This window comes from Lycium barbarum, chromosome 6 (genome assembly GCF_019175385.1).
Source record: "Lycium barbarum isolate Lr01 chromosome 6, ASM1917538v2, whole genome shotgun sequence".
NCBI classification, from domain to species: Eukaryota; Viridiplantae; Streptophyta; class Magnoliopsida; order Solanales; family Solanaceae; genus Lycium; species Lycium barbarum.
In genome coordinates, this window is record NC_083342.1 from 88,798,937 (window position 1) to 88,859,884 (window position 60,948).

Below are 60,948 nucleotides of genomic sequence, written 5' to 3' on the forward strand. Positions count from 1 at the left end.
CATATTTCAGACGCTTGATCACAAAAATGAAGAAGTAGACAAAAAACCCATTAAAACTTTGTACCCGAAAAATGAAAAGGCCTGATAAAAGAAAAGATTTACCTTCACAAAGGGACGAAACCCATTAAAACGGTTTCAGATCGATGCAGAGGGAAAGGAAGCAAACAAAAATATAAACTCGTCAACGGTTGAAACATTGACGGGGGAGGGACGAGGGCATTAATATCTTCCCTCAAATAGCCATGCATGGCCTGTTATCACGAAAGGGCTCTGTGAATTTGCTAAAATTTTCGAAGAAGAGAGAGAAAGGAGAAAAGGGGTGCGTCTGTTAGGGTTCGAAACAAACAAGTTTTGCGTGGAAAAGGGAGGGGACAACTCTGTCCACGGCTAAAGGGTGTTAGGGTTTTGCCGTGAATGGAAAGAGGAGAGGAAGAGAGAGGGGCAGGGGGGGGGGGGGGGGCGTTGTGCGGCGGATCTGAAGAACGTATAACCCTAAAGATTCATTTTGTGTTGAATAAGTCGGGTCGAGTCACCGGGTTAAATGATTAATGGACTGGGTCGGCTGAAGGGTGGTGGGCTGGGTAGGTTTTAAACAAATGGTGGGTCGGTCCGGTTTTTGAATACTTTGGGATAATTAAATGGGCTGACTGGTAATGGGCTGGTCCGAAAGTGTTTATAAATTGATTGGGGCGGATGGGCTAAAAATATAATTTCTTCTTGTGCTATTTTAGGCTTCTAAATTGCATAAAAACCTCCTTCAATTAATTATATATTAACGTGTGCCAAAATATTATTTAATATAAAAGTATGTATTTATTAGTGCTCAGATAAAAAAAAATTATATGACGCTGTAATAGCCGTGCGATAATATTTTAAAAGTTCAACAGTAAATAAACACGATTTTTTAATTGCGCAACAATAAGTGCGATGCGTGTGCATAAGACGGTAAACAAAAATGTTAGAAATGATTATAATGCAGATTATAATAATACTGGTAATAATAATAATAATAATAATAATAATAATAATAATAATAATAATAATAATAATAATAATAATAATAATAATAATAATAATAAAGTGGTAGTAGTAACGGTAATAAAATAAAAATAATAATAGCTAATGACTACAATAGGATAATGAAACGCTGATATTAATAAAAAGCTAATAATCGTAGTATAAATATTTATTTCTTAAGTTGCCAAAAATATTAAAAGCATAAATAGATATTTCGGAGGAAATGTGGACAAAATTGGGTGTCAACAACTTGTCCCTCTTTGACCGGTAATGATGAAAGAATTTTCAGGTAAAGACGTTGACTCAAAAGCCTATTTTGTCCCGACTAAAGGATTTTGGAGTACTAAGGGTAAAGAAAATTTGAGAGGATTATGGCCGAACTCCGGTCTCCGAGTTGCCTACATATCTCGGATTACACGAGAATCAGGCCATGTGTAGTTCTAGGATAACTACGACACCTTATGAATAATGAATCCCGATTGGTGCGAATCTTTGCAAAATATTGTCCCAGTGTCGAATTATTGATGACACTGGTGTTATGATCGAACTCGAGAATTCTGAATTATGAACGTGTTGGTATGCAAGCGGAATATTTTGGGGTTGGAGACGAGTGTTCGAGGTAGATCCTCGACCCTTGTCGGGAAGTCTGATTATCCTTCCCAACAAATTGCCGCAGTTCGCTGCCGAAGAAATAGTTCCATGTTGCGCTAAAACTCCTGCGAAACTTAAACTAGATAAATAGTCAGTAAAAATAAATATCGGAAGTAAAGCGATGTAAAATAAACCCATAAAAGCTGCAATGATTTAAATAAATGATAGCCTTAGCTGAGGCTAATGCAAATGAGGTTCTAGGTCGATGATTCATGAGAATGATGCCTTTTGGCGATGATTAATGAAAATGAGGCCTCAAATCGGATATGAATATGAGCTATTTAAGCCGAATGATTTATGAGAAATGAGACTTTCTAAGCCGGCATAATGAGGTTTTCTTTGAAACCCAATGATTGATGAAAATGAGGTTTTTAAACCAACATGATTCATGGTGCAGAGCATTTGTGGGGTGAATTTAAAGCATTTGTGTGGTGCATGTGCGTTTGCAAGCATTTTTGCGATGCGGATGAAAGCATTTGTGCGATGCGTGTGCGGTGCAATGACTTTTGAAGGCAGCTATGCAATGTACGTGCGGTGCATTTAAGAGCATTGATGCAGTGCGTTTGCAGAGCATTTGAAAGTAATAGTGCAATGCATGTGCGGTACGTTTGAGAGCATTGATGCAGTGCGTTTGCAGGGCATTTGAAAGTAATAATGCAATGTATGTGCGGTGCGTTTGAGAGCAATGATGTAGTGCGTTTGCAGGGTATTTGAAAGTAATAATGCAATACATGTGCGGTGCGTTTGCATGCATTGATGCAGTGCGTTTGCAGGGCATTTGAAAGTAATAATGCAATGCATGTGCGGTGCGTTTGCGAGCATTGATGCAGAGTGTTTGCAGGGCAGTTGAAAGTAATAGTGCAATGCATGTGCGGTGCATTTGCGAGGATTGATGCAGTGCGTGTGCAGGGCATTTGAAAGTAGTAGTACAATGCATATGCGGTGCGTTTGAAAGCATTTATGCAGTGCATTTGAAAGTAATAGTGCGATATATGTGCAGTGCGTTTGAAAGCATTTATGCGAGGCATTAGAAAGCAATAGAAAATATTTGTGCGTCGATACATTTTGGAAAATCGTTTGCAAGACTTAAGCATTAAGTTATCGCAAATCTCGAGAATTATTGACACTTGAGAGGCATAATTGTTATAAGAAAGCTCAAACCGCTCGACGCGCAATCCTTGCAAGGCTGCAAACATTACATATTTCAGCTTCCGCAATTTGGAAATCTGCATTCAAAGAAAATTTCTACGTTTTTATTTTTTTTTGGGGGGGGGGGGGGGGGTTGATTCGCGTTGACTTTGAAGATCTGGCTCTTGACGCTTCATGCTTCCAACTTGTCTGGACTTGTAACCTCCGCCTATTTCTAAGTCTTGGCCAATTAACAAAGCTATTTGAAAAACATAATTATTTGAAAAAGAAATATGCATAAATTATGGCAAATATGTATATAGTGATAAATAATTTCTGCTGAACTCGGAACTGTGACACATTGTGAAACAAAGCGAACGTCCTTTCTCCGAAGTCTTCCTTTTGCCTGATGACTCTGTTGACCATATACTCTTTCATGTCTCTCGATGTCGCTTGCGATGATGCCCTTAAAAATTGTCCCAGTTTCTGGCACAGGAGGATGTTGAACTTTTAACATGATGAGACCGAGCCTTATATAGGCTGCCTACGTATCCCACTAAGGGAATCAGGTCAAGCGTAGTTCAAATTACAAGCAAAAAAAAATCTGAAGTTTTCTAATAATGTGACTGAAGCCTATGTAAGCCGCCAACGTATCCCACCGTGAGAATCAGGTCAGGAGTAGTTCACGTTACAAACAAATGAAGATTTTGGAAATTTCTATCTTAAAAGACCAAACCCGACATAGGTTTCTTACGTATCCCACCGAGGGAACGTAGCTTCATTACATAGAAAGACATTACAAGATGTTACATATGAAATAAAAGAAAAGCTCCTAAATGTAGTATCTCTTGACAGCATCGACATTAATAGCTTTCGGCCACACCTCGCCATCCATTTCTGCCAGAATTAATGTTCCTCCAGTCAGTACTCGATGAACCATGTAAGGCCCTTGCCAGTTAGGTGCAAATTTTCCCTTAGCTTCATTTTGGCATGGGAATATGCGCTTCAATGCCAATTGCCATGGTTTGAAGTGTCTCGGCCTCACCTTTTGTTGAAAGCTTGGGCCATGCGAACACGTCTATATACTGTCTCAAAAGGTTGGTCAATTCTTCCTTTTGTGACGGAGTTAAAGGGACGTTAACTCTTGTTTCCCTTACTGCTTCTGAATCTCCCAAGTTTATGGTTTCTGTTTCATCCCAATTTGGTTTTGGCTTATTCTAAAAATGTTCAAAATCTTTGGTTAACTCTTCAGGTTGCACGTCCTCTTCACACCCTTCAGAATCTTGTTCGGCATTTACTATGGGCTCGCTTGTTTCATTACGTGTCACATTCACAGTATCGGCATATTTATTAATTTGATTGCTAAAAAATTAAAGAAAAATTAATTAAATAAAGACGGAATAATAAATAAAAGCATAGCTTGAATTTGGCATTTGAGCTTTCAAAAGTTTGGAGGCAAAACAACAAAAGTATAAACATGATTCACGCCTCAGTTTTGAATCGTGTTGTTTCATCAAATACTTAATACAAATTTTCTACCAAGACTCCCGGAGAACCGGGGGCGGGGTAAAAGCCCAATTGTTCAAAATATCTCCAGGCTCAGCATCCCAGATAGTCGGGGTTTCAGAGCATTCATCCAAAACCACGTTGAATTCAGCTTCCTCCTCGGCAATGAATAAATTCTTGAGACCTTCCACGAGGTTGTCTTCAGCTGCTTCCTCTAATGTTTGGATGACGGATGCCTTGAAAAATGACTAATGTAGGAGAGGAACAGGCTTTGGTAAGGGAATATCACTTCTCCTTTTGAGACTAGCCAGTGAAATTTCTTCAGGAGTGGGCTCGTATCCAAGACTGAAAGTATCCTTCTGCCCGGGTAACTGAATCGGTTCCACTATTCCATCCAAATTTGCTTCGAGACCTCGAACGGGTTGGAAACCATTCTTCAACATCTCCCAAGCCACCATCATGAGCACACGTGACAATTTTACCCTTTCAGCTTGAGTTGCACACATGGTTTCCTTGACATAGAAGACAGATCCATCCAGCCTTTCTACACTTTCAATAACAGGAACTGAGCTTTCGGGATAGATTGAATTGCTGCCTTCTCCATGGATCACAATTTCTTGGGGACTGCACCAGCCATGTGGATCCATGGCCTTTCTATCAGCAGATTGTAGCTAGCGGATATATCTATTACTTGGAATTCCACCGTAAAATCCACAGGTCCGATTTCCAAGGCTAAGTCAATTTCTCCCACGACACCTCTCTGGGCTCCATCAAAACCTTTGACTTTCACCTGACTGTCGCGAAGTTTCCTGACATCAATTCCTAAGGCTCGGAGAGTAGTGACAGGACATATGTTCACAGCTGAAACCCCATCAATCAACACCTTGGAAATAAACTTGTCCCTGCATTTGACTGTGATGTTCAGTGCTTTGTTGTGCCCCAAACCTTCAGGTGGCAATTCATCATTATGGAAAGAAACTTTGTGGTCCTCAAGGACTTCTCCAACCATGGCTGAAAATTTCTCGCTGGAAGTCTCAGCCGGAACATAAGCTTCACTCAGCACATTTGCTAAAGTGTTCCTATGAGCTTCAGAACTCATCAACAATGCCAATAAAGAAATTTGGGCTGGTGTTTTCTTGAGTTGCTTTACAACAGAATATTCTTTAGTTGGCATTTTTCTCCAAAATTCTTCAACTTCCGCCTCAGTCACAGCCTTCTTTTGGCCATTTTCTTTGCTCGGTGCTCCTCGTGCTACCTCCTCGGGGGCATAACTACGCCCAAATCTAGTCATTCCAGCAGCAACAATTTCTACAACCGATTTTCCTTTTACTTTGCTCCTTTCCTCAGATTGATGCTGCTGCATTGGTGCTGAAAGCAGGTGCTTGAGAAACTAAGGCCGTGATTCTAAGCCTTGGAGTGAGCACTTCCACTTCAAATTAGGCCCTCATTTGGACCGTGATCACTAGAGCAACAAAGGCTGATGATTCAACCTTTTCCTCTTTTTTGACTGGCACAATAGTCCATTCCAAATTGCAATCTTCATCAATGGTAATCATGTTCACATTTGCATCACCATGATTGGGCAGCGGATTGTTTTTTATATTTGGGGGAGCTCCTTTGAGCTGGATGACCCCTTCTTTGATTAATGCTTCGATTTTGTCCTTGAGAGTAAGGCAATTTTCAGTATCATGTCCTGTAACCCCTGAGTGATACGCACAACGTTTAGTCCCGTCATACCATCCAGGAAGGGGATTAGGAACTCTTCCCTGAATTGGTTGGAGTATCCCTGCGGTTCTCAATCTTTCATACAGTTGGGCTAGGGGTTCGGCTAACGGTGTGTAAGTCTTGGTTGGCTTTCTTTCGAAGTTTGGGCGAGGTATAGGTGCATTTTGTGGACAGTTTGGTGATTGGTATTGGCGTTGAGGTGAGTAGGTTGGCTGGTATTGTGATGTGCTTTGATGGGCAGGTGCTCGAGGTGAGTAATATGCTGGTTGGGTATGGTAAACAGGATGGGGAGTGGGTGGAGGTTGGTAATAAGGCTGAGGGGCTTGGGTGTATTGGCTATAATATGAAGGCTGGGATGAAGGGTATTGGTAGGTTAACATTTGGTTGGGTCTTCGATCCTAGATGGTCATGACCGCAGACACTCCGTCCCTCTTCTTCTTAGCTGAATCTGATTGAATTGTCTTACTTGTTGCTTGCAAGGCTGAAAGATTTGTAACTCTTCTTGTTTTAATACCTTCCTCTATGAAATCTCCCGTTCTAATGACTTCAGAAAACTTTTGTCCGAAAAGTTTATAAATTGATTGGGGCGGATGGGCTAAAAATATAATTTCTTCTTGTGCTATTTTGGGCTTCTAAATTGCATAAAAACCTCCTTCAATTAATTATATATTAACGTGTGCCAAAATATTATTTAATGTAAAAGTATGTATTTATTAGTGCTCAGATAAAAAAAAAATTATATGACGCCGTAATAGCCGTGCGATAATATTTTAAAAGTTCAATAGTAAATAAACACGATTGTTTAATTGCGCAACAATAAGTACGATGCGTGTGCATAAGACGGTAAATACAAATGTTAGAAATGATTATAATGCAGATTATAATAATACCGGTAATAATAATAATAATAATAATAATAATAATAATAATAATAATAATAATAATAATAATAGTGGTAGTAGTAATAGTAATAAAATAAAAAATAATAATAGCTAATGACTACAATAGGATAATGAAACGCTGATATTAATAAAAAGCTAATAATCGTAGTATAAATATTTATTTCTTAAGTTGCCAAAAATATTAGAAGCGTAAATAGATATTTCGGAGGAAAGGTGGGACAAAATTGGGTGTCAACATCGACAAGTTGTTTGTTGCGTTGGAAACTAGACTCGATGAACTTCACTTTAGGCTTTTGAAATACCTTAAAACTCCTAATATACTAGGAGATATACCCCTCCAAAGTTGACTAAAAATCTGCCCAAAATTGTGCTAACTTTTTTTCCAAATTTTTTTCGACAAATTTATTTTCTTCTATTTGCTTGGTCCCAAAACCTTTAGGCACTTGCTTGACACTTGTTAAGAGTATTCATTAACCTTATAAAGGTTCCATGACCTCTCCAAGCTTACTTTAATTTACTTACGTTGCAAACGACATGATTTTTTTTTCGAGATGTAACATTCCTCCCCTCTTAGGAACATTCGTCCTCGAATGTTAAGCTCTTAGGGATTTATACGAAGATTTTGCCAGAGTTTCCTCTGTAATTGTACCACTACCATCCCGTCATAACAACATAAAATATGCAATGCCTCACAGGGCTATAACATCAATACCCATATTGGCCACACACGACCAAGAAATCATTCAAAGGAGCATTACATACCTGAGGATAATGGTGTCTCTGGCTGGAGCTCTTTTGGGAGTGGAAACAAATGTGGGTACCTAGACTTCATATCTTCCTTGGCTTCCCAAGTCATCTCTTCCCTATTATTGTTTCTCCACATGACTTTAACTGAGGCTACGGCTTTGGTTCTGAGTCTCCGAACCTACCTATCTAGAATAGCAATGGGTACTTCTTCATAGGACAATTTCTCAGTAACTTGGACATCTTCTACAGGCACAATTCTGGGAGGATCTCCCACGTACTTACGAAGCATTGACACATGAGAAACTGGGTGGACTGACTCCAAATCCAAGGGCAGATCTAACTCATAAGCTACTTGGCCTACCTTGCGCACAATTTTGTAGGGCCCGATTTACTGGGGACTAAGCTTGCCCTTCTTGCCAAATCTCATTAAACCTTTCATCGGCGATACTTTCAGGAATACCCAATCGTTAACTTGGAATTCCAAGCCTCGTTGACGATTGTCTGCATAAGGTTTTTGTCGACTTTGGGCTGTTAATAATCGATCTTGAATAAGCTTGATGTTCTGCTCCGCTTGTTGGATCAAGTCTGGGCCAATTAGCTTTGTTTCCCCTACTTCAAACCATCCAATTGGCGATCTACATTTCCTCTCGTATAGAGCTTCATATGGGGCCATTTGAATACTAGAGTGGTAACTATTGTTGTACGCAAACTCAATAAGCAGCAAATGATCAATCCAATTACCTCCAAAATCTAGCACATATGCCCTTAACATATTTTCAAGGGCCTGAATAGTGCGCTCGTCTTGCCCATCAGTCTGTGGATGAAACGTTGTGCTAAGTCTTATCTGAGTCCCCAGACTTTCTTAAAAAGACTTCCAAAAATTAGCTGTAAATTGTGTTCCTCTATCAATGATAATGGATACTGGAACACCATGATGTCGTACGATCTCCTTAATATAAAACTTTGCATGATTACAAAATAAACTCATGAACATGGAACTAAGATAAAATCTTACTTAATCATAATTTCTTTTCAATATGCGTATGCTTCCCTCCTTAAGTCCTTGGCTCGCTTATATCGGTGACTAATTGAGACTTAAATTAGTGACTAATTAAGACTTAAATTAACCTCCAGTCTCCTTCGGCTTCTTATCGTCGTCCTTCCACCATTCTATTAGCCATTTCACCATGGCGATTGTTTAAATGGTTCTATGTCATACACTCTCACAATTGATATAACTAGCAGCTTGGAATTTCACAACTTACGAGGTACTCCCTAACCTCAGGCAGTACTGTTGTCTTGCTATCCATAGGCACACTATCTTCCTTTCCTTTGGAGATTAATGAACTTCTTATAAATATTCCTCTTTCAAATCTTTCATTTCTTCTAGTGCTTTTTTTGTAATCCCGATTGTCCCTTATACTTATCCCTAGTCACCTGCGGCCTTCCTCACTCCTTCTGTTACCCCCTTGGAATACTTTACTGCATATCTAAATGTTCCTAAATTTCTTCAGCGCGAGTGATTCGAGTCATGGTGCGGAATACAATGTATCGCATTGACAAAACTTATCCTCTGTGGTTCGCTAAACCTTCATCATTTGTCATGCCTCCTTTTTCACATTTGTCTCATAATATACTTGCATTTAGTCCATTCTCATTTTTCCTTAGCGCATTCTTGATATATTGGTTCATCTCGAATTTTTGGCTCCTTTAAGCCAGTACATTTCCCCTTTTTGAACTTGGGAATATTGTAGCTCAACTTAGAACTGAATTTGTTCTTCCCTTCTTTTTAAAGGATATTCTCATATACTAGTAACCTTCGAGTATTAACCGCCTTTAGTAGTCATCCGGCTGACTTTAGTCGCCGTTTAACTCCTCTATTTCATATAATGCCGGAGTTCCTTTCATCGCATAGTTTAACTTATTTTCCCTTCTTTTTGTTTTCTTTTTTTTTCTAGTCGAGTTCTTGTATCACATCAAAATGCTTATACACATCGGATACGATTTGAATGCCTTCCTTATTGTCTTTTCGCTTCTACCTTTTATGACTAGTAATCCTCTAGGCTAATGAATTAATGGGCACATCAAAATTCATTAGGCCCCTTATGGAGTGTCCGACTATACCACGCTCCTTTAGCCCTAGTCTTTCTCCACGACTATCTTCTTAATATCCTTGAAATTCTCTTTGCTCTGGGTCCTAAATTCCGATTTATGTCTATACTTTACCATTAAAAGTTGATATTCCACACCATCCATTTCCACGACTCATCCTTTCATTAGCTTAGCTCATTTTATCCCGTAATTCTTTTTAACTACTTGTTTGCATCACAGTTAGGCATCATAGTCCTTCTAGTGTTCTGTCAGTTTTTATCATGAAATCCTCACAAAGTACACTTTTTTTCTTTCTCCTTGCGTCGAGTCCTCGTCTTCCCTTGACACTTTTCATAAAATCTAATTATTCCCTTTCAGATTATATCTATGTCCATCGTTATTACTTCAAACCTGTTTATCAAGATCTGTTTCGGAATCTTCGCATTCGTCTTTTATTCCATATTTCCATACTTAATTCGTCCTGCTTACTTATTTTCGAGATTCATCCGAATGGTTCCTTGCTACTATCGTCATCCTGAGGTTTTTGCTCGGAAGCTTAACTTAATCCTTTTTAGCAACATACCTCTGCTTACACTTCTCCTTTTCTCAGGGCACCCTAATCTTCTTACTCTTGTATACTCATTCTTTCTTCTTTTCCCTAATGTTATTGCGTCACGATCATCCAACTCTAACTTTTAGAGAAAATAATGTCAACTTGCCCTGCAGCACTTTCCACTTGGACTCCAATACCTTGTTTAATCAGTATCTTTAACACATCACAATCTCAATTAGCAGGGCACGCATATGATTTAACATAACCACCCATAAGGTATCGTGCATATCTTTTACTAACACCTTACTCATAAAGTATCCCCAACACTATTTGAACTCGTCCTAATCCTGTAGCTGTAATACGCCTTCTCTCTCTTTGTCGCGCCAGTTTGCTTTATCTCTTGCAATCATCTAGAATTTCCAACCATTTCACACACTTCTAATTTCCCTCAGGCTATTCTAGTTCCTCATACTTCCCTTATGTCTACGTTTGTAGGACTTTTTACCACACTTCCTAAGCCCTTGATTATGGTTTTCTGGAAATATAGGCGTAATAATTTATCTCCACTCGAACACCTACTCTCCTTCCCTTTTTATTCATAATCCAACCAAGTGACCTTGATCACTTTCATCTGATAGTTCAAGTTACCTTTACTAATAAATATCACATCTATTTTGCTGTGTGGCTCTTTTTATCACATGACTTAGAAAATAACAAGTTAAAGCTCTGATGGATCCCAAGTAAAATTCTGTAATGCATCTCCCTCTAGGTTAGAAAAGATCCCTTACTCTCATAACTGAGCAAATGTTGTCTTAGCCTTTAGAACTCCCAATAATGACCATCAATCAACACACACGACCGCTTTCCTTTACATTCCCAATTTCAAGATCCCTACTGGTGGCGAAAATATGTTAATCGCAGTTACTTATAAATACTTTGGTTATTGGTCCCTTAGAATTCTCGCTCGTCACTATCAAGTAATATCCTGCAAGAATTGCACACACATAAGAGATTTCAATAAAAGACTCATATACCTGTAGTCGACCTGTCCTGAGCTTGATCTGGGGGGCTATAAAGTGAAGTATACTCCTCACCGTCCTTCCGCCATCTACTAGTCTGGCCCTCCTTATCTCCCCCATCCGAGTCTGAAAGGGCCGTACATAATATGGACATACCCCGTTATGTCTATGAGCCTCTAAGAGTGTATATATGAACATATATTACACAAGCAGAAAAGTACCAAAAGTAGCATGTCCGGAGTAGTGTCACTTGCTGACACCGCTGAGCTGGAAAATCCTTTTGCGGTCGCTCCTTAATAACCCTGTTAGAGCCTGCAGCACGAAATACAGCATCCCGTGCAATGGGAAGTAAGTACAGATAAAAGTACTGAGTATGTAAGGCTGGAGACAATAACATAAGTGGGACGGAAATATAAATAGAGTAAAGGTAACCTGTCAGTTGAGAACATACAGTATGCGATGCATGAATCTTAAAAATCATATATAAGTAAGCACATATGTGTATATTTATATCATATAAGTATTAGTGTTGCGGAACATGCAGCCCGATCCATATATGTTAGTGTCGAGGAACGTATGACCTGATCCATATATGTTAGTGCTGAGGAACGTACGCCCCGATCCATAAATATAATATGTTAGTGCCAAGGAACGAACGACCCGATCCATAAATATGATATGTTAGTGCCGAGGAACGTACGGCCCGATCCATAAATATGATATGTTAGTGTCGAGTAACGTACGGCCCGATCCATAAATATAATATGTTAGTGCCGAGGAACGTACGGCCCGATCCATAAATATGATATGTTAGTGCTGAGGAACGTACGACCCGATCCATAAATATGATATGTTAGTGACGAGGAACGTACGGCCCGATCCATAAATATGATATGTTAGTGACGAGGAACGTATGGCCCGATCCATAAATATAATATGTTAGTGCCGAGGAACGTACGGCCCGATCCATAAATATAATATGTTATTGCCGAGGAACGTACGGCCCAATCCATAAATATTATATGTTAGTGTCGAGGAACGTACAACCCGATCCATAAATATGATATGTTAGTGCCGAGGAACGTACGGCCCGATCCATAAATATCATATATTATATGCATATACATAATGTAAGTAGCATGCAAGAGAGCTTAATAAAAGCCACTAATCAGTCAGAGTGACATAAGATCGGTGACCTCCGAATAAATTATGGAAGTTCGTATCGATTCCAAAGAAATAACTTAACGATGATAAACATGATAATATGCCAAGAATCAATCAACTAACTAAGACATTAAGATTTGGAAATACAAATTATAGGAGTGGAGAGAATTTGCTATGGAAAGCTAATGTTCATATTCTAGTTGGATTCGTGCCAAAGAAAGAGGGAAACGAACACCTTACATACCTTATCCGTCAAGCCACCACTTAAAGGATCTGTTACTTCGGTGTTTTCCCTTCACCCGAACCTATATATCGATAAATACATCTTTAATCATTCTTTCATCCAATTTCCATCAACTTATAAGCACTAATTATTGAAGACTAATTTGGGTTACGAAAATTTGGGTAGCATTTCCCGTATATTCTTTACCTCCTCCAAATACCAAAACAACTCCCACACAATACCAATAACATCAACAATAATTTCATTAATATTCTACAAGATCAATATGCACAATTCCATCCAAACTTTCTTCAAACCTCAATCCATAAGCCAACAACATCAACACAACAAACTATAAATTTTATTCTCGTAAATATTCCTAAATCAACGTTAATAAAAAGAGAGATTCAATGATTCATACCTTATCTTTACTAAAGTAGCAAGATCTTCAATATTTAATTTGTACCCAAGCCCTTTCCAACGCAAAACAAAATTATAATCGCAACTACTACTCCGTTACTTGAAATTACTCAAAATCCTCACTTTTATGATGTATATATGATCTCTTATGCTTGCTGAATTTTCTGGAGTATTTGGGAAATTATTATGACAAAAAAGAGGGGTTTTAACCCTTATATGGTGTGCTAAAGTCGGTGGCACTATAGACTGTAGCAGCACTGTAGCACTGTAGCAGCGCGTTTCTGCTCTGCCAACCTAACTTATAACATCCATAATTCTCTACTCCAATGTCCTATCGACAAGCGGTTTGTAGTTGGAAACTAGACTCGACGAACTTCACTTTAGGCTTTTTAAATACCTTAAAACTTCTAATATACTAGGAGATATACCCCTCCAAAATTGACTAAAAATCTGCCCTAAATTCTGCCAACTTTTTTTCCAAATTTTTTTCGACAAATTTTTTTTCTTCGATTTGCTTGGTCCCGGAACCTTTAGGCACTTGCTTGACACTTGTTAAGAGTATTCATTAACCTTATAAGGGTTCCATGACCTCTCTGAGCTTAGTTTAATTTACTTACGACACAAACGACGTCAAAATTTTTCGAGGTGTAACAAAGACTCTCACATTGATTTTTAAAATCTCTCATTTTAGCCTTACTTCAATTACACAAAAGAAAAGCAACTGCATCTCTAATCTTTTGAATAGGATCATCAAATTATGAAAGAACATCTTTAACAATCAAGTTTAAAATACGACAACTACATCTTACATGAAAAATATCCGCTAGTGGAGGTTTTAATTCCCTTTTTATAAGGCCAACCGCTCTTGTATTGTTAGTAGCATTAGCTAAAGCAATGCAAACCGTATTTTTAAAAATTTTAAAAAAAATCATAACAGTTGTCATTCCCGCCGCTAAAAATTTACTGACATGACGACCCTTCCCTTCATCATATAAATAAACTATAATTCTTTTTTGCATGACCCAATTATTATCTATCCAATGACATGTAATAGCAAAAAATTCTAACTTAAGACCAATATCGGTGGTAAGATAAACATTACAATTTAAAGATTTAAGTGCATGGCGCAAATAAAATCTATATTTTTTATATAAATCAATAATATCCGCTCTACAAGTACTTCTAGGAATATCCTGAAACATCGGATTATAACTACGTTGAATATAAGTAACAAAACCCGGCCCCGAAGGAAAGGAAAATGGTAAACAATCATAAGATACCATTTTAGCTATCTCTACACGGTCTTTCTTTTTGTTGTAACTAAAAGTTTTTTCGGTATGTAGGTCTATTGTTCGTTGAGTACTCCTTATGGAACCCGTTCCCTCTACCCAAACATCCTTATGTATAGTCAATAAATGAGTCCATAGTGAACCCATCCCCCATCCTTACTGTTCCTACACTTGAATTGAAATATTCTTTGACATAAAAACATGTGACTATTTCTTTCTCCTTATCTCTAGTCATAAAATTCCAAACTTTAGAGGTTGACGTATGAATTTTTGTTGCTTTTTGTTGTGTTTGTGATTGTTGTGCTTGTTGTGTATCACTATCTCCTATCGAATTTTCCGGTGATTGTGTTTCATCATCAATGTCATCATCATCAACAACATCATTATAGGTTAGGCCAAATCGGTGTTCTAATGCTTCATGATCTAAAATTGAAATATCTTGAGTAATGTCAACTTGACCTATCATATACACTTCTGTTTCCAGCACAAATGTTCCCTCCATATTTCTCCTCCCCCCACTACTACTGCCTCTTCTAACTCTCTTAGACATAATTAAATCGCAACCAAATAAATCGCAACCAAATAAATCGCAAGAAAATAAATTGTGAAAATTTAATTGCGAAAATTAAAAATAGAGTTGGAACGAAGGTACTAAATTGCCGAAATAAATCCCGCCAAAATACATGTTGAATTGAAGGCGGCTACACTTGCAAATCCACTAACTCACCAACACTTTATTTTTGTAAAATTGCAAAATATAAAATAGCTAATAATTGAGAATTTGCGAAAACATATAATTTTAAAGTAGCTAATAATTGAGAGAGTTTTGAGATTCGAGAAGAGAAAATTGGTGTGGATGAAATTAAAATGGAGAGGGATTTATATAGGAGTGGGAAAGGGGTTAAAGTGTAAAAAACAAAAGTTTGGGGGGTTGGGGGTGGAGGGGGTTGAATATGAGATTTTAAAATAAATTTGGACCATTGGGAAACAGCCCAATTAAGCATGTTATCCGGGCCAGTTATAACCGGATAACCGGTAACCGGAACCAGCCCCAGTATACCCGTTTAGCAGTTGAAAACCATAGTATACCAGGCCTGTTACGGTTTATATTTTCTTGAACCGTTAATCGGTTAACCGGAACCGGCCAGTTGGCCGACCGGTTAACGGGTCAAATTTAAAAAAAAAAATAAAAAATCTAGGCGAATGAGACATTATTGGGCCATTGATCTCTCCTCCACCCCTCAACCCCCCAAACTTTTATTTTTAACACTTTAACCCCTTTTCCACTCCTATATAAATCTCTCTCCATTTTATTTTCATCCACACCAATTTTCTCTTCTCAAATCCCAAATTCTATCAATTATTAGCTATTTTATATTTTGCAACTATACAAAAATAAAGTGTTGGTGGAGTTGGTGGATTTGCAAGTCTAGCCGCCTTCAATTCAACTTTTATTTTGGCGGAATTTATTCCGGCAATTTGGTACCTTCGTTCCAACTCTATTTTTAATTTTCGCAATTAAATCTTCGCAATTTATTTTCTTGCGATTTATTTGCTTGCGATTTAATTATGTCTAAGAGAGTTAGAAGAGGCAGTAGTAGTGGGGGGAGGAGAAATATGGAGGAAACATTTGTGCCGGAAACGGAAGCGTATATGATAGGTCAAGTTGACATTACTCAAAATAATCCAATTTTAGATCATGAAGCATTAAAACACTGATTTGGCCCAACCTATAATGAAGTTGTTGATGATGATGACATTGATGACGAAACACAATCACCGGAAAATCACAGCCCATTGTAGTATAGTGGTAAGTATTCCAGCCTGTCATGCGGGCGACCCGAGTTCAATCCCCGGCAACGGCGCCAAAAGTTGATACGCTCAAATTACACCTATTAATGGTATAAAGCGGACGTTGTCAAATATAGTAATCCAACAAGGTTGGGGTCGAATCCCACAGAGAATATGGTGTGAAAAGGTTATTAAAGTCATAGGATGCTTAATTTAGGTCTAATGTCTTAATCCGATGATTTTGATAAAAGTTGGTTGTTTAGGACCAATGGCTAACTAATTGCTTTGAAGTGTAATTTAGGATAAAAGAAACCAAGGTTGTGTCCCCTTTAGATGAGGTGTATGCTCATGGGTATTGATCTCGATATACTTCTCATGGATTGCTATATGAATGCACTTAACCTCTATGTGAATCTCTACTATTTCCCAATAAATAAAGATTATTTCTTTTTATGATTTTCCCAAATATAAGAAAGTGATATGAAGCACGGTTAACTATGCCAAGTAAATTCTTCTTATTCCTAAGTGAATTTATTAAACAAAGTTTAAAGCTTTGAGTTCTTGTTATTTATTCTCATAACCCTAGTAATGAAATTTAGCTACTTATAGAAGAAGAAACTTTGTTTAATGAATTTATTAAATAAATTTTAAAGCTTCGAGTTCTTGTTATTTATTCTCATAACCCTAGTAATGAAATTTAGCTACTTATAGAAGAAGAAACTTTGTTTAATGAATTTATTAAATAAATTTTAAAGCTTTGAGTTCTTGTTATTTATTCTCATAACCCTAGTAATGAAATTTAGCTACTTATAGAAGAAGAAGAAGAAATAATTGAGATCATAATGCTTACGAATTGATTGTTTGGTATTGAGGAGAAATTAATTGCAATTGTTTGTAATCCAAAAGACTTCCAAAACTATGAGTATTTAGTGCTAAGAAGAATAAAAACTGAAATCTGATGTCTATCGTACAAGAAACCTATATCAGGTATTTATAAGACCCTAATTCGTGAGAACTGAAAAGACAAAATTCTCGTCGGGTCCATTCTACAGACCGTAAAACCGTTATGTGGACCGTCAATTTGCTACCCGTCAACCGTCAAAAAGTCTCCTGCGTTTTTCTACGATACATTTTGACAGACCGTTAAATGTTATGCTGTCCGTACAATTGTTCCATAGGATGGACCTTCGGTGAACTGATTACTGTGACCATTATACGGTACATTTGACGCTCTGCAGAAAGTTTTGCGGGCTGTCTAATTGCCCCGTAAAATTGTCTCTTCAGTGATTTGTTATTTTCTCCACTTTTTTCCACATTTTCATCTACTTCTCCAACTTTTTCCATCAAAACACTTAATACCTGAAATCCAATAAAAAAACACGTAAAAACGACACGAACTTGCTTGAAAACAATTAAAACTCTTCGCCAAAAGCGTCATATGTGCCGAAATTTCACGGCACATCAATAGGAGATAGTGATACACAACAATCACAAACACAACGAAAAGCGACAAAAATTCGTACGCCAGCCTCTTAAGTTTGGAATTTTATGACTAGAGATAGGTAGAAAGAAATAGTCACATGTAATTTATGTCAGAGAATATTTCAATTCAAGTATAGGAACAGTAAGGATGGGGGAACGGGTTCACTAAGGACTCATTTATTGACTATACATAAGGACGTTTGGGTAGAGGGAACGGGTTCCATAGGGGGTACTCAACGAACAATAGACCCACATACCCAAAAAACTTTTAGTTACAACAAAAAGAAAGACCGTGTAGAGATAGCTAAAACGGTAGCTTATGATTGTTTACCATTTTCCTTTCCTTCGGCGCCGGGTTTTGTTACTTATATTCAACGTAGTTATAATCTGATGCTTGAGGGTATTCCTAAAAGTACTTGTAGAGTGGATATTATTGATTTATATAAAAAAAATATAGATTTTATTTGCGCCATGCACTTAAATCTTTAAATTGTAATGTTTCCCTTATCGCCGATATTGGTCTTAAGTTAGAATTTTTTGCTATTACATGTCATTGGAGAGATGATAATTCGGTCATGCAAAAAAGAATTATAGCTTACTTATATGATGAAGGGAAGGGTCGTCATGACGGTAATTTTTTAGCGGAGGGAATGGCAACTGTTATGAATTTTTTAAATTTACAAAAAAAACACTTTCTATTGCTTTAGATAATGCTACTAACAACACAAGAGCGGTTGACCTTATAAAAAGGGGATTAAAACCTCCACTAGCGGATATTTTTCATGTGAGGTGTAGTTGTCACATTTTAAACATGATTGTTAAAGATGGCCTTTCCTTATTTGATGATCCTATTCAAAAGATTAGAGATGCGGTTGCTTTTCTTTTTTGTAATTCAAGTAAGGCAAAAATGAAAGATTTTAAAAATCAATGTGAGAGTCTTGGTCTTAGACATAGGAAAATTCAAGTTGAAGTTGATACTAGGTGGAACTACACTTACATTATTGTCACGCCCCGAAGCATGGCCTGGGCGTAACACGGCACTCGGTGCCTGACTGCATGTGACCGAGCGAACCACATGGCTTGCTGAACCATCATGAGGCATACATGAGCGGAAATATGATGTGCAGTGCATGATGAGCTTTTATAAAATATAGTAGTCATAATATTAAATATAAATACTTGATTAAGTCATGACTGCGGATACTATCATAAATGAGCCAAACCGGCTAACCAACTCTGGAAGTCTAACATGACACTTGTCTTGTCTATGAAACCTCTAACATGAGTCTAAAGAAAACACGTAACATCTTTACTGGGACAAGGCCCCCAGAATACCTTTAGATGCAAAACTCGATAAAGAAAGATAATGCCTAAACCCCGAATGAGATGGGGCTTACCAATAAGCTGGTACGTGCAGATCCTAATGAGCAGAAGCGTCGTCCTGTAAATCCGTACCTGCATCGTGAAATGCAGGCCCCCGGGCAATAAAAGGGGACGTCAGCACATTGAATGTACTGGTATGTAAAGCAACTGAAAGAAACAATATGGGACATGGAATAACATGATAAGAACTGAAATTGAAAACCTAACATGAACATGAGCATGAGTACATATATGTATATATATTATAAGTAAAACATGATAAGTAGGGAGAGCATTTCATAAACCGACACATGATATCACCACGTGGATACGTGGAGTCTGGTACCTCGCCGGACCAGCAGAGCCCCCATACCTTGCCAGGATATAAGGTGGTAACGTGCCTGATGGATCCATTCAGTGTAAAATTAAGGTATCGTCCTAACTGGGCGGAGCGATCCTTGTCTTACGGTGGCTACGTAGTTTCAGGCTATCTGAGCCTTCTCGGTAATTCATGCAACTCCCAAAAACATGAACATAATATAATTGGCTAAGAAGCCCATGATTTTCGTGAATTAACTTGTACTTGTCTTGTAATCATGATTTCACGAAATAACTTGTAAACATGGTTTCATGAAATAACTTGTATGTAGTATGTATGTATATTGTATCATAGCATGAAAGTAATTATTTAATACAATTGCATGAAAACTTATAGACATATAGGATATTCATGAAATAATCATTCGTAGTCAAAACATGCATGCAAGAACCCATGGAATACAAAATATGGATTTTCATGGATTACGGACAGATTCTCAATAATCATAATGAGTATTAAGAACACAATGATAGAATAATAACAATTCAAACATAATATAGACATAGACATGGACCTAGGGTTATCATGAGCATAGTATAGAATAGAAACCCTAGTTTTGTAAAGTTTCATACTTTATGGATTAGGAGGCGTGGGGAAGAACAATGATGTTCCCACACGTAGATAGTAACTCTACATACCTGGTAATACTCCAAACTTGAATTAAAGATTTGAACTTGAAGAAGTTTTCCAAAAATCTTGGTTCTTGAACCTTGAGATGGGTTTTCTTGAAAACCCTAGTTTATGAACAATGATTTCTTGCTTAGATTACAAGGATATATTTTAGAATTGACTTGGAATGATTAGAATAGGCTTACCTTAATGTTCTTGATGATGGGAGAGAATAGAAGGTCGTTCTAGGGCTTGGGGGTGTGAAAAATGAAGTGAAAAAGCCTTAGAACGAAGTTTTAAAATTACTTTCGGACCCATTTTACGCTAAATTTTACGTCCCGTATAATTTGTACGGACCGTATATCATACCGTAAAACCATTCCTGTGATTTGGACATTCTGGACCAATTATACGGCTGAAATAGATGGCCCGTATAATTTTTACGGTCCGTATGTTCCACCGTATAATTTTTACGGTTCGTATGTTTCCACCGTAAACTGACAGAACACTGTTTAGTAAAACGGGCATAACCTTTTGTATACAGCTCCGTTTAAGACCCATAATATACCGTTGGAAAGATATTTCAAAGGGCTACAACTTTCATCAAGGAAGTTTTCCCAAATTCCAAATTAATAAAGGGGTTACGGTCGTTTGAAGTAAGACCTTCTACAAACTCACTTGCAAACATGTCCCGTAGAGTGGCTTTCAACTTTGTTTTGCCCAAAGGCTCTTCTCATGTCTTGATTGGGTTTCAAACACCATTTATACACTACTCAAATTGGGTTCATTATACCTCCGTCTTATGAGACAAATCTTAGCCCGAATGTACGAGGTGTTACAATTATGTTGCAACAAGCATATGAATATAGGATTGTCCATACAAAATACTTACAACAATCACAATAAAGAGGATTCGGAGTGGTTATTTGATAGATATTGGGAAGATGTTTTGGAATGTAAAGAACTTTCATAACATTTTTGTAATGCTACTCTTTTTTTTTTCTAGACAGTTTTATCCCACGGTTACCGAAATTTTAGCATATTTGACCGAAATAGCTAGAGTATAAGTCAAAACCGGGTTATCAAGCGGCTATTCATTCTATGAGGGGAAAATTTAAGAAGTATTATTTTACCATACCAACTTTATTCATATTGAGTTCTATTTTAAATCCTTTGTCTTAAAACTTCTTATACCAATCAATTGGTTAGATAAATTTATGAATATTTAGAAATTACCGCCGAGGAACCATCACAATATGAGGCTGAGAGAGCCATAGAAATTGAGCTTAAAAAAGTTTTTGAATATTATTCTAAGTTGGAAGAAAGTGTTACTCCCGTTGCTCCACAACCTAGTACTTCTACTTCTCAAAATAAAGGAAAAGGCATGTCGAGTTTAGGTGTTTTTTGGAGAATGTCTTCTACTACTACTCAAACTACTGTAAACTTTGATGAACTTCACTTTTATTTGTCGCAGCCATTGGTGCAAATGATCTTTCCCGACGTGTACTTCTTAGGATTGTGGAAGAAATACGAGGAAAATTATCCGGTACTTGCAAGAATGGCTCGGGATATACTTAATGTTGAATTATCGAGCGTGGCCTCAGAAAGTGCATTTAGCCAAGGAAGACAACAAATTGGAGACCATAGATACTCCTTAACCGAATTTAGCCTGCAAGTACTAGTTTGCATTCGTGATTGGATTCGATTGGAGCAGCGCAACTAAAGGCTAGAGGCGAGGCAAGGCAAAGAGGAAGAGATTAAACTTTTAATAGCAAGTGAAGCAGACCAATTTAAAGAAATGGAAGATATCCCAATGGATGAATATAATATAGATGAAATTAGCGAAATGGTGCGTACTGTAACGACCCATTTCGTCGTTACTGTAAAAGGTTCTGAAATATCTGTAACCGTGTCATCCTGGACCTTCCTTTCGCTAAAGTATTTCTGACGGACATCTAGCCTAGCGGTACCCATTGTACAGAAGAGAATCAAACATCGAAATCCGAGTCGAGGACCCAGTTGGACCGCCCCAGCAAGGGGCTGAGCGCTACAACGTTAGCGCTCTAGCGTCCACGACCCCGATGAAGTGTTGGTGTTGTTATGGCACCAGGCCACTGCAGTAGTTATGCGAGCACTCCAGCGCTGCCATTGAAGCGGCAGGACAATCGTTAAAGCGGTGACGCGCAGTTAAATTCACTATTTAAGAAATCATTTCGGAAAATGGTCCCATTTTTCTCAACCCTAAATTCCAACCGCCCAGGTCTTTGGGGAAGTCTAAAAATCAGGTTTGTTGGGCATGAAAATCCTTCTAACACCTTCAAATTCTTCTTCCACCTAGTAAATTACTCCTAAAAGTCTTCACCTAGAGAACCATCTAATGGGTATTACAAGTATTTGGAGTTGGAGGAATGTTGGGTTAGCATCATCTTTCACATAATTCCCATGAGGTAATCTTTCATGTTCTTCCCCTAAATGAGTTAATAACCTAGATTTCTACCTTCCTTCTACTTAAAAATGAGTTCTTCCATGGATCTTGGAAATGGGTCTTTCTCAATATAAGCATAAAAATTGATAAATCACCTAGTGTTGCTATAGATGGAATCTAGAAGAGGGTTAAGATCCCAAACCTTCCTTTCAATCTGAAATCTCTTATGAGGGTTCTAATGCTAATTCTATTCTTGGGCCTCATGTTTATCTCCAAGCTCTTTCATGCGGATTCGATGTGGTGATCGATTAGAAGAATAAATGGATGTTCGTGGCACCCGCTCGGCCATGAGTTAGGTTATGGCTTCCCTTTCGGTAGACTCCGGTTAGTTTCTCATATTCATGTATTAGAAGGAACGGAGAATGCATGTGTAGGAATTTGGATATTTGGGATGGAATCCTAGGATGGTATTGTTGTGTGATTTGTATGTTCGGGCTTGTGGCCTGTAGATTCTTTAGGATGTTTGATTTGGTTTTCGTGAGTATCGGTGGATTTTATGTGACTTGGGAGTAGTGGGGGATACCTATTTTCTGTGTCTCACGATGAGAATTTCCGTAATATGTGATTAAGTGTGTTATGCTATTAATAGTGAATCTAGTTGGTAAATGGAAGGACAAAATATACCAACGGATGCGATTGATTTCTAGATTGAGTAGGAATGAATGCCTTGTGAGTAGGAGGTGAATTTACTTGTACTAAGCTAATAGGCTAATAAAGGAAGAGCGGTAATATTGTATTGCGACTAATTTGATCTATTGTGTTGGCTTGATGCCAGGAGTAAGTAATTGGTATTGAGAATTGTTGTTACAACTTGTTTGTGTTATGGTGGTACCTTAATTTGATGTGGATACGTGGATAAAATCTCGTATCGCTTGTGTAGATATTGATGATAGTGTTGGCATACACATAACGGTATTGGGGACTTTGATATTTAGTTGGCATACCCATGTTGGTACTTGTTACTCTGATATATTGTTGGCGCACCCATTGTAGGTGTTTGTGATTCGGATATATTGTTGGCGTACCCATTATTGGTACTTGTAATAATGAGCATGATTATTGATGATGATACATACATTGCACACACTCTCATTCTTCATGATATACTGTTGAGATACTGATGATACTTGATGAAACACTGTGATGAGCTGGGCTCGGTTTTTACTTGAGTGATGTGAGAGTCCGATATCCGATGTTCATTTCGGAATCGTGGATTGAGTGAGTGCATGGACTCCGCAGGTCCCCCAGGGTGGTGCCAGTGAGAACCCCCCGTGAGAAAAGATCCGCGGTCCCGTCTGTCTGTTGGGCAAAGATCCGGGGCGGGTGGCACTTAGACTTCGCGAGTCACCTTGGGTTGTGTTATAGAGATGTCGATATTTTTGTCTGGAGCACATGTGTACACAGCATATGCATGGCATTGCATTGCATTGTATCCGTATCTTATATTGAGATGACTTGGTATTTTACTTGTGATGTTGTTTTCTGATTGGACATATGGAGACTTGGCACAATTGGGTTTAGGTGCTCTCCTTAGGCAATGACGTGTGCCTAGATCCGGATTTGTTGGAGGCCGCGACTTTTGTGGTACAAAAAAAAAATTGAACCAAAATAACACTTTAAAAAAAAAGTAGGTTTCACGCACGAATTTCGTGCGTGAAAGGACCAAACTGTAAAGTTAAAACTTTGGTCCTTTCACGCATAGAATTCATGCGTGAAAAAGGGCAACATAAACTGCCCCCCCCCCCCCCCCTGCCTTTGTTCTTTGGCCAATTTTTTTAAAAATTCAAGTTTTTTCCGTACTTTGACTGACGATTAGTCATGTTTCAAAACGCCGGAATATCAATATTTTATATAGAACTTAATATCTTTTTTTGCATATAATAATGTCGGCTCATTACATCAAGTACACCTAAACGTTTGGATCATCATTTTAGGGGTTCTAAAGTGCCCCGAAGTAAGTTTTGTTTGTTTGGAAACTTGTTATCTTTAGGTTTAAGTGTCATATTTTATAGGGTTTTGATTAATTTAAGACGTCGCACGAGTTATTATTAATCGACAATAAAGACTAAGATAACTAATTATCATTAAGAAAATAATAACCAAAAATATATATAATATTAACATAAAATGTACACATTATTTACAAATACACAATCTCAGGTCCCACATCTGGGAGCCTTTAGAGTACGGATAGGCCTAAGGCCAACACCATCACCCTCACCATCATCTCTATCCCCCTTCTTTCTCTTAATCCGTACATGCTCTATGGCATGATCATCCTTGCTTCCCTTCCTTCCCTTCTTTCGACCCGAACCCTAGTTCACAACATGCTTCCTATGGGAGATGACGGTGGGCGATGGGAGTGGGACAACAACATCAAGATCCTCGTCAATCTCATCAGAAGATCCATCCATAGGCGCAGAAGAATGAACCTGAAATAACATATAAACAATTTAGTTTAGATTTATTCTAAACTAAACATGAAATAAACAATTAATTAATAAATTATTTCATTTTATTGTAAAAATCAAACCTGTGTGTTGACGGCCTCCTGAGATGGCTGGTGAGAGGGCTCCTGAGCTAGCTCCTCAACAGTCTCCTGAATAGGCCCTGGAGCTGGAGATGGGTCCACAGGCACAGAAGAATGAACCTGAAATGACATATAAACAATTTAGTTTAGATTTATTCTAAACTAAACATGAAATAACATATAAAAAAATAATTAATAAATTATTTTATTCTAAAAATCAAACCTGTGTGTCGATGGCCACCTGAGATGCCTGGTGAGAGGGCTCCTAAGAGGCCCCCGGAGCAGGAGGTGCAGATGGTGCCGGATCAAACACGAAGTCCTCGAACATGGCGTTGAAGTCCAGATGTAGGGTGCTGGATCAAACATGAAGTCCTCGAACATAGTGTTGAAGTCTAGATGTAGGCCACCCTGTAGATCACGAACCGGCCGCTCACCCTGTAGATCACGAACCGGCGCTCACCCTGTGGATCACGAACTAGTGGGTGTGGAAATGAAGGCCAGGGCACATAATCTAATCTGACAAAGGGTACGGCGTATACAGAGATGTTTGTGAAGTCGACGGCAGGGAAGAAGAAGTCGATGGGATATCTGTAGTCGACGGCCGGTAAGAACTCGACGGGATCTCTGAAGCCGACGGAGCCTCATCACCTCTGCCAGCCCTACCACCTCTACCAACCCTACCACCTCAACCACCAGCTCCTCTGGCCCTACCCTCTTGACGACCACCACCTCCAACACGACCCCGACCAACCGCTACCTGAGGTGGGGCAGCTGCCTGAGGTGGGGCACCGGGAACACGCTCACCGAGACGCTTAAAGTCATGTGCTTGTAGCATATCAGTCTCGGAAAGCTCAATCATCCGTGTTGCATACTCCGTTGTCTCGGGGGCCTCCGTACAGGCAGTGCTCTCATAGCGCATCGTCTGAACTGTCCGTACCTGCATATGTTTACAAATATTAACAATTGAATAAATTTGTAAAGTAGTACATAAGACGATGGATTAAGTTTAAGACTAATAAAACTTACCAGCGCCTCATACGCTCCTGCGAGAGCTACATATCCTAGGCCATCTGGACGACGCCTAGTGGGGTTGCAAATAATGATGCGAGTGATCCGCATATACCACTCTATGTACACATGGATCGGAGTGTCATGTCCGACCACCGCTAGGCTCGTCATCCTCGCATCCCAACTCTGGACCTGCTGCTACATATGGAGCTGTCATGCATCATTGACGCCCAAACACTCATCCCTCACATAATGGTCGTGCTCCAAATCCGTAGCCGCGGGTATATTCTGTACATACCCAAACTGCAGTAACACGCAGTCGGGCGCGTGATACTCAACGATATCCATATGTATCAATGGACACCGCGACATCCACATGTGCTGACCAGCCCTACAAAACGCTGGAAGCTCATCCAAAATATAATCATACGGCGTCCATAGAAAAGCCTGTAAAAAGAATTGAACTAGTTAATAATAAAAGACTAAAATAGTAGCTATGTGTTCTGGTGTGGATCCAAAATATGAACATACCATCTGCGCCGTCATGCGGTCTAGATGATCCCTAAACGAGGCTGTGGTGCGTCTCCGCACGTCGGCGAACGCATCACGACCATCTCCGTGAGTATGGCATCGGCTCAGCAAGATAGTCAGTGGGAGGGCGAGCAAGTATGGGCTGAAAAGGTCTCGACATAGTCCATACCCATATCTGATATAGTCATTAAAAAAATTATCAGTCGTCATTTTAAAAAAACATGTGTTTAATTACACACGCACTTAAATATATTACTTGAAGGAGCAAGCAAAATTCAGGGACCTCTAACCTCGTGCCCATAGAACAACGGCAGAATCCTTGATACATATAGGCCAGCACAGCAGCGCCTCAACTATAACATCCTAACTGGGCGAGATCGTCTATATACCGAAGATACCTCAAGCTCACATGCGAACTTGAAGTGTTCGGGAACAAGATGCCCCCGAATATGATCAGTAGGTATAGGCGCGCAAGTCGGTCAACATCAGTCTTAGGCTTGTCCTCTCCAATCGGATGCTCCATGTCTATGAGGCGCAAGTGAGCATGAAGGGTCGACATCAAAACCTGACTTTGGCCCGAAAAATCATCACCCGGAGCCTCAAAATTGGTGAGCCTAGTCATCTCATCCCGATAAGGCCGCATCTCCTAAGGCTCCTCAATATACGATGGTCGTCCATCAACTTGTAGCCCATAAATAACCTCCGCATCCTGGAGGGTAATGGTAGCCTCACCGGTGCGGAGATGAAATGTGTGTGTCTCCAGTCACCATCTCCCAATCAAGGCCATCACTAGCTACCTATTGTGCTGTACCCGACCAACATCGACGCAATGGTAGATACCGCCCCGATGTAGTATATCTAGGACGCGAGGATGTGAGGGGCGAATAGCTAAGATCTCCCATGTTGAGTCCCCCAACCGGGTACGGACCTGAGCCTCAGCCTGTAGCTCGGATGTCCATATATGTTGCGACCTATGCTCCCGCTGAAGATATAGTACCTCTCGGTCGAAAGGCCCCGGATCAAGTGGGTGGTGATCCATCTGTTTTGCGCATTTTAAATCAATCATTAAGAAGTAATATTAATTATGTAATCTTTTATCGAAAATTATATTAAGGATTGTGGTGATCCATCTGTTTTACGCACTTTAAATCAATCATTAACAAGTATTATTAGTTATGTAATCTTTTATCGAAAATTATATTAAGGGTTTTCAATCCTAAACTACGGGTTTTCAATCCTAAACTATAGATTATCAATCCTAAACTAAGGGTTTTCAATCCTAAAATAAGGGTTTTCAATCATTAACAAGTAATATTAGTTATGTAATCTTTTATCGAAAATTATATTAAGGATTGTGGTGATCCATCTGTTTTACGCATTTTAAATCAACCATTAACATATAGTATTAGTTATATAATCTTTTATCTAAAATTATATTAAGGGTTTTCAATCCTAAACTAATTAGCAAATAAATAAATTAACAATTAAAATATAAAGATTAATAATTAATAAGTCAAATAATTAACAATTAGCATAAAATATTAATAAATAAACAATTAACTAACTAAATAAACAATTAACTAACTAATCAAACAATTAACAAATTATTAACATATAATTAATAAATAAACAATTAACTAACTAATCAAACAATTAACAAATTATTAACAAATAAACAATTGGCTTAACAAAAACTAAATAAGTAGTTAGCTAGTCTAACAATTGAAATAGCTAATCTAACAATTAACAAATACTAAATAAACAATTAATAAATAATTAACAAATAAAAAATAAAAAAAATGAAAAAACGGGGCAGTCCAAACATCCCCCAATAATGCAAAAAACAAATTGCGTAAAAGTATTTTTTTTTTTTTGACATCCGCAATAATTACACAATAATCATGCTTAGGGTAATAATATACTATTTAACAATGTAATAGAAAATTTGTAGAGAAATACCTAGATTGAAGCTTTTTTTTGAGTTTTCAAAATGAGCTTTATGCCGCTCTATTCCGAAATCAAACCATAGAAACTTATTCCTACACTTCAATATACCAAGAATATTGACTTTCGATAAGAAAAACAACACGAAAAGTGACATTTTCTATGCTTGGGGATCACAGAATAGCCTTTAATGGCATTTTGAATTTTTTTTGTTTTTGAAATGGGGGGACCTGTTTTTCGGAAACAGCCGTCCTGCCTTGGTAGGAGTAAGGTCTGCGTACACTCTACCCTCCCCAGACCCCACGTTGTGGGATTTCACTGGGTTGTTGTTGTTGTTGTTTTGAAATGGGGGGACCGAGGTGGGGAAGGAGAAGGGGCAGCTTATGTTGCTGTCTTTCACGCACGAATTATGTACGTGAAAGGACTAAAGTTTTAACTTTACAGTTTGGTCCTTTCACGCACGACTTTTGTTTTTGTTTTTTTTTCTTTTTTTTTTTTAATTTTGTACCACAAAAGTCGCGGATTCGGATTTGTTGTTGTGTACCTGTTGAATTATCCCGTAGATCGTTTGTAAGACTAGTTATATGTTTGGTCTCTAAGTAATGTAGGATAAAAGATGTTATAATGATATATTACTACTATATAGAAGCATGGGTATAAACCCATGCTTCGTCGTCCGTCTCCCTAAAAAAAAAAAAAAAAAAAAAAAGGAAGCATGGATATAAACCCATGCTCGGTCGTCCATCTCCCAAAAAAACAAAAAACAAAAAGCATGGGTATGCTTCGTCGTCCGTCTCCCTAAAAAAAAATACTACTATATAGAAGCATGGGTTTATACCCATGCTTCGTCGTCCATCTCCCTAAAAAAAAAGGTGGGATCCATACTAAAAACACCAATCAATATTAAAAAAAAAAAAGGGAAAAAAAAAGGGAAAAAAAGTGGATCCCGCCATCTCCAAACTCATGAAAAAAAAATTGGACCCCATATTAAAAAAACAAGCAATGTCAAAACAAAAAAAAATGTGCACCCCATATTAAAAAATCAAACAATATTCATGCAATTCCCAAAGTATCCCCATTAAGTCAATAATGGTGGATTCATTGCCACATGCGTATCAACCCATTAGTAGGAGCAAATGAAATTATTGTACAGCAAAAAACATGGACCCCATATTATTGATTTTCATCAAAAGGTTTAGTAGTCAAACCATACAATTTCCTTTCTTTTCTTATATTAATAGTGTTTTGAACATAGTGTGTGTGTATATATATGCATAAAAATAACGCAAACTTATGTATATTTATTAGCAATATAATATATATATATATATATATATATATATATATATATATATATATATATATATATATATATATATGCGTATCAACCCATTAGTAGGAGCAAATGAAATTATTGTACAGCAAAAAACATGGACCCCATATTATTGCTTTTCTTCAAAAGGTTAAGTAGTCAAACCATACAATTTCCTTTCTTTTCTTATATTAATAGTGTTTTGAACATAGTGTGCGTGTGCGTGTGTGTATATATATGCATAAAAACAGCGCAAACTTATGTATATTTATTAGCAATATAAAATATATACATATATTATCACTACCCAAAGTAATAGTACACAATAATTCAAAGTGTTCGCACGGGCATAAGCATGGGTTTACCCATGCTTTGTCGTCATTCACTCTTTAAAAAGAAAAAAAAGTAAGATGGGCCCCATACTAAAAACACCAAATAATATTTTTTTTAAAAAAAAGTGAACCCCATATTAAAACAAGCAATGTCAAAAAAATAACGTGCACCCCATATAAAAAAATCAAACAATATTCATGTAATTCCCAAAGTGTTCCCATTAAGTCAATAATGGTGGATTCATTACCATGTGCGTATCAACCCATTTAGTGGGAGCAAATAAAATTATTATATAGCAAAAAACATGGACCCCATATTATTGCTTTTCTTCAAAAGGTTAAGTAGTGAAACCATACAATTTTCTTTCTTTTCTTATATTAGCCTGAGATCTAATCTAGTTATTTAACTGTTGTATTTGCTATTCCGTCATGTCATTTATTTGGTATGTTTACTAAAATAAGTATGCTTAAAATATTTATATTTTAAAATAAGATAGAATTTAATTACTTTTTCATTTTTTTCCTTACTCTAATAAATGTGAAAAGATATTAATGTCGTAAAAGAAAAAATAATATTAAATGGAGATCAAATAATTAATAAGGTAAATTAGTCAAATTATAATTCTAATTGACGTTTCCTCAAAAAACTATGCAAAAGACAACATGACAAGTAAAATGAGCTAAACCAAGAATATTTACCAAAAATTAAAAAATAGTAGTTCTTCGTTTAAATAGAAAATCAAATTTCTACTTTGTTTCGTTTTAAACATGTAAAATTAATTTAATAATTTTAATTAGAATTATCCAAATCAAAATTTGATAAAAAATAATAAGTATTGTTTAGGTCCAATCTACATACATTAACAATAGAATATTTTACACCTTTAAATTAATCGAATTAAAATTCAAAGTATCAACTGATGCTTAAATATTGCTATTGTTTATCTCAAAGAAAGGAAAATAGTTTCCTTTTAAACAAGTTTTCTCTTTTAAAAAGTATTAATAAATTTTTGCCAACTTTGTATTCGTAGCAAACACTAATATAATAAAGTTTTGGATATGGAGCACAAACTACAATGTTATATTAATCGTGTTTTGAACATAATATTAATATATATATATATATATATATATATATATATATATATATATATATATATATATATATATATATTATCACTACCCAAACACAACTACATACACATAGATACACTATAATCCAAAGTGTTGGGTCTGTGCACGGCACGGGCATACGCCATCTAGTGAATTGCTAAATAGTTGTGAAATTGACTTGTGGTTGTTAAGGGAAGTTAATGAAGTTAATGATTTAAGGGTTTTGGTGTTGTAATGCGCGATAAATAGACGTATGACTTGATTTAGTTACTATCATGTTTATTTGTGAATTCTTTTACTGATATGTGTTTCTAACCATTGTCGGCCTATGATACTTACTCAGTACGCGTGGATTGTACTGATACTGCACTTGCTACACTCTTTTGGGATGTAGATTGTTTCAGGTGGTTGATTGTGGCATGTGTGGAAATGCGCGGTGTCTATCGGGAAGGCCTCCTCCCACTTCATTCCGGGATGGAGGTTGAGTCTTAGAGTGTAGCGGTAATCCGAAATTATTTAGTCGCTCTTGTACTAGTCTAGATCAGGTCATGAAAAATCGGATCGAGTCTGTAATTATTTAACCATTGTAATAATATTGAATCTTGAGTTTATTAAATATATTATGATGTTCCGCTATTATTTCTAAATATCTATTGGTTTAAATGATTCATCTTTATTTAATTGTTGTGTTATTCGATAGAGGGTTCGCCTACCGGGATGGGAAAGATAGGTGCCCGCGCGACCCTAAATTGGGTCTTGACACTTACAGTGTAATTTTATTCTTGTAATACTTAGTTGCGACTCATGTATTATTTGCAAGTTAAAAAAATTTACAACTTGCAAATAAATGTTATCCATTAATGAATAAAAATTATGGCTCATTGAGCTTTCTTCTATTTACTTGTATTCATATTCTTACTTATATTAAGTTAAGAAAACACCTACAATATACTTAGAATATACTTATAATATACATCTACTTAAATTAAAAAATAGAAATTGATAACTATATATATTTATAAATATACAATCTTGAATTTTATAATACTCATGAGTTATTAGTAAATATAAAATTTAAGTAATACGTATAACTTAAACATATACCTACAATATACTTAGAACATACTTATAATATACATATACTTAAGTTATAAAATAGAAAGTTATATACTTAGAAAAAAAAATCTTGAATTTTATAATACTCATAAGTTGTTACTTGTTAGTAAATACTAAATATATAAACTTAAGTAATATATATATATATATATATATATATATATATAACATAACATATATAAATATGCTTAAGTTAAAAATATACAATCTTGAGTTTCTTAATACTTATAACTTGGATATATATAAAACTTATATATGTATACAAACTAATAAACTAAAGTCTTAATTTATGTGTAAAAATACATAATTAAGCAAAAAACAAAAACACGTTTTTGGGCTAACCGGTTACCGGTTTGGTAAAAGGGTACCAATTTTGGTCCGGTTAGAGCCAAATTGACCGGCTAACCGGTAACCGTTAAGACATACTGATTCAGAAACCAGTCGGTTGGCTAACCAATTCCGGTTCCGGGTCAACCGAATATCAGGCTTATACTCAGTTATAACTAATTCATCCTCTTTATGGACAGCTTAATGTTGCATAACATGTTGAATCCCAAAATGCCCTCAAGATCAGATTATTAACTTAAAACAGTGATGGAACTGAATTTATCTTTTTTCTACACTCAAACATCCAGTATCACATCTTATTATTCCTTTTAAGAATTTCGCGTTAGCAAATCAACTTTAAGTCATTCTAAGGAGAAACTGTCATTTAGGAGATTTATAAAGTTTGAAAAGACAGAAAAGAAGTGCACAAGTTCTTCTAAGAAAATTGACTTCATTTTAAAAATAAAACAGAAGACAAATGTGGCTAAAACAAGATTCTGACCTGTGTAAAGTGATCTTCAAACTGAAAAAAGAAATTACTGTCATCTTTAAAACAAGATACTCAACGCTGAAAGAGAACTCAGAAAAGGAAACTGGAAAGGACAACAAACTACTTTTACCATATAGTAATCTTTGAAGTCTTACGTTGCGACACAAAATTTTGAATGAATAAATAAAATACACTAGAACATTAAGGGCACTATAAGTTACAACATTGCATCCACTGATGGGGCAATATGAAATACGTATACATCAAGCAGAGTTTCTATCTGGGAATAAAACCTAAAACAGAGCAAATTTTGATCTTGGTGTCTCTTGGTTGATCTTTGGATTGATGAGGAACTTTTACATGGCTAAATTCTGCACAAAATAAACTAAACTTCACATGGACGAAAACAAGCACACACCCAAGTTCGGATGAAAAACATGAGATATTACATTGCTAGAAAGCATCTTGAACTCATTTTTGCATGGTTGATTACATCGTACTTCAGTCACCTTCAGGCTAGTTATTTGCTTTGCATGCAAAACTTAGATTATTTTTCTAGCAATTGATACCACACGCTTGAACATCTGGTCCAGTAACTCTTGTAGTGAAGGGATCAATTCGCACCCATAGCAAAGAGAAAATGGAGGCCAGAAGAATAGACCACACGACCACGATGGTGGGTGTCCGGTTCTGACGACCCATGAGACCTTTGAGAAAGGGGTAAAGGTGAACAATCACCCAGAAAGCAAAGAATAATTTACCAAAGAGTGGACCCCATGATTGGTAACCACTGTTGATGGCATATGATATGCCGGCTACAACTCCTACCAGGTTTACAATGAGGAGAGTAGTCGGGGGTATAAGAAGAGTTGTCCATTTGAACAAGTAGAGTTCGGCAAAGTCCCCATCTTCATCCGATGCCTTGGATGTGACAGTAAAGTTGGTATCAATACCGGCAAGCACTTTGAGCAACCCTTGGAAGACAGCAAACAGGTGAGCTGACACACCACCAATGACCCAAAACTGTTCATTTCTCCACCATTCATCAATTCCAACACCACTCCATCTCATCTCCAGAATACCAGTAGCAAAAATGGAAAGAAAGAGGGATATAAACCAGATGCTAGCCAGGTTACTAATCTGCAAAAGAAGAATCAAGATATTATAAACCTTGTGAAACGATATCTTGGCAAATGTAAACTAAATGTTATTTGATGAAATGTTATCCAGTTAGTTATGTTGGTATTCAGATTCTTTTCCAAGATTAGAAACTACGCACAGTTTAAGGCCAACTGACAGGTTACTTGAAGAACTCAAATTAAATAGGGGGATCGTAGGTTTTAGCAAATACAATACTCCCTCTGTTTCATTTTATGTGAAGGTGTGTCTGACTTGGCACAGAGCTTAAGAAAGACAAATTTTAAAACTTATGGTCTTAAACATTTCATAACATTTTTGTGGCTATAGAATCATGTTATTAAGGGTAAAATGTTCAAAGTTTAACTGTTCCCAGATAAAGAAAGGTGTCATTCTTTTCTTAACAGGAAGAAAAAAGGGAAGTGAGTCACATAAACATGACTACTAAATAACCTTGGATATGCAAAAGAAGCCAAGATATAACAAGCATGGTTTTCAAGTTGAGAATCTATAGATCCGAAGCTAACCTGAGGGATAATGAATTTCCCAGTAAGTAGACAGATAGCTGGAAGCATGCAGTATATAAGAAGTGGAATGGCAGTGACTGGATAAATGGTGGTGTTGACATATGCGAATCTCTCCAGCCACTTTAACCGTCCACTGTATCCGTACCATATAGGACAATGCCTACTGAAAAGAATTTCCACTGACCCTAAAGCCCATCGAAGCACTTGATTCAGACGATCTGAAAGATTAATAGGAGCTGACCCTTTGAAGGCGGGTCTCTTGGGCATACAGTAGATAGATCGCCAACCACGGGCATGCATCTTAAATCCAGTAAGAATATCCTCTGTGACAGAACCATAGATCCATCCAATCTGCACATATACGACGAAATTTAAGTATTCAAACACACTTATCCCATAGCAGTAACAACAATCATGGTCCAGTTAAGAGTCTACAATAGGTAGTACCACAAATAAATTCTCGTGTTCACAACGTACCAAAACTGATGCATCTGGGAATTTAATGATCTAGAAGTAGCTACTTTCTTTAAGGGTCTATGCTGCAACTGATGGCTATAGATATGCAGCATGTCTCAGTTCCAGTAATCCATTTACAATATTATACAAGCAGTTACTATTCATTCTAGGAATGGACAAGCATTTTCTTTCTTTCATTTTTTGATAAAGGGGAAAGCCAAGCTTTTCTCGGTCCTCTTATGTTTTTCTTTCTTTTTTTTTTTTTTTTTTTTGACAATGGTAAAAAAAAGCCAAGCTTTTCTCATTTTCCTTTCACCAGATTGAAAGAAATGGAATATGATGTTCAGTAAAAACACTAGACACTGGTCTCTCTCTCTCTCTCTCTCTCTCTCTCTCTCTCTCTCTCTCTCTCTCTCTCTCTTTTTTCCCTTTTTTTGGCAGAAGGTCAAACACCAAATAATAAGTCACCTCAAATTCAGTTAATACAGTTCCCCTGGGAATGATTGTCCATCTACAATTCCCCGCCCATCCTGTAACCTTTTAAATGGTCCGCCTAATCCACATACGGTAAGCTCTTCCCTACCAATCCTAAATTTATCTTCACTTTTTTTTTTTTTTTGGTAGGTGGGTGGGTGGGTGTGGGTGGGTGTTGTTGGGGGGTGAATCTAGAACTCAGCATTACCTCCTGTCCCCATTCTGATTTATCTTCATAACCACAACTGATAACATGAATAGCCTCTTTCAAAAGGGTCTCCGGTGTAGCAGATTGAGGAACACCACCATTCTCCATGAGTGTCGAAGCAACAAAAACAGCCGATTGTCCAAATCTCTTCTCCAGGCTCATTTGTGACATGAGAAGTGACTTCTCATCGTCAAATCCAGCACCTGAGAGAGAGAGTGTGTGTGAGAAGTTAGCAAAAACTTCAAGAATATGTTGAACCACCACATAAACTCGAGGGACTTCAAGCATAAAGAAATAGGATAATCCTGTAAGAACGAGTGCACAAGGAACATAAAGAGTACAAAAGTGTATTTTAATTCTCAAACTTAATAGAACACGAAACTGGTGTCTATACTGCTTAGGATGAGTTGCATTTCTTGCTCACAATTTTAGCATCCTAATCAAGGAGCAATTAAAAGCCCAACTCTTCACAAGCATTTACTTTTCAGAAGATGGGTTACATTTACAAAGATATTGCATGCCAATTTTTTTTCCTGTTTTATTAATTAGTAAGAAAAAAGCAGTGAGGGCAAGCAACAGAAATCACATAAGTGTACGCGTACCTAGAATACTTCTTGGCTTCTTGCAGTATGTGTGTCAATTAGCAGTTACAAATTTTACAAAAACATATTCAACGAGCTAATAAATAAAGCGAAGTAATTGATATGAAGAATATCTATAGCAACACTATGGATTGAAGCACAATTGGTTGATTGACCTTTTTTTAATTATAAAGGTTAAGATTACAATTGGGTTGATTAATCTTCTACAAGTTAGTCAACAGTGTAAAGAATTTCCATGTACACCTCCTCTTTTCAACATGTCTCAACTTAGGTCTATTTTAAAAAGGTTAAGGAGAAATTTCCAAGCTTATCTATATTTCTCTTTGCAAGAACAAGGCCAACACAATAGAAACAACAATTTTGTCTATATGTAAACAGTTCTACGAGTTCAATTTTTGATTTCCTTTATTGGACAACGGCAAACCAGATTCCAGAAGGCAGGAGAAGACACGCTGTTCACTCTTAAAGACAGCAAAAGAATACAGGACAAAGTTCTCAGTGTTGATCAACCATTACCTTGTGTGTTCCGAGTACTCTACAAGTACTACTGACTAAAGATAGGGGTTATCTTCTATTTCCAGTTCAGAAGTAATTTCATGAAGAATATTTGAGGTAATACGAACAAGGTAGATATTTTTTTAAGAAGGAAAAAAAAATTACTGGAATCTAAATCCAAGAGCCATTTAGCAAATTGCAAGTTTCCTTTTTTTTTTCCCCCTGATGCAATATATTTGCCAATTAACTTACTAAAAAAGGAGTTGCTGTGATCAACATTCTGGAATTGGCGAATGATCATTCTGGAATTGGCGAACACTCAGACAAAGATAACATTAATAAGCATGAACTGAAAAGATTAGTAATTTAAACTATACCTTCAACTCCCTCCTCTATATCCTCCAGATTGAATATTGGCACAGTGGGATCAACATTCTTACTAGATTTCTTCTTGTCTGAGCCCTTTTTACTTGATTTAGAACTCTTCTTTCTTGATCCACCGAAGCAGGAAGAGAGGAACCCTGCTTTCTTATGCTTTGGCTTAATAGGAGGTTCATAACCATATAAAGCTGTTCTATTAAACACACATCCAGTACCCACATACACTGGGCCTTGAATTCCATCCAAACCTCTCAAGTTAATCTGGTTCAACAAACAACAGTGATCTCACATCAAGAAATTAATCTGAGCATAGAAGTGCATGAACTGAAATAAGTATAAGTCACTCGCTGTTATTGAAGTTCAAACTTACATCGAAAAAAACTGTATTCCTGTTGGCATATCGATCATTCCTATCAATACCATCGAATCTCTGAGGGAATTGAACATAGCAAACATATTTTCCAAGGTTAGGATCCATTAAAAAGCACATTGCCTCTCTCAACGCCTTGCTGTTGTTTATGTAGTGATCACAATCAAGATTGAGCATAAAAGGTCCATTAGTGAGAACCGCTGACACGCGAACCTGCAGTCATTGTATATGATAAAGATGTCCACATTTAAAGTCAAGATTGTAGGTGGAAAGAGAAAAAGAAAACATACTAATATTTAACAACTTACCAGTGCATTCATGGCACCAGCCTTTTTGTGATGTTGGAAGCCAGGACGCTTTTCACGAGAAACATACACTAGTCGAGGCAACTCATTTCCATCACTGTCAAGCCCTCCACTTTGTCCCAAGAAAACCTGTAAACAACAGAGATAATGCAGTTACTCCCAGAAAAGAAAATGCCCCAACAGAAGTTGGAATTTTCAGAGAAATCCAATCCTCTGCAAGTTAGAGTTATTAATCACATCCAACAAAGAACAAAAAGTTACCTGAATCATCCCAGGATGATCCCTGGTGTTATTCCCAGGCCATGGTGTGCCATCTTGCATTATCCATCCTTCTTCAGGGACCTTTTGAGCTTTTGCAACAAGGGCATTGATGCGAATTTTGAACTCTTCATACTCCCTCTGTATTATGATTCCAAGAAACATTATGAGCACACAACAAACATAAAACAACAAAAGATAGTGCAAAAACTAAAACTGACCTTCATTGCCCTACGTTCTTTTACAAATGATGTTTGAACTTTATCCTTCAAGTAGTCAACCTTCTGAGAAAAGTACCACTCTGGAGCTCGTGGTTCTATGCTGTACTTCTTAGAGAAAGGAACCCATTTCCTTGCAAACTCTGCTGTTTCAGATAGGGCTTCAAATGTCAACATGGCAGCACCATCATCAGACACATAACAGGACACCTTATCAACGGGATAATCAACCGCAAGAATGGACAGGACAGTATTTGCTGTAACAAGAGGAGGCTCCTTCAAAGGATCCACAGTACTAACAAATATGTCAACAGCAGCTAATTGTGATGGCTCTCCTTCACGATCATACCTACCATACATCATGATTAAAACTGAGTATAAGAGATAAAATGGAAACGCGCAAAACAAAAAAGAGGAAAAATCAAAGAGAAAAAAGATCAAGCTCTAACCTAAGAGCAAGCCTATCAAGATATGTCTCACGGTTGACTGGAAGCCACTTGGGGAACTGATCCAAAATCCACGATATTGCAAACCAAATCTCGCATATTACAGATAACAACCATAATGCAAATGCATTGGGCACTGGATTCGTTATCCGATAGTGCAAGAAAATACAGAGAATGACAAGCCGGAGGATAATGACCATCCTGTAAGGATTTATCCTAGACGATGGAATAGACACCTTCCTTGAAAGAGGTTGTCTAGCCTCATCATTGCTGCACCAAAAAAGATGTACCATTAGAGGAAACTCGAGCCATGTTCAAGGACAACACAAAATTCGAATGCTTCAACAATCACTTCAACATTCCATCAGAATGCTGACTCCGCACATATCACAAATACAGATACTCTGATTTCTTCTCCTACTTTTTCTTTGTAAAGAGAGATATCAGAGATTATCTACCAAAACAACCACTCGGAAACCAGAAAATACATCAACATAGCCAAAAGATTAAAAAAAACTCACAGTAGAGAGTCATCCACCAAAATGTCAGTACTAGCATCAATATCTCCAACTCCTCGTTCCGAAGGAGGAGCAGAACGAGGATGGCTAGTGGTCATCGGCACGACATTCTTATCCTGCTTCATTTTCCAGCCATCAACTCTTTCTTTCCAAGCAACATTGCCAAGTCCAGGGGATCCAAACTCCCTTACTGGATCCACAACCCTGATGTTAGCTGCCAAAATAAGCAAAGTACAGCCTCAAAAATTTAGACCAGAGGTAAAGAACAGATAATTCTGTAAGCACTTGTAGAACAAACCAGGAACTTACGTGATTGGTTAGCATCTGTTGAATATGTGAGTGGATGGATGAGTTTTGCACCACCAGCTGGTCCAGGAGACGCCATTGAATAGCGCTCTGGTGATGCTGCAGACAGTTCCCCAGAAACCTAAAGGTAAGACACCAACAAGCATTCAGTCACTGATCCAATTACTTATACCGGGCAAGACAGTCAAGGAAAGGGGCAAGATAATAATATGAAAAACTAGCAAGTGTAAATCATACATCTGTTCCATTTGTAAGCAGAGGAATATGATTGTGGGAGACCTCTTTATCATACTTTGGAGCACCAGTCTCCTCACCCCGCCCATGAGTCGCGTGCCAGCTCAACATACGGTCAGCCACTTTTTGCTTCTCACTCAGGTTTTCAGAAGAGTAATTAAGATCACTGGCACCATCATCAGCATCACCATCTTCTACACTTTCACCACTAATAGCAGGACTTCCTGTTACAATCAAATTAATACAGCACATTACAACAACAACATACCCAGTGGGGTCTGGACATAATACAGCACGTTAAGATCTCCAATCAGTATAGTCTAGGACTTAATGTAGTTAAGTGCCATTCAAATCATTCGGTACATTAGGAAGATGCAGATCCTTTTTTTCTCTCTCTTATAGTGTGTTCTTTGTCACTTAGGATCAAGGCAAGTTAACTGCAAGCATAATCTCTTGAAGGGAAATATTATTTTAGCAAAGCCAGCTTATCGTCTTATATAAAAAGTAGTCTGTCAGCATATACAAATCATGCACCAGATTCAAAAACTTAAGGTCTCTTACTTCTCTTGGCCAACAAGTCTTGACTGATCTATTAGCTACTCAACTCAATTGCTCAAATCAGAATCACCCATACCTTTATGTCTCTTGTATCTGGTCTTGCACTGTGGGCAAGATTGATTCCCATCCTTCCTCTCGTATTCATAGCATGCCCTACAAACAGGGAAGGCACAGACATCGCAAGCAACAAATGGATCGCCATTAACAGTAGTGCCAACACCATCACCACAGATCTGACAGAGTTGAGCACCTAAGGTCTTCAAGGACTTTCCCTATGCAAACAAATCAGCACAATCAGACAGACTTCCGGACTTATATTTAAGCTTGCTAAATTATGATGCAAGTAACAATTTCATATCATACAAGATCAGACAAACTACTTCTACTCAAGCTTAGTAGAACAATTCTAAATTAAGCTTCACATCAAAGATCTAAAACCTTCTGAATTTCAATAGGAACAATTGTAAAACATTAATGTTCAGTTCTTGACAAATTACTACAAACATTTCAACCTGATAGTGACACAGAGCACAAGGTAGTGGAACACCACAGACAAATAACTGATCAAAACACCAAACCCATGTTGGAAAATGACAAGAACTGATATCATCACACCAAACAAGGTAAAGGTAGAGTCTTTATTTGTTCCTTTCAAGAACTAACCTTAACATCACCTTCTGGATCCATTGCCAATCTACTTGGATGTAAACAATGGATTTGCAATCAGACACCAGAGTCTCAGCCAGATAGGTTGCCAACCAACATGCCCAAATTACAGATCAGATCTATTTCAATCACCAAGAAAAAATAAAAGAAATCAGAAAACGATCATGAATCAAGAAAACCTCCATAAAAGTAAAAGAAAGAACAATATAATTAGCTCTTTGTTCAGTTAAAAGGAGAATAATCACAAGAATTTTGATTAAAGTAAACCCCTAGTCAAAACTAACTCATCCTACTGAAAAAACCCACAGATCAAAATCTATCCATATTTTAGTTTCATCAAATTTAGCTAAAAAGAAAATACCTTTATATCCGATAAAATCAAGAAATGCAACCCCAAATCCTTGGATCCACTAAAGAGAGAGACCAACAACCCAAAAATAGCAAGAAAATGAAATATCAGACAGCAATGCCGACAACTCTCTCTCTCTCTCTCTTATGGGTTCTTTTGGGGGCCAATAAATACACAGCTAATATATGAATGAAAGGGGTATTAGTGTGTAGAGTGTGTGTATTAGCTGGATATATTTGTTAGTATGTCTTGTCTAAACAAATAAAAATATTATACAGTGGGTAATAATTAATAAAGGGCTAGTTGGCTTAGACGAGACGAAAGTGACATAATAATAGCTACTGCGACTGAGACTGAGTGAAGCTTTAGTTCTAGAGAGAGAGGGTGTGTGTGTGGACTGTGTCCCTCTAATTATGACACCCACCGACGGCTCTAGAGAGAGAAGCAAACAAAGAAATGTGGGGAAATGGGGTTGGTTTGTTTACTCAGATCTCCAATTATTTCTATTTTTATTTATTTATCTATTTCTTTGAACATTCAACTACTCCTTACTTCCTTTCTCTCTTTTAATATGTGCAATCTTTTTTATATGTTGTTTACTTTTTCTCTGTCGGCTGAAAGTGAAATGTGAGAAGTCTGTTATGAATCAATTTTTATGAACCTTTACAAACAACTTCCAAAAATTATCTCAATTTCATAGTCTCTGCATTTATCTTTCTTCTCAAGTTTATTTTCCTTTTTTTGTAAGAGGTAAATTATATTTATATCAAACAGTCTAATTCGTGCTAGTATTTTACATATAGATATTGGGTGAAGGTTTAATTCTATACTGCGTATCGTGATGTTATTAGATTAGATACAAGGCTTAAAGACGTTAATTTAAAATTTTTAATTAACTTTTAGTTTATTAATAGCGGAAGAAAATTGATGTCTCAAAAAAAATTTATACTCCCTCCCTTTTAATTTGTGTGAACCAGCACGACATTTAAGAAAGAGTAAAGACTTTTAAAATTTGTGGTTCAAAATAAGTATTGAATATTTGTATGGTTGTAAATCATTTCATAAAGTGAATTTATTTCCAAATTAGGAAAGGGATCATTCATTTTGGCACAGACTAAAAAGGAAATAAGTTCACATAAATTGAAACAAAGGGGGTATTTATTTAATATCTTGTAGCTCGGTGAATTTTACTTGCAACGCTATGATTTAGATCAAACTTGGGAAAGACTAATGGTTATGTCATGATTGCGCGCTGTTGTTGCATCCCGTCTCCGATTGATTTACCGTGGTAACTAACTAAGAGTCATATACTTGGCACGATCACAGAGATATGTTCCCGTGTATGGTTGCACTGCGGCATAGATGACTCCAATTACATCATTACTATGTGTGTGATCTTTGGGCATTTTTTTTTATCTCAAATCGTTTGTTGGGCTGAGATTACATCAAAGAGTATTACAATTACTATTAAGGAATTCATGGATTGAAGTCAAACTATCTACCTCATATGCTCGATTACTTATGATTGCAACATGCCTTAGTTGCAATTGCATTCTTCTTCTAAAGCATGACATGACTTCCAAATGTTGTGATGCAATCATAGCTAATTTGCTTCAATGGCCACACAATGCTATTTTTCTCACATTTAATTCATTTAATCACTTTCAACTTAATTGCAAATGCTTAGTTCATCACATTATTATAGAAGATATTTAAATCAATTAAAGTGAGCACAAAAATATATTAAAAGTCAATTATACATATATTACATGCTCTTATTTATAATTATTTGCACTCGAGTGTAAAATGAATCATATATGTGCATTAAAAAGATGTGGATAACATGTCAATATGTTCGTATTGGCTTTCCAAGTAGCTTATTCGATGAAGTGATTTCAACTACGTCTTGGATCTCAATTTTCGTACAATTTTTTTGATAACTAAAAAATTCTATTACCAAGTGGGAATTATATGTACAAGTTTAAGGCAAAAATCCCAACCTCAAGCTCGTCTGCTAAATTCTTCATCTAAAAGTGTAGCTAATGTTACTGTCAGAGTTAAGGATATGAGGTGAAGATTATGTAACACCCCATATTTTCGGGCTAAAGTTGTAATATGGGGATACAGTGGAACGAAGATGGGAGGTGTAGGAAATGTTTTGAAACCTATAACAAGTATAAGAAGATTATTTGTGTAAATTAGAGTTGGAAGCTACACTACGGACCATGTTTTCAAGTGAATTTGCAAAAGAGCTTAGTTGAACCGACTATAACCCCTTATTAGTTGGGAATTTGGGAAAGCTTCCCTAATAAAAGTTGTAGCCCTTTGAAATACCTTTCATTAATATAAGGATCGGGTCAAACGGATCTCTATACAAAAAGTTATGTACGTTTTACTAAAGAGCTATCAGTGGTGCTCATCCACGGGCTCACGACACGAGCAGACCAGAGCCATGTCGAGCGTGCCCGGGTAGCGAAGTGAGGCCCATTGCATGTGCGAGCGCACGCATGCAAAGGCAAGGCAGCGCACGCTGGTAGGCATAGAGCGCTTCCTCCATGGCATGTGATCCCTGCAACCTTTTTAAATGCGTCGTTTTCCTGATATTTCATTCTATTCTTCATTTCTTCAAACGCTACCAATAATATCTCTTCTCTCCTCATCCTCCCACATCAAGGTAAGGTTCTTCCATGTATTTCTAAGTAATACTAGCGATTATACATGAATTCTAAGCGAAATCATATGCTACAGACCTAGGGTTTTCAAGAAAACCCTTCTAAAGGGTTGTGAATGAATTGGAGTTCTTCATCAAAAGTTTGAATTTTTCTTAGGGTTTTGAAGCTAATAAGGTATGTGGGGCTTCTATCCATATGGGGGGAACATCTTTGTTCTTCCTCACGCTACATTGATTCATGAAACGCATGTTTGCCTTAGATTCCAGGGTGTTTGTGTGTATATATATATATATGGCAAAAGTCATAGACAACCCCCCAAACTTTGCCACATTTTCCTCTGGGGTACCTAAACCCAGAGTTGTATCTATTGGGTACCTAAACCCCTCTAAATTTGTACCACATAAATACTTTTTGCTGATGTGGCAAAAAAAGTGAACCACACTTTCCTTGGGCGCGTGACCCACTCAGAAATGTTAATTTTCTTTTTCTTTTTTTAATTAAAAACTTACCTCTTTGACTTTAATTAAATTTAAGAAAAAAATATTGGCCCCACTTTTCATCACCTCCCCCCTTGCGTCAGTCATCTCCCCTCCTTCCCTCTTCGTCTTCTCCACTTCTGTCTTCTTCAGTTCTTCTTCTTTTTTTTTTCTTTTTTTTTTAGTTTCTTTATATTTTGTTTATAAAAATTAACTTAAAAAAAAGGAAGACAACTGGACCGGTCTTCCTCCTCAATTCTTCCATCCAACTATTTTCCCACCCCTCCATTTCCGACGAAGCTCCATTTCTTCAGTTCTTCTTCTTCTTCTTCTTCTTCTTCTTCTTCTTCTTCTTCTTCTTCTTCTTCTTTTAGTTTTTTATATTTTGTTTATAAAAATTAACTTAAAAAAAAGGAGGAAGACAACTGGACCGGTCTTCCTCCTCAATTCTTCGATCCAACTATTTTCCCACCCCTCCATTTCCGGCGAAGCTCCATTTTCTCCTTCCCTTTTTTTTCTCTTCTTCTTCTTCATTATAGCACTTCATTTCTTTTAATTATTTATAGAAAATTAATTTGTGAATTGAATGTTATTTCTTACCACCATTTTTTTGGTCCTTTTTAGATCTGAAAAGTAGCATTACCATCTTGTTCACCGGGAAAAAATAGGGATTCACCATTACTATAACTCTTTTTTTTATCTCACCTTTCATTGAAGGTTGGTGGGTCTTGTACAGACATTGATAGATCTAAATAAGAGAAGAAAAGGGGAATAAATTATTGGTGGAGTGGGGGGACGGCGGTTGGGGGTAGTGGTGCGGCGGCCAGTGGTGGGGGAGCGGAGGCGGTTTCTTTTGCAGTTGGGGGGGTGTATAATTTATTTTTTAATTATTATGATGGACCCCCCCCCCCACCACCACCGCCACGTGTCATGTTTTCATTTGACAAAGTTTCCACGTCATGGAGAGTGTAATACACTCTCTTAATTTTGCTGATTATTGTGAAAAAGGTACCTAATGGGATCAAATTTGGACTGGTTTAGGTACCCAATAGGTACAACCCTCGGTTTAGGTACCCCAGAGGAAAATGTGGCAAAGTTTAGGGGGCTATCTATGACTTTTGCCTATATATATATATATATATATATAGGGAAAATACATAAAAACCCCCCTAACGTATACTCGAATTAATTATGACGCACCCAACCTTTGCGGGCGACCTATAACCCCCCCTGAGCATTTTAAAAGTGGAATTTATAACCCTTTAAAAAGTCACACCCAGATATGTGTTGGACAGTGTAGTGCACGCGCCTGACACGTGTACATTTTTTTTTAAAAAAAAAATCTTATTCTTTTCTTTATTTTTCTGTTTTTCTTTTTCCCTTTCCTCTGTTCTTCCTCACTCTTTCTTTCTCTTTCTCTTTTTATTTTCTTCTTCATATTTCCTCCATTTTCGCCGGAGCTCCATCCATGGCCGCCACAATTTCAGACCAACCCACCACTCACTTGAGTTTTCTACTTCACACAATCGGCTTTCCATCCTTATCCACTAATTTTGTGATTTTTAATGAATTTAACAAATTAGAAATCTGAAAATTTTCTTTTCCTCAATCAATTTAAAGACTTGATTTTTCATGCTTAATGACGTGTGAAAGCTCAGTGGCAGCAAAAGAGTAAATTTAGGAGTTGAAATCAGTAGGGGAAAAATCAACTGGATATCACCATTAACGACCACAGTAGAAGCTTGAAGCTTGAGCACGAAGATCTACAACGAAGCTGGGTAATTCCAGATCTAAAATTTTCGTTGAGAAATTTGTGTTTAAATTCAAAGTTTTGTCTCATTGTGTTGAATGCGTTGATGGAAAATTGAACAAATTAGGGCTCGAAGGTTTTACCTTCAATGGTGTTGAAATTGGGCCAAAGTGATGATGAAATGGGTCAAATTATAGAGATATAATTATGGGATTAAAAACTATAACAGTTGGGGGTGCCACGTGGCAAAAGATTGATGGGTTAGCCGAGCTTAATATACCCCTCACGCGCTCATTCTTCGTGTTCCCACCTCCCTGTCCAGCTCACCAGATAATGGCCAATATAATGCACTAAAAATATGTCTAGGGGGGTAATAGGTCGCCCGCAAAGGTTAGGTGCGTCATAATTATCCGAGTATACGTTAGGGAGGGGGGGTTTATGTATTTTCCCTATATATATATATACATACATACATACAAAACATGGGTATGAAATTCACGGGCTTTTAAGTAAACCACGTTCATGTTCACGGGAGTAGCATAACTTTACCGAGAAGGTTTAAACACCTGAAACTACGTATGCCAACAGAGGATAAGGATCGTTCCACCCAGTTAGGATGATTCCTTCATGTTTATTGATTAGATCCATTCATGTCATGTTCATGTATCATACCCCGGCAAGGTATGGGATTATTTTTGCTGGACGGGCCAGAGACCAGACTCCACGTGCTCACATGGTGATTTCATGTTGTCGGTTATACTAAGGCTCTCCCACTTGAAATGAGTTACTCATGTTACAGCTTTATCATGCCAGATCATGATCATGATCATATCCATGTTTCAATTTCAACTTACTGTTATAGTTTCAGTTACAACTTGCAGTTACAGTTTTAGTTTCGTACAGCTTCATGTATCCATGTTATTGATTTGGGTTGTCCATTCCCCGAGCACCCTACCTACTATTCTTTCATTCAGTTGCTTTACATATAAGTACAATTCCAGTGTACTTACGTCCCTATTACCCGGGGCCTGTATTTCACGAAGCAGGCACGAATTTACAAGATGACGGATCTGTTCGTTAGGAATTTATTGCATCAACTATTTGGTGAGCCCCATGTCACGACCCAAACAGGAGGGCCATGACGGCACCCTGGCCCTACTTGCCGAGCATCACTAATCATGCTTTCATATCATAATCATATAGAAGGGTGGACCACGAGGGTCATCATATGGCAACCTGCTAGATCATAAGAGAACTATACTAAAAAAGAGCTAGCCCAAAGGACATACGTATATAACCATACTGGACAAAACCGTACAAGCTGATAAGGCCATTATGGACAGCTATACAAACAAATATAGGCCAAGAAAGCCATACAACGTCTACTGTACCACAACTGACTATAAGCCTCTACAAGAGCGCATGACATAATAAGGTCAGGACAGGGCCCCGCCATACTCATATGTACACAAAAATATAACGTACTAAAACACGATAACAACTACGGGACAAGTGGAGTGCTCCAATATTAGCTGAACGAAAACCTACTGATGCAAATCATCACCCTATTTATCTGGACATGCGGGCATGAAACGCAGCGTCCCCTAGGCGAAAGGGGCGTCAGTACGGACAAAGTACTGAGTATGTAAGACATGAAAGTAACATAAAGAAGACATAAAAGTACATAGGACGAAAAAAATGCAACCTGTATATCTGAACTGCCTTGGAGGGCCAATGATATGCATAAGTACTGTATATAATCGTATATAACGCCTGCTCATATGTGTGTGTACATATATATATAACGCACACGCATATATAACGCCTTTCAAGCCTCTGTAGGCATCCCATCATATCATATCGGCCTCTGTGGGCATAATCATCATCATATGACCAGCTAATCAGGTGGTAGTGCGTATATAACGTCGTAACCTTCCCCATAACCCATAATCATCATCATTATTATATATATATATAGGGACGAATCGCACGGTGAGATGATATTGCAGAGGGAATTTTATAGGTCAATAATCCTGGCAAGGAAGTTGTCCAACTCAGAACAAGCCCAAAAACAACCATAAATGCCACCTCGGCTCAGCGGGCACACAAACAGGACCACCGCCTGAGCTCAAACAGTCCGCCTGGGTTATTCTCTGCCTGACCTTAGTATCACCCTTGGTGAATCCTAGTTTAATTAAAGTATTTTCAATAATACCTAGTAGTCTAGTGTGATATAGTTCAACACAAGGTGTTTAGCCAATCATTTAAGCTAAATATGAATTCAAAATTAAAATTAAAACAAAATGATATAAAAGAAAGGATACCTAAAACTGTAAGTTATGCTAAGAAGAGATGAAGATGTAATAAACTGCAAACTTTTATTATATGGGAATATTTTTTACAGAGATAAAGCAGGTGGTTTTGTAAAACTAGCCTTCTACTTAATTGAATGATCCTTTTATAGAGGATCAGTATAATGAACTGACAAAATTAGAACAGTACAGTGACCGACATGTACCTAGCAAAATACAACACCATTATACGGATGCTTTTTTAAAAGGAAAATACAGATAAAAAAGTTATCTAGAAATTTTGGAAAAGGAAGTGCAATATTGAAAGAAAGAAAGAAAAACTAGTGCAGTAATTGAAAGATAGAAAGAAAAGACTTTGCTTTATTAAAGCAAAAACATCTTTATGAAAGTTGATGTTTTCTTTTGAGCATTATTGCTGAGTACTTGGTCCTTTTATCACTTCATTTTTTCTTTCCCTTTGTATTTTGCGCTGGTGGAAGATTCTTCCAACTGGCCTTTGAATTTTTCCATAAATTTTTAAACATCTTCCGTATTATCAAGACTTTGGGATTCCCCTGCTAAACAAGTCTGGTCTTTATCATCATAGTATATGGTATTACCAGCGGATGCCATGGATATGTCTGAAGGCATCTCTATATCTAAATTTTGCATTAAATGTTTTTTGACTTCTTCCATATAGGCAGCTATCATTTCTTCTCGGGATATAACACTTGTCTTCACTTAAATTCTTCTAGCGATGTGCTGGAAGGGACTTGGAATTTCCCTCTGCTGTCTGGAATTAATATAATCTCTATAACTAGCTATAGTAGCCTTAATCTAATCTATTAATTCTTGGCCAAGTATATTACCATCGACAGTTTTCTGCTTAAGTTTTTTCCAGAATTTTGTATAAAAATTTCTATTAAGACAAGGAAGGTTTTGTGGGGTATAACCCACTACTACTGAGCATTTCATGATCCATGGAATGGAGAATTCTATGAAGAAATACATATTAGCTATTCCTTTAAAGAACGTATTATTAGTGTCCAAGTCTATTAACTTGGGAGAAACTTCAACCCGTTTTGTGTATAAACTCTTGAAGGGTTCAGGTAATATTTTGGATGATGGACCATAATTAATCCACCATTAACAATACCAATTTAGTATGCCCTGTTTATAAACATCAACACATATCTTTATAAACCAAGAATGTTTCTTATTAGCATTCTCATATAAAAAGGCTTTATGAAACCTTTCAACATAATCTCAATAAGTAAATTTAACTGGGACTTTTTGCTTAGGATGGATATAACTTTTTTCCTTAAGCGTACTTAGTCCCCATTCAGCTGGAGAAAAAATCTTTTTTATTATAATTTTTGAAAAATTATAAATTTTCTGCTATTAGCAGGATAAAAATGTTGAACTTCTCCTATTCCAGTGGAAGAGAGAATCATCTCATAATGCATTCTATAATTATAAGTAGGGGTAGCGTATGACGCTGCATCAAAATACCTCTGCAATATTTGTCAAGGTTCATCTTTCCATTTAAGGTCGTCATTTTCAAGGAGAAGTATTACCTCTCAGCTTTCATTTTGATCATATGAATCCGTGTCCTCATGGTCATCCTCAGTAAGGGCACTAGAATATGAAGGTGGAATATTATCTTCTTTCTTTTTGGATTTTATGAAATCCATAAATTCTTGATACATAGGGTCTTCTTTATTAATATTATATTAGAAGATCCTGCAATATTGTCGGTTATTAGCCTCTGGTTACTCATTTGTGCAAGAACAGTTCCTCTGCATGTTCCTTTGGTTGATCCTTTTCCTGCCCGTCCTCTATTAAAGTGGGGTTGAAACTGCGGTCTCATCCTGCAAATAATGTAAATAAGAGTTATGAATCCAAATATTCTCTTGTAAGAATATCTAAGAGTCTATTATCTGACTCTTTTTTATATTGAATTTCAAATTCAAATGGCGCTAATATAGCTTGCCACCTTGCAAACATTTGTTTAGAAAAGTCATGTTTACAGTCTTTATTGAACATAAATTTGGCTGCTTGGCAGTCAGTTTGTATTAAAAAAAAATGATTATATAAATCACCTTGAAATTTCAGTACACATTTAACTATTGCAAGAATTTCCTTAGAACAGTTGCATACTTTTTCTGGTTATTATTCCATTTGCCAGAGTAAAATTGGACCAGATGGAATTTTCTGGCTATTATTCCATTTGCCAGAGTAAAATTGGACCATATGGAATTTCCTTAGCAACAGTTGCATAGTTTTTCTGGCTATTATTGCATACTTTAACATGGGCTTTTATAATTGGTCGGTGCCATACAAAATATATGTGACTCCTTCATGACTCATTTAACATCACAAGTTTAAAAACTCTCTCTTCTTTCTTGAACTTCGTGCCCAGTCAAATGGGTTCACATAAATTGATATTTAGGTTGATGTGTATAATAAAGGAGATGTCATATTTTATTTAGTTAAGCACCTAGAAGACGCTTGCGAATACAAGCAAAGTTTTTCAAAAATTTGAATCGAAAGTGTCTGATAGAGACACTTTATAAGATGTTCATGTGCTCAATTGGAACAAATTGTAATTCGAATGTTAAAGTAAAATTTACTGACAAATTTAAGGAACTATTGATATATTGAGTCGTGAGTGATGTTTACAGTCATTTTGTGCAAGTGATCTTGCAATTTGGCTAATGAAGACATGTACAACAATCTTTTAATACTCCCTTCGTCTCAGTTTATATACAACACTATTTGACTATGCATAAAATCTAAAAAGAAAGCAAGACTTTTAAAATTCGATCTAAAATACTTTTATGACTACAAATCATTTTATGACGGCAAAAGGAAAATGCTAAAATAAATTATTTTTATATATTAAATTTAAATTTGTCGGGGCCTAGCTCGACTAGTATTGTTTTAATATTCCTCCATAACCAATATCAGAGGCATCTGTTTCAATAATTTTTTGCCAATTAGGATTGGCTAAAGTAAGGCGAGGAAGGTTATTAACTTTTTCCTTGATTTTCCAAACTGCATCGGTATGACCCTCAGTCCATGCTTTCGGAATCCATTTCAATCTATCATATAAAATAGATGTATCTTTTGCTAAATCTTTATAAAATGGTGGAATATAATTCAAACTTCCAAGAAATCTTTGAAGCTGTTTTTTATCAGTAATAATCAGGAAATTTAGAAGAAAATTCAATACTTCTATGGATAGGAATAACTTTTCCTTTTTCAATATTATGACCTCAAAATCTTACTTTTGTTTGAAAAAGAGACATTTTTGGTTTGGATATAACCAATCCATTTTGAAGAATGATTTTCTTGAATATATCAAGATGTTTAAAATGCATTTCTATAGTATTTCAAAATACTAGAATATCATCAATATATACAATGATAAAATTGTTATAAGACATAAAAATATCATTCATAATATTTTGAAATGTTGGAGGGACATTTTTTAATCCAAATGGCATAACATTCCATTCGAATTGCCCTACAAGGACATTGAAAGCAGTTTTATATTTATCTGCTTCAGCAATTTGAATTTGTCAATATCCTGATTTTAAATCAAACTTTGAAAATATAATAACATTATGGAATCTATCCAATAAATCTTTTTTGTTGGGAATAGGATATCTAATCCATTTCAAAACTCTATTAAGGGGTTTATAATTTATAACCAATCTAGGAACTCCTCGTTCCTGTTCAACATATTTATTAAAATAAAAAGCAGTGCATGACCATGGAGACTTTGAAGGCCGTATGAGACCTTTTTGTAAAAGAGAAGTAATTTCCTTTTTACATAATTCTAAATATTCAAAATTTATTTGGCAAGGCCTTGCCTTTGTAGGAATATTTCCTTAATTAAAATTATCTTCGTATGGAAGAGTAACCACATGCTTTTTCCTATTCCAAAAAGCATTAGGCTGGTCACTACAAATTTGTAATGAAAACTGGTTTTTTTAAAAATCTATTTTTGTTGTAATTTAGGATTTTGTGAAATTTCCTCAATATTTATACTATAAATGTCTTGTTTAAGAAAATTGACTTGTTGATGTTTATTCATCAACTTGTCTTTGATTTCATATATAATTCTTGAGAAAGGTTCAGTTATAAACTGAAATTTAACTTCTTTTCCTTCAAAGGTTCCAATTATACCTTTTTCATCCCATTTCAAAATAGGAAATATTTTTTGAAAAAATGGAGTACCCAACATAATCTGGTTTGAAATATTTTTTACCAATACAAAACTTTCTAGTATACAAACTTTTTTTTTTTGTGGCAAATATAAGCTTTTGGTAATTTAAAAGAAATTCCCATTTTCTGCCCATTAGCAGATCGAAGACTATGAGTAGTTTTATAAAAATATTTGGAGGGAATTAATCCTTCTTGAATACAGTTTAAATCAGCTCCACTATCAACTAGAGCAGTAAATTCCTTTTTAAAATTATAATCAATTAAAAGAGTAATTTTTATATAAAAAAAACTTTTGAGAAGTAATTATCTCAAGTGTTTTGAGAAATTCTCCATTCTCCCTATTACTTGTACGTTCCGTTGTTGCATCTGCAATGTTTGGGGTTTTAATAATTTGTTTACGATACGTCCAAGTGCTTTTTGTTTTGATGATAATCAAACTGATTCAGAACCAGATAGAGACCTGGTCTGTGACTTGCTCTCTGTACACCTTGCATGGTAAGTAGAGACAACTGTAAAGCCGAGCTACTCACTGCATACAAGTACAGCAGTTGAGCTGGCCCATGCTTTAGGTTAAATATTGATTGAGTGGTGTCTATCCATCCCACATGCTTCCCACTATATATACAACATGTTGCAACATATCGTTTATCACTTGAAAAATCTAAAAATCACTCAAAAGGTGCAGTCATCATAAGACACTCCAAGTGTTCAACAAAGCTAATCACAAAATGAAGGACTTATTTTCACACTGAAGATGCTTTATTCTCTTAGTTTGTTTTAAGCGTTGTTTTATGTGCTTTAACTTGTAAACCTACTCTTCTCTTATAAGAAGTTGTAGGTATTTTAAATTCTTAGTAGTTGTTAGACAGTTTACCTTTCAATCTATTAAGTGGTACTCTTGGTTAGTGTTTAGTCTAAGGTGTATTAGTTGGGTTTGGCTAGAGGTAGTCAACCTTAGGTCCTTGGCTAGAGTTAGTCAAGTGGAGGTGCTTGCAATCGGAGTATCACAAGTGTGGAGGGACTACGGGGGTTAGTTCTTAGGTTGCAAAAGCGTTATTGTAAGGGCGAGGGATTATGGGAGTTAGTTCCTAACTTACGATAGGTTGTAATCTGAAGTTGCTCGTGTAGTGGAGTTGAAATCCTAACGAGGTAGGTCGCTGTTTTTAATCCCTTGAGCAAGGAGTTTTCCACGGTAATGTTGACACCTAATTTTTTACCTACCATAGTTTATTTTAATTACTCAGAGTCCTTGAATATTAAACGGAATGAAATATGTATTTTTAGAAGCCCAAATGATTTTATAAAATTATTTAGATAATATTTTACCATTCTTATTTGGTAAAATAATTTCGATAATGTTATAAATCATTTGCAACAATTATGATACATTTGCTAAATTTAGTCAAGGAAATAGTTTAAAATAATTATTTATTTAATTGCTTGAATTATCAGAAATCAATTAGCAAACATTTTACCTTGTTTAGTTCAAGGAATCTGATTAATTAAATGAATTAATCATTTTATCCCTCAATTCTTAATTTGGCATTTATCAAAATTAATGGGGTATTTAATTATGGTTAATTCCATAAATTGCTGATTATGAGACTAGAAGTGGCTACAATTGAAATAATCAATTGTCAGTCGATTATGGCCATAATCGAAATAGCAAATTTCATAGCCTAATTCAAGCAAGGTCATTTTTGCAAAAATTAGCTTTTAATTAGATATAACGTGGTCATAATTGAAACGTCCAATTAATGGACATTGTCTAAATTTGGCTACCTATTAAATTTTGCATATTTGGCCCGTCCATACCATATACTCATGTATATCAAACACACACACACACACACACACACACACACACACACACACACACACACATATATATATATATATATATATAACAAATCAGGCCCCTTTTCCTTTTAAAAGAAGTTGAGCCGAGTCCAGCCCAATAAGGCCAAGACCAGAGTTCAATGGAAGGGTGGAACTCAGACATGGAAGTATATGTTAGAAGCTGGGAATGATATTGAGCAGCATATCTGGTGGGAGCCTCATCAGGGTTCTACATCAATATGGTACGACAACTAGTTAAAGATAGGTGCTTTGAATGATCTACCTCAGTTTCAAGCTTACAAGGATGACAATGTAGAAGATCTAACAGAGATAATGGAAGGTGATCATTGGGATATGGCAAAGGTACAACATTTGTTTTTGTGAGGAAATGGTGCAGCTTATCAATAGTAAGCTTGGAAATCTAATAGAATCTCAGGAAATTGACAAACCTCATTGGATGCTTACTAGTTCTGGTAAGTTCTCAGTAAGTAGTGCATGGGAGTACATAAGGCAAAGAAGGCAGATTTCCTCTTACTGTTCAAGGTTTTGGATCAAAGGTATGCCCTTCAAAATATCTCTTCTCATTTGGAGAGTTTGGTTTTATAAGTTACCTGTTGATGAGGTATTGCAAAAGATGCATATTTCTGTAGCTTCAAGATGTTGTTGTTGTCACAGTCATCAAGAAACAATGGATCATTTATTCTTAACTGGTTCATTTGCTATGAAAGTCTGGAAATATTATTGCGATGCAGCTGGAATTTCAGGACCACTAATTCAGGTAAAACATGCAATCCTGAAGTGGTGGAATACTCCTGTTAAAGCTCAGTTGAAGACCTTATATCAAGCAGTTCCAGCTTTCATTTTGTGGCGACTTTGGAAGGGTAGAAATACAAAGAGATATGGAGGTACTATCACTGTGAGCAAGGTTATCTATGAGATCAATAGACGTTTATTGTTATTGGCACAAAACCTATTTCTTGGCATGAAGCAGTTTCCAAAAAGATGTCCTCTCTTTGTGCAATATTTAGAGAACTTGAAAATGACATTTACTCACGCCAAAGTAACTTGGTTAGCACCAGAAAGAGGGAGATACAAGTGTAATACTGATGGTGCCTCAAGGGGTAATCCAGGCCCAAGTTCAGTAGCTTTTTGCATTAGAGATCATAATGAAGATCTAGTGTATGCAGCAGGGAAAAGATTGGAGGATACTACAAATGTAATAGCTCAAGCAGTTGCAATTGAAGATGGAATACAATATTGTGTAGATCACTAGCTATTACCTTTGATAGTAGAAACTGATTCATTGACTATGCAGAAGATATTAGATGGAATATGGGAGGTGCCATGGAGGATATCTTTGGTAGTTAAAAGAATTCAAAGGCTAAGAGAAGGGAAGCAGATTTGTGTGATTCATGTGCTGAGGGAAAAAAACAACCTAGCAAATTTTCTTACTAACCTTGTTTTTTATTTTGCAGGTACCATGCACAGGAAGTTCCATCTACAGGTAGAAGGATAATCAACATGGAAAAATCTCAAACTCCAAACATTAGAATAAGATCAAAGGATTAGTTTTGAATCATAGGGAGGGAATAAACTTAATATAGTGCAGCCTTCAGTGTGTGGTATCAATGTTATGTTCAATCTATTGAAGAATGTACTATATCTAGTTGGTAGTTTCTTAGACTGATATTGGAATGATCTGGAGTTTGAAGGCTGGATCAATACTATTACAAGGTTACAAGAAGTGATACACACAATGTACATGAAAACTGGACAATGTGCAATCATGTTGAAGGATCAGTTTGCAGGAAGATTTGTCAGCAATCTATGCAGATCTGTGCTGATCTGAGTGCTTGGATCTATATGGTGAAGCTGTGCAAGTCCTATAAAACCTCTACTGGAAGAAACTTATCATAACCAAAAGCCTAAATTTCTACTTCATGAGTTCTTGATTCATTCCATCTGTGAGACTTGTAGATGTGAAAAATGGATGCAAGACAAGGCATTGGAACTAGTTAGTTTCTTCTTGTGGTGTTATTAGGATAAGCATAGTTTTAGCATCTCTATATTCTTATATTTTTTCCTTCTTTTCCTTTTATTTGCTTGTATAGTTTGTTTTTTAATTAATAAAATACCACCTGCAATGGTGGCTTTAATTTAAATAATAATAATAATAATAATAATAATAATAATAATAATAATAATAATAATAATAATAATAATAATAAGGCCAAGACTCGACCCGACCCTTCGCATATACAACAACAACGACACAAACAGACCCTAGAGGTCTCATTCTGTGTCAAACGCGGAAAAGAAGGGGCAAACCCTAGCCGCCACCCCTCCCTTTTCTCTCTCTTTGACATCACAGGATGGGAATGGCAAAATTGCTGGCCCTCAACACATGGTGTTGACTCGGCATGGCTGAGAATGGCAAGAGCATTTATGCTCTACCATTTCTCAACAAAATCTGCCATATTCCAACCCAAACAAGGTATTAACCTTTTGCTTTCTTACCTTTCTGCATTACAACAATCTCAAACTCTGAAAATCTTTAATTGTTTTTGTTTGCATGCGATTTGAATATTGAGTTCTCATTGGTTCATGAGGAACCAAATGGATTGACTCGATTCTAGGTCGATTCTGACCCTTGATATGTTTGTGCGAGTAAATCGTGACTTTTGAATGCTGGAACAAAGGCTTATTCTCAGAGTTTTGTAAAAATCCCACATCGGTTGAGTTAGGGTTTCTCAATTTTTCGGGGTTCTATAAATAGAACCCCGAATTTGCATTTCTTAAGTCAGCAATTGAAAAATATCGCTTGCATATCATAAAATTTGAAAATACCTAGCTCGAAACCTTTAATTTTTTCTATTAGTAAAAGTTTTTAGAAAAACTTGTTTTTCTCTGTGTGTGTGGCTGAGGTGATTTTGGAGCAAGGAGGATCTCTAAAGTCCAACCTCGACTTGGCTGCACAAGCAAAAGCCTAGGCGCTCTTCTATTTTTTTATACCATGTTAGGCCTGAGGCCCATATTTCTTCATCCGAGTCCGCATGATTATAGAAAGGGAATCTAACATATTGAAGGCCCAACCATGGGTGAAAAAGGCTACTGGTGGGCTTAGGTAGGCCCACCAGTCTTAAAATCTCGTTCCTTGCTATCTCTTTTATATAATTGCTTGTACATATTGTATGTATAACAATGTATGAATATTGAAACCCTTCATATGCTTAGAATTTAGAAAATACGCTAGTATTATTAGGAAGTCGCTAAAACTGTCTTTCAAAACTCGCCTATTTCTCTAATACATGCATGAAATCAGACTAAATACGAGATTTCTTAAGACTAAAACTTGTTTGGATGTATGGTTGAGCCCAAACGATTTAGAAAATGAGGATAAGTGACATTTTTGGGCCTTCTGCCCCTTTTAAAAATCTGGAAACGTGACGAATGATATTCTGGGCCTCAAGCCCACTTTGAGATCAAAAGGACCATCTTGGACTTAATTAAATCGGCAGAAAAAATATTTTTTTCACAAGCATTGGACTAATTCTTGTAGCTTAAATAAAAACTCAGAATCTCTTCTAAGTTGAAATATTATAAGGCCGAATTGGGACTTGATTTTCTTACAAAAAGATTCAAAGTGTTTTGGGCCATAAGCCCAACCTAAAAGGCTAAAGACAAGAGGACATATATTTGGACAAATTTGGGAGTGAGGTGGCTTTGGTAGGAATACAAGTTGGCTTATTAAGCTTCAATGAGACTAAAATTGGACTTGATTAAACTTTCTTCCATTTTTCTACTATACACTTATATATATTACAAAAATAGGAGATATACTCCATATGTTCTTGTATATATGTAATTAAAACCTATAGGGACTAAACTTATATCATTAGGACCAAAACAGTAGTGACTCTACTTAGGAGAAATCCCAAGTGCTTCTTGGTCCGGAAATGAAGTGAGTTGAACACCAATATGAATTTTTTGAAACTCAAAACCCCCTTTTAAAGGGGGACTTTTGCCAAATTTTTCCTGAGTTTATGATACAAATGAATGACATTTTGTGGGAAATTAAAAACTTCTTAAGCAAATAAATACATTAATCACACATTGAAGCTCGTACGTCAACCGTATTGTACTAATATTTAATACTAGGTTGCGTAAAACCTTCCCTAGAGGATCACCAGAACCCTTACCTCGAACTTTGGTACCAAAAGATTTCTCTCTTGCTTGAAAAATCTTTTACCTGATTTTCCTAGTTTTCCTTTAAAATAAATTAAGTTATGACTCTAAAACACTAAAATTTAATTATAGCACCAACAACCTCGTAGTAATTTTTATGCCTTAACCAGCGTAAAAGCGAACTGTAACATGTAACATCATGCCTTCTGTACTGACTGCATTGCATAAGGGAAATGGTACTCAACCAGGTCCCTCATACACTATTTGTTGGACGCATAGCCTTTAATAATTGGTATCAGAGTAGGTGTTTTCTAAAAGGTTAACACCTAGAAAGAATCTGTGAAATGGCAGCCCCACCAAACTTGAAAGAATGTCAATCTTTCACTAGACCACCTAGATTCAATGGAAATCATTATGGGTGGTGGAAGGCTAGGATGCATGACTTAATCATGGCTGAGAACTAAAAACTGTGGGACATTATTTGTGATAGTCCTCATGTTCTTGTGAACAAAGATGTAGCTGGCATGGCAACTACTCTAAGAACGAGGCAAGAATATAATGAGGCAGACATGAAGGCTGTGGAGAAGAACTACAAAGCAAATAAGATTCTTGCCTGTGGAATAGGCTGTGGAGAAGAACTACAAAGCAATCGAATTTCAGTATGTACAATCGAAGGCCAAATTTTGAGGCGGTGGAAACCAACCTTGTGACCTATATAAGCCTCCACTTCGCACTTTTCCTCATTCTTCTACACATTTCAAGACCCCTGAAGACCCTAGTATTATCTCCCAACATTCGTTATCATTAAAAACCAAGAAATCATAAGGAGGTTATGTAATTTAGGCTCAGGAAGCTCGTGGCAACATCGTATTATTGTGATTATTGCTAAGCAAGGTGAAAGATGGCGGGATCTTAGGATTGAAGCCATCAAGGACCAATTGGAAGTTAATAAGGTAAGATCCTCTCTTTATATCAATGGAATTATATTGATTCGAGATTATATTCGTTACATTATAACGTATTTAGTGAATTGAGCAAAAGACGATAAGCTTTGTATTGAATTATGGTTGATTGGATGAATTAGTTGTTGAATTGTATTTGATGTTGTTGACATTGGGTTGGTTCTTATTGTTGTAAACTTGGGACTTAGTAGAAATAAAGGAAATGCTGCCCGAATTCTCGTAACCAAATCATCCTTCGATGTACAAGTCATCTAAGTTGATGTATGAACATGATGGAATATGATTAAGGATATATTTTTCAATATAGGTTCGGGTGAAGGGAAAGCATCGGAATGGAGGATTCTTTCAAGTAACGGTTTGACAACTAAGGTATGTAAGGTGTTCATTTCCCTCTTTTTTTGGCACGAATCCAACTGGAACATGAACACGAGCGTTCCATAACAATTCACTCCATTCATGTATCACTTCTTATAGATATTCTTGATTGGATTACTTACTTGTTTCCCAATTAGTTTGATGTACTTCTTCAATGATTCTTGAATTATTTATCATGTTTATCATCATTAAGTTATTTCCTTGAATTCGATACTAATTCCATAATTTATTTGGAGGTTACCGACCTTACGTCACTCCAAAAGGCCCGATGTCAGTTCATTGACTCCTCATATATCTATCTATCTATCTATCTATCTATATATATATATATATATATATATATATATATATATATATATATATATATATATATTGCACTATTTTACTACGTCGTGCTATAGTCGGTCGGGC

At 36.6% G+C, this 60,948-nt stretch overlaps 1 protein-coding gene across 2 annotated transcripts; it reads right to left on the reverse strand.

The window, feature by feature from the left end:
- Nucleotides 1-33,350: 33,350 nt before the first annotated feature.
- Nucleotides 33,351-42,109, reverse strand: LOC132644701 (cellulose synthase A catalytic subunit 3 [UDP-forming]). Of its 2 annotated transcripts, none has more exons than XM_060361304.1 (15): nt 41,767-42,109; nt 41,403-41,524; nt 40,816-41,011; nt 40,185-40,405; nt 39,951-40,068; nt 39,645-39,855; nt 39,127-39,393; nt 38,681-39,026; nt 38,463-38,600; nt 38,205-38,330; nt 37,897-38,109; nt 37,523-37,787; nt 36,049-36,251; nt 34,911-35,261; nt 33,351-34,386 (listed from the first exon to the last, which is right to left on the reverse strand). In XM_060361304.1, exons 2-15 carry the CDS (start codon nt 41,424-41,426, stop codon nt 33,802-33,804), a joined length of 3,264 nt encoding a protein of 1,087 aa, XP_060217287.1. In that variant the 5' UTR covers nt 41,427-41,524; nt 41,767-42,109; the 3' UTR covers nt 33,351-33,801. The 2 variants fall into 2 exon arrangements, with proteins under 2 accessions (XP_060217287.1, XP_060217288.1); XM_060361305.1 differs by lacking the exon at nt 41,767-42,109 and adding an exon at nt 41,651-41,673.
- Between the last annotated feature and the right edge of the window lie 18,839 nt (nt 42,110-60,948).

Coding starts and splice junctions, on each gene's coding strand:
- LOC132644701 (XM_060361304.1), bottom strand. CDS start 41,426: ATGGATCCAGAAGGTGATGTTAAG. Junction 41,012..41,402: donor ATCCAGAAGGTGATGTTAAG/GTTAGTTCTTGA, acceptor TTGTTTGCATAG/GGAAAGTCCTTGAAGACCTT. Junction 37,788..37,896: donor GGAATACAGTTTTTTTCGAT/GTAAGTTTGAAC, acceptor TTGTTGAACCAG/ATTAACTTGAGAGGTTTGGA.